At 38.3% G+C, this 72,089-nt stretch overlaps 2 protein-coding genes across 4 annotated transcripts; both read left to right on the top strand.

Annotated features, from left to right (window-relative positions):
- Nucleotides 1–15,186: 15,186 nt before the first annotated feature.
- LOC139197184 (uncharacterized) lies at nt 15,187–21,627 on the top strand. The gene is made up of 4 exons (XM_070823963.1): nt 15,187–15,378; nt 15,489–16,036; nt 20,796–20,871; nt 21,454–21,627. The coding sequence occupies exons 1-4, from the start codon at nt 15,187–15,189 to the stop codon at nt 21,625–21,627; spliced, it is 990 nt and encodes a 329-aa protein (XP_070680064.1).
- A 28,139-nt stretch (nt 21,628–49,766) lies between these two features.
- Nucleotides 49,767–56,762, top strand: LOC103428169 (pentatricopeptide repeat-containing protein At4g19440, chloroplastic-like). 3 transcript variants are annotated; one of them, XM_070823378.1, is made up of 10 exons: nt 49,767–52,378; nt 52,481–52,568; nt 54,193–54,281; nt 54,399–54,472; nt 54,690–54,790; nt 54,892–54,943; nt 55,063–55,317; nt 55,422–55,512; nt 55,752–55,900; nt 56,618–56,762. In XM_070823378.1, exon 1 carries the CDS (start codon nt 49,855–49,857, stop codon nt 52,285–52,287), a length of 2,433 nt encoding a protein of 810 aa, XP_070679479.1. In that variant the 5' UTR covers nt 49,767–49,854; the 3' UTR covers nt 52,288–52,378; nt 52,481–52,568; nt 54,193–54,281; nt 54,399–54,472; nt 54,690–54,790; nt 54,892–54,943; nt 55,063–55,317; nt 55,422–55,512; nt 55,752–55,900; nt 56,618–56,762. The 3 variants fall into 3 exon arrangements, with proteins under 3 accessions (XP_070679479.1, XP_070679478.1, XP_070679480.1); XM_070823377.1 differs by lacking the exon at nt 54,399–54,472; XM_070823379.1 differs by lacking the exons at nt 54,399–54,472; nt 55,752–55,900; nt 56,618–56,762 and having other exon boundaries at nt 54,193–54,268; nt 55,422–55,658.
- The last annotated feature ends 15,327 nt before the right edge of the window (nt 56,763–72,089 follow it).

Here is a 72,089-nt window from a genome sequence, read left to right as displayed (position 1 = left end):
TGATCCGATCAAATACCCCCATACTTAGCTTTTGCTAGTCCTCGAGCAAAACAAAGAAAACATGAAAAAGTACTAACATGAAAAACATTAGTTTCCCCCTTATGTGACCCTCATAGAATTTCATTCGAGAAAACAAATCATCAAGAACCATAGCTAGCACCAAACAAACTAATCCAATTTCATCTTCCTTATTCAAATATTAGCAGTAATCTTTGAATCATCCTTGAAGTGTAGTGTGTGAGATAGCCATGCTAATGCAATTTTAAGTTTTTATTTTTAAAATCATCATATGCAAACTAGTAACCTTCTCACGGGATATACACTCAATCACATATGTGTTTAGTTTTAATGTGTTTCGCTCAAAGAATCAAATGTGAAATTTACCATAAGCTTGCATAAAGATCACTTCTCCACAGTCATAATTGCAAAACTTAAATCAAGAGGACTTTTATTGGATGTAATGAGGCTTAGGGATAGGGTTATTGAAACGAAAGAATAGGAAAACACAAGTTCCAAGCTACATTGCAAGCAATTCTTTTCTTTAGATTTATAAAAACTCAAGCTCTCCAACGATTCTTCTGAAACCTCCAACCACACCCTTAAACTGAAACTTTAAAAACTTTTTATTTTCTTTGTATACAATCCTTCTTTTTCTTTTCTTTTTTTTCTTTTTTTTTATACAAACATGAAATACCCCCACACTTATTCTTTTGCCAAACACCTTCAAAGTACTTCACAAACATTTCTCATAAGACAATCTCACATTGGTCACTAGCTTGCTTGGAAAGGGTAAGGAAAAATGTTTCAGGTATAAGGGTAGACATATCTGGTGATAAGAAATAAAAGGCTCAACATATACGGCTCAAATTGGCAATCTAATGATATCATTTTTCTTTGGGAAACATGGTTATTTGGGCCATGGTGGTAAACCTAATGCCTCTATCATTTCCAAGTTCATGCAATCAATGACAAACATTTCGAAAGATCGTTACACAAGTTCTAGAGATGTATCTCACATAAGTTCATCACACATGAAAGAATAGGAATGTATGAAAAATACACACACTTTCAATAGGCTCAAAAACTCACATAGGATATATATGGTCACTAAATTCACATATGAAGCTTTAAGTCATGCTTTAGTTTCACATTAACAAGGCTATGTGCATTTGGTTTTTCAAAGATGGTCAAACATGTACAAAACTAACAAGAGAATTAGGAATTTCACAAAACACATGTTAACTAAGTTCTTGATGATCATGGTTCAAATTTGATCCAATTTTATCATTGGGTCGGGAAACTAACAAAAATACAATAAGGAAAACAAGACAATATTTTTTTTGAATTTTTAAATTTTCCGAATTTTTTTGTTTAAATTTTTTTTTTTTTAAAAAGAAAACAAAACTAATTAAGAAAAAAAAAGCAACAACACGGAAACAAATGAAACCCGTTCGTAGTTGAAGGTACAAAAAATTTCATTTTGGTCATTTTTTATACTCTTTACCCCCAAACTTAAACTGGACATTGTCCCCAATGTCAGAAAACACTATAATGCAAATAAAAATAAAATAAATAAATAATAAGAAACAAAATAAAACAATTGGACTGAAAACTTCCCTAATTTGCAGTAAAATCAAGCGATGACCCCCCAAGCTAAAATTCTGCAATCAACTTCAAGGGTGGAAATAACTAAAAGTTCCTGCAAAGAAAAGAAATAATTCAGTTAAGTAACGCAAGAAAATGTAAAAAAAAAAAATTACAAACGAAAAATTGAAAATCACGATAAAAGACAATGAATAGAACTAATAAGTGATCATTGGTCGTGCTTGTTGACTTTCCACAGCTTTCCTCTTGAACTGGGTGACACTTAGCTTTTTACTTGCAATTGATGATTTGATGATATTGTACGGCGGAGCTTTTCTCTTTGGTGATGTTGCAGTTCTTTATTTGTTCTCCAAGCAGATGTGGCAGCTTCTCTAGTTCTTCATCTCAGACTCCTTCTGCTGGGTTGATTGTGCAAGCTGCATTCTTCTCTGCTTGTTTCTTCTGTACGACGGGCAGGCACGAGGGAGAGGTGTTGGTCTGTTTCTTTCTTCAATCTTTCCAAGTGCCCACCTCTTGCTTTCTTTCTCCTTATCCCTAGCTGAATTGTCTCCACATGCTTCGAGGAATCATTTTCACCTCCCTTACTTGTCCCCCAAGTAGATGTGGTAGACAAAACGAAAGCATAAGATGAAGAAGATGAGTACTCGAGAGCAAGGTTAGGTAAGCAATCAGGAAGGGGTTCCAGGCAGTTGGCTCCAGATCGGAAGATTTATACCAAATGCTGGCTGATTGCTCGCTTTCTCCTTGTCGTAAAACAAAGACAAGGAGAAGGACATGGAGAAAGCATGATATGAGATACTCTTGCTTTCAACCCTTATGATATGAAATACTTTTGCTTTGAATGGGTTGTTCGCAGGAGTATCCCAAGGAATGAGGAACACGGAGTAACTTAGGAGGATTCTTTGAGAATGCATTTTCGGAGATGAATAAGTGCTGAGAGGGTGTGCCTTTGCTGTGGAAGGCGAAGGTAAATACTTATAGGACTTTTCTTCACAACCGGAACTATTCTCTCACTCATTGTCGGCAGCCGGTGGATGAATGAATAGTACAAATTACGCGCTTTCTGACAAAACTGCCCGTAATTTCCGCAAAGCTACCGGTTGCATGTGACGAGTGACGACACGTCTGGACAAATTGATCCTTCGAAATCCGGGGTTCGGCTCGTGGTTTCTGAGCAAGCCCAACTTTTAAGAAATGAAACGCCTCTTTTGAGAAAAGAATCCGGGTTTTAATAAAGGAGCGTCCTCTTTTCAGAAAAGAATCCGGCTTTTGAGAAAGGAGCCCCGCCTCTTCGATTTGCGAGAGGACGCCTCTTCAATTTCTGAGGAGCGCCTCTTTGATTTCTTCCTTTTTATAGAGGCGTTCTTTTGTTCCACAACACACTTGAGCTCCCTCCTGTAAACACTCCATTCTTGCACTTCCGAAATCTTAATCTGTCTGATCTCTTCTTTCTCAACACTTTCAGAAAATGTCTGGCCCTTCCGATCGCCGTTTTGACTTGAACCGTGGTGAAGAGGCAACCCCGCCTTCACCAGACAACATATGGCGCCCATCCTTCATATCCTCTACCGGTCCCCTTACCGTGGGGGATTCGATGATGAAAAATGACATGACCGCTGCGGTGGTGGCCCGAAACCTTGTCACTCCCAGAGATAACAGACTGCTCGCTAGACGGTCTGATGAATTGGCGGTTAAGGAGTCTCTAGCTCTTAGCGTGCAGTGTGCGGGTTCTGTGTCCAACATGGCCCAACGCCTATATGCTCGAACCCGTCACGTTGAATCGTTGGTGGCTGAAATACAGAGTCTCAAAGAGGAGATTAGAGGACTCAAGCATGAGAATAAACAATTGCATAAGCTTGCACACAACTATGCCACAACCATGAAGAGGAAAATTGACCAGATACATGAATCTGATGGTCAGATTTTACTTGATCATCGGAGGTTTGTGGGTTTGTTCCAACAGCATCTGCCTTCGTCTTCTGGAGCGGCACCGCGTAGTGAAGCTCCAACTGATCAACCTCTGCTGCCTCCTATTTCTGTGGCCCCGCCGACTGCTGAAGCACCGCCGACTACTGAAGCACCACCTGACCAATGAATGCTATTAGTTTACATCATTGTAAAATATTTGTACTTTTATTATTATTATTATTATTATTTTATTTTTTTTTTTATTTTTTTTTATGTAAGTTAATGTAAAAAGACTTTGGTTAACCTTCCCCCACACTTAAACTAAATAACACAAACTCACAGAAATCAACCAAATAACACAACTAACTAAACAAAACAAAATAAAAGCAGTAAAGATAAGGGTGTAAGAATGCAAAGCTGATTGGGTTAGCGATTCCAAAGTCTCCCTTCGTTGAATGCTTGGGTTGCCTCCCAAGAAGCGCTTGATTTGACGTCTTTAGCCGGACGAAGCTTTCCTTTAAATTTCCCTCGGCTCCATTTGTACCTAAAATCAAAGAAAGAAAAATAAATCAAATATCAAAAGTAAAATACACAAACACCAATATAAACTTAAACAAAAACAAAAATAAAGGGATTAGCAAAGTTGCTAATCCCCGGCAACGGCGCCAAAATTTGATGTGAGAATTACTTGACACACAAATTAAACCCTCTTTTTGACAATTGTAGTATGGATGTAAGTAGGGTATCGTTCTAGGCCGGGGATTAGGAGGGATTGCTAATCTATTAAAAATATTAAATAAGACTCAAGGACACGAAACTAGGCCAAAAACTCTAATAACTCGAAACACACTTAGAATGACTCAAAATAATGAAAACAATCAAATTAGACACTAGGAACCGAAATGGACGGAAATTGAATTAAAAGACTAACAACAATGAAAACTAACTAAATAATATAATTTAATAATGGGGGGGGGTTTGGTTTTGACGAGAAGTAAATTAAACTTAAATAAATTACAGAATTGACAAAAGCATGAAATTAAGGTGAAAGGATAGGTGACGGACTAGCTAGAGGGTTCTTCTCCACACATGACACATATGCAACCTAAATTGATTTTCAGTTGTTCTTTCAATAAATTGTAAATCTCAACGCCCCAAATTAACCGTGAATTGCATTAATTAACCTTCAGTTTTTCCACAAGTTATTGGGTTGGATGATTGCATACGACAACCCAAAACATTCCCTACAAGTTCCCTACATGAATTGCATAATAGAGATACAAGCAAGAATCATTAAGTTCTATGAAAAACATAAGCATTGACGAGGCACTCGTTACTATGATTTGCATGAAACTTATGCCAAGAATTTACTTAACGTGATTGTGACTAGCAACCTTCACTACTTGTGAATATAAGTTCATAACGATTAGCTGAAACTCACTTATATTGTAGCATCAAATTCATGCATGTAAATTAAGTATGCATCCTTAATCGACATACAAAAATAAGTTATCAATCAAGCAGTTAAGCAAATTAAATCACAACTGAAGGTAATCAATTCATATTACAAATATATTCATGGCTTTGAATTAACCTCTAGCCAAAATAAGTTTATTTACACATTAAAACAGAAATAAAATATAAGTTTGGAAAGATTTAACCGAAAGAGGAGAGTGCTTCAGTGCACAGTTTTCCTGTGCTTCTCTGTTTCTGCGCAGTCCCTGGCCAATCTCTCATCACTGCTTTCTGCCAGTCTGCCCGTGCCTCTTATTCCCCCCGTATGCCTTCACTTCTCTCCCTTCGGTTTTCTGCTGCCGCAAGGCAGCTGTCTCCTTGGTTTCTGCTGCCGCAAGGCAGCTTTACTCCCCGCAAGGCTCTCCTCACTGACCTGCTGTCCCTCACTCCCTTTCTCACATTTCCTCTTCTCTCCCCGCGTGCTTCTGCTTTTTCCCAGCTGCAAAGGCAACTTTCATTCGGCTCCCCCCTCGGTTTCTGCTTCTCCTCCCCGGTTTCTATCCCCTCTCCCCGTCTGACTTCTTTTCCTTTTTTTTTATTATTTTCTTTCCTATGAGCTGCCAAAGGCAGCTCCCCCTGCCTTCTGCGCTCAGTTTTGTCATATATGCCCGCTGCCCACCTACCACGCTGCACTCAGCAGCTTTTATTTATTCTTTTCTTCGTGCTCCACTCATTCTTTTGTTTTCTTTTGTTCCACCCAGGCAGCCAAGTGCTGCTTTTCCTCTTTTATTTTATTCTTCTTTTTGGCAGCCTTGCTGCTTCTTTTCTTTGTGCGTTACTCACCATTCCACCTGAAACATCTTTAAGTTTAATAAAAACCCCAGTGCAAACTCTGATTCCAACCTGACAAAATTTAGTGAGTAAATAACAAGTTTGTGCCATTTTTATTTTCTTTGCATAACAAATCCTATAAACACAAAAATAACGTAAATAGCTCAAAAATATAAGGAACTAACTAAGAAAAGACGAGTGAATTTGAAGTAAAAATATATATAAATATGATCCGATCAATATTTCATGATGTGTTTTGGTTTTCTCTTTGTGTTTTCAAGTGAGGCATACATCGAGGGGAATGGATTGAAGCCAATAGAGTAAATGTCTACCAAACAGAAGCCTAACCTAGTTGATTGAAGGTCCCATGGTCTAGGTTCAATAGGCAAACTGGTTTGGCTAAGGTTCGAAGACGAAATTGTAAACACAAAAATTTTGTATCGAATCAAATGAGAACACGTGTACAAAGTAGATTTGTATTGATTTGAATTTGCAGGTTACAATCTCTGTTTACAATTTACCTCTAATTCAGTCTTCAAATTTGGTGTAGAACGTAGGTTGTTTATCCAAGGATCGCGATGACTGAGTCTTGGACGAACGGTTGAAGATTGCTTCAAGTTCTAAGCTTGAAACAATGTTTGGATGGTCTTCACCTCAAAGTTGTGGCAAAGGTAGTATTGATGCGGGATTTCTTTGCTTCAATGGTCTTGGTGTCTTGATCTTGAAACAAATGTTGCTACAAGTTTATAAGCTTGCAACAAAATCTTGAAGGATTCAGCACGAGCGCTTGTTGATTCTTCAAGGAAGAGCTTTGGCTTTGGTTGAAAGAAAGCTTCGGCTTTGGTTGAATGTTCTTTGAAGAGAGCTTTGGCAACATATTAGTCTTCAAAGGTTTGGCAGAGGTTCTTATGTGTAGAGATTTTTCGACCCTTATGCTTGTGGAAGGACCTTGTATTTATAGGCTTCCCAAGGCTTGCCTTTGGGTGGATTTGGCTTTAATTTATGTCCTAATTCATCCATGAGAGAATTTAGACATGTTTTGTGTCTTAATTCCCTTGATTGGCCGAATTTAAGAGCCCTTGTTGCCTATTTTGTGAGCAATCTTCAATTCTTACTTGTTTTATGAAGATGCGTTAACTTTATTTCCGGTTTTAGGATCAATTTGGACCTTTTTGCCGAATTTAAGGGAGATTTCTTCCCTTTGCTGAATTTTGGGAAAGTTTTCTACTTCCTTTGCTTGATTTGTGCCACATGTCATTGATGACTTGTCCATTTGTGATGAGTCATATGCCACGTGGAGCTTTGTGATGCACTTTTTGTATGCAACGAAATTTACATGTCTACAAATGCCCCCACTTCAAGGCGCGTTGTAGGCATGTGCTTGTCACATGTAGGAAATGCGTTTTGAAGTCCTGCAATGTGAATTTTCTAACTCAAGAGTCATCGAGACTTGATCTTGAATTAGCTTGCTTCTTCAAGGGCCATAAAGGCATATTTCTTAAATTGTAATGATGAATTTCGTCAAGGGCCGTTGAGGCACATACTTATTGTGCGTATTTGATTTCCCATAATCTTTGACAAAATATATTTGGCACATTTTGAATTTTTCCTTGTGATTGTAGGAAAAAATGTTTTCCTTCCTTCGATAGGAATCCCCTTCAATTTTGGTAACAAAGGTGACTTCCTTTAAAGTGTTGGAAAGCTTTTGTGATTTCCTTCAAGATTATGGAAATATGTAAAGCTTATCCTTGGGTGAGTAAGATGTACATTTCACTTTCCCCTTTTTCTTTTCTTCCCTATGGCAAGGAGGACAATTCTTTTCTTCCTTTCCCTTTTGATTCCCACAGCAAGGGCAAAATAAATAAATAAATAAATTCCTTTCCTCTTTTCTTTCCCCACGGCAAGAAGTAGTACTTTTTGCTTCCTCTTGTGATTTCCCATGGAAAGGGAGGGAATGATTTTTTTTTTCTTATTTTTATTTCCATGGCAAGAAAGGATTTTTTTTTCCTTTCCCTTTTTTGATTTCTTACAGCAAGGAGGAGTATTTTTCTTACCCATTTTGATTCCCCATAGCAAAGAAGTATTTTTCCTTTCCTTTTTTTTTCTGTTTTGGGAAACATGTCATCTGACTTGCACGCCCAGTTTGAGGTTGATTTGTCTTCTGAAAATTTTTGTAAAAATATGGGAAACGTATCTTTATCCCTTATCGTTTCAGGCATATATCGCATGCCACTAGGAAAAATCGGGAAGGCCTTCAACTTTTCATTTCTCCACAGCTGCGCAATCCTAACGGGAAAGCAACTTCTGCAAGAATGATTTTGAAAACTGGAATGTTTGGCTTTAGGGAAAATTATGAAATTTGGATACAATGATCCTCAGCCACCTAGCTTCCTTCTCCAATTAACCCTGCATCAAAATTCTTCTGGAAGGTTAAATTATCACCAAAAATGTCATGCCTGCACAGATTGGATGTAACTCGCCATTTTGCTTCCTTCTTTTGGTGGGAATGTGCTTTCTTGTTTTGATTTTCCTTTTGCTATTCAGGTATGTATTTCCCTTATAGCATTAGGAAGCAATTGGCCCCTATATATAGGACAATTGGGTGTGCATATTTTTTTCACACACACAATTGCTTGCCGTGGACTACCTTGAAGCTTTTGTTGTGGGTTTGCTGCTGTCGTGCCCTATAGCTGATGCTGCCATGCCCTTCTTATGGCTTAGAGCTTGTTGCAGCGCATCACTTTTACTGTGTGGGGTTGTGCAAAAGACTGCAGCATTTTTACGCTGTGTAGTGCCTTTTGGTCACAACTTTCCTCGGTGGTGACATTGTCATGCCTCTTGCCGCTGCTTGGACCTTGTTGCTGCGTGTCACTTTTACTATGTAGGGTTGTGCAAAAGACTGTAGTGTTTTTTAAGCTGTGTAGTGCCTTTTGGTCATAACTTTCCTCGGTTGCGACGTTGCCATGCAGTGCAAGAAACTGCTTGAGTAATCGCTGTGGGGTTGCGTAGTGCGATTGCATAGCATTTTGATTTTCTTCGCTACTGTAGCGCGCTTCGAAGGACCATCCTGTAGTTGCTCTATTTTATGTGCAATGCAAGAAACTGATGCGTAATCGCTGCAGGGTTGCGTAGTGTGATTACGTGGCGTTTTGGTTTTCTTTGCTACTGTAGCGTGCCTTAAAAGACCGTCTTGTAGCTACCCTCTTTGCCGTGCTTGATCAAGCTTCCTAGCTGATTTCTTCTTGTTGTGACTTTGTCATCTTCATCTTTCAACGCTTACGAGGTTCATTTCACATGTCTTTTGTTTTAGTGAAGCAACTTTTTTTTTCTTTCTTTGTCGCCCCTTTTTGTGCTTATGTTGCTTTGTTTATTTTGTTGCAGTCATAGTGTTTTTCAAGGGTTTTAAGAATAATGCCATTACTATTATTGCGAAGGAAGTCAATTTGCAGGATAGGGGAACGACGTTGAAGCTTTGCACGTTGTTGACTGGCCCTTAGGCACTTGTTCTTCTTGCAAAAGACAACTTGATTGTTGGAAATGTGCCCTAAAACCAATCATATGATGATACTTTACGGACATTTCACATGTTAAACTAATTTAGTTTAATCAAGGGCAAAGATTATTGTTTAAGCCATCTCATATAAATGTTATACGCTTAAACGATAAGTCCAAGGAATATGTGATTGGGAGAATGCGATCTAAAGAAGTTAGATTCATGAGACCATTCTTTCGTAGACACATCCTAAATGTTCCTGATCGTAGGATTGCCAATTGGGCATTGACAGTCCGTTAAGATCAGTACGTGATGTGTCTTCTCTCAGGGAGAGTGACTAGTCTCGAGTCATTGGTGTGTGTGACATCAAGACAAGTACGTAGGTGCTCAATAGAGAATGAGTTCATTGAACACGATCAACGAAGAGTTCTCATATTCATGTCACATGAGAACTCATGGTTGGGATAATGCAAAGTAGTCATTTGACCTGAGGCATCATAGTTGTCTTGTGGTTAGGTATTTGATCTTTGATTATGTCAAAGTCACCCCATCCGCGGGTGTCCACGGCATCGTCGGGGTTAAGCCACTTAGTCATGGAGGCGAGTGAATGCGCAACAAAGGATCTCTAACCTTCAAACTGGTTGAGGGAGAATACTCTATGATATGATTAGGAATCTCTGATAAGAGTACGAATGAGATTTAGGAAGTCGTTCCAAATCACATTCAAGGTAATCATATAAGCACACGAATCACATTGGATAGTAGACATGAATAAACTATCAAACCAAACAATGTGGTCAAGAGTATTGTATTAGAGAAAGACCGTATTGCATTTGTAATCCTAAACCGAATAGGTTCTCCACCTCTTCTGATTAGCTTGGGTAACCATGATATGCTGCTAGGTGTCACTCATGGTTTGTGGAAGCCCTAAACGTGTATAATCACTAAAGGGAGAATTGAAAGTAAGTTTCAATTCACAATCGATTTGAAATGGTTTTAATCACCCACTGCCTCGCTAAAAGGAACCTAATGGATCGTACACCGTGTAAGGTGGAGATTGAAGAAACAATGGAGATGAGTAAGAATAATTAAATGGTTTAATTATTTATGGCAAAGATTAATTAATATGTTAATTAATCAAACGAATAAGTTCGTTAAAGACCTCGAGATAGTTTTGGACCTTAAGGCCCAATGGGCTTCGAACGTCAAGCCCATTGACTTAAGTTGTATGACAACTTAATGAATAATGATTCACAAAGGCCCAATTAGCCCAATAATACCCTAAGGCTAGCCACTTAGAGGAAGGGTAGTGAACTTGCTTTAATTACAAGTTTGCCACTCCAATGAATAAAGGTATAAATATGACTTTATAGCCAAAATTCATTAAGGGTTTTCTTTTGGGGAAAGGATGAGAACATGAGTTCTCTTTTCTCACTAAAGTGGCCGGCCTCCTTGGAGGGTTTAGCTAGCAATCCTACTACTCCAAGGTCACTCATTTCTTCTCCAATCTAACCTTGGTGAAGAGACTTAGAGGTTCTCAATTTTGGGAACTTGGAGAAACCTATTCTTCCATCCAAATCCATGGATCTAAGAAGCAAGGAATGAAGGCCCTATCTCTTGGGTGATTATCCTTTGCTTATGCAAAGAGGAATCAACAAAGGTATAAATTTCTCAACTCACTTTGTTTTGAGTTGAGTCTTGGTTCACCAATCTACTAGGCTTTGAATTTCATGGTTAATGTTTTGTTTTTAAGTGCATACAAGTATGATTCCGCCTTTTAATTGTTAATTGCATGCTATAGATGTTGCTTAAATGAACATTTTTTTTCACAAAATTTCCTTCATTGATGCATATCAAGTTATGGTCTTCTGAAGTGTCTTGGGAGGTGACGGATTTTGGCCAACCCATTCTGAAGAAAAAGGTGTGTACATCAAGGATTCTTATTTTTAATACTTCGCACCATGCTCGTGACAATTCACCAGCACCGTTTGAGCTTATTGGCGATCATATCAGTAGCGAAGCTATGACTTGGAATGGTGCCTTGTTGACCACTAGAGAAGCTGCCTATGTTGAGTTTTACTAGGATTTGCTTGAAGATGTCTTGAGTCAATCCAAAGATGTGCTTACCAACGTGGATCTTTATCACGTTGTTTACGCATCTTTGTTTAGCTACGATCGTCATCCTTCCGTCCTTCGTGCGTTCTTCAAGCATTTGTGTTCAGCAACCAACACACTGCATAAGCTCAGGGGGAGATGTCGATTTCACTTTGGGATCTCCACAAGATAGAAGGCTTGCCGATCCAGGGGAAATTTTATGACGAGGTTGTTCCTAGCGTGGAGGAGTTTTATCATCGTAACAGCCGAGGATTTTTTGTGAGTTGCTACTATTTGTTTTGGGCGTACCATAAGCTTTTCCAGGAAGCTCAGGGTAAGTCAAGCATAAAGATTTCTTCATGGATCTGATTTTGGTACTAGGATGCAATGAAGTATAAGTGGCCTTCGAAGAAAAGTGGCCACAACAAGACAAACAGGCCGAAGGGAGATTCAGATTCGTCAGGTGTCATTGGTTTAGCTGGGCGTCGTATCCCTACTGAATTGAAGTATTTGAGGATCTTGGCATAACGTCATAGCACTTGGAAGAATCTTACCTAGCAGCTCTCTTAGCTTGTCAGCGTTGTAAGTTTGTTTTCGCCAAAGATGACGTCAACCTTATCCATCCTGGAGCCTTCAAAGTTGCTAGCAAGATGGTTGCAGGTGAATCCCTTAGTCTTGTTATTCCTGTCTTAGCCAACATTTACAACGGCTTTAGTGTTGTTTTGAACTCAATGAGCACCGAAGATCGTGATGCGGTACTTCCTAACCACTATGTGTACGGTTGGTTGGGTGAGTATTTCGGCACTCATTTTTCTTCATCGACTTTAGACAAGTCAGGGCCTTCTTCACCAACTTTAATCAAGTTAGGGCCTTTGATGACAAAGTATTCTGGCTTGTTTTCCCCGAAAAGTCTTGATGATTCACAGGCACAAGCGCTGTTTATAAGTTGTGACAACTTGAGGATGGACCACCTAACGAGAGTTGGCAAGGTGCAGCGAGGCCTCATAGATGATTTTCACCTTTAGTCTTCCAATTCGTCTTATCTTAAGAGTCTTCAATCAGGGTATGTTTCTTTGCGGCAAGGATATCGATGCATTGTTCGGCCGTATAATCCTCACCGTTTCAGCATGCAATTTGGTTTTGTCCAATATGTGCAAGGAAAACTAAAGGAAAACACACAGCCAAAATCCTTGTAAGTCGTGTATATGTATTGGGAGTCTTGTACTCGTTCATGCACAAATGCTTCCATCACCCTTCTGGCCAAGGATGAGTTTAAGAGCAATCCAGTGACCCGTGCCTATGTAATTGATGGTCGAAGGTTCATCGTGAAGATTTGGGGACCGCAAGTGGCACTAATTCTTCTCATTCACGCAATGATGTGCCAAGAGAGGGTTGTTCCACGGTTCCTAGCTAGCGCATTTTGATTGTGCTAGTGCAGCTCCTTCGTAAGATGGACTTGCGACTTTACCACCTCAACGTCCCTGCTTGTCTTCTCAACGTTTGAATGCTTATGAAGAGGCGGGTGACGAAGTTGATTCGCATGACAATGAGCTTGCTCTGCGGCAACATCAACAAGTTTTGAACAAGCGACCGCGTGATGGTGCTTTGGATGACAGTGATGTTAATTTTCGTCATAAGAAGAAGAAAGTGTTCAGCCCTCCTCAATTTGACTCAGCAAACATGGGCGTTCATTCCTATATAGAGATTCTAATTAGGGGTAATCTGTCTACAGACGAGGACATTGGGGACCCGCTCGGTGCAGAGCTTGTTTTAAATCTGAACGATTGCCTAAGTTTGCTGTGTGTGGGTGAAGGTATGCAAGAGCCTGTCGTGCATCCAACAACTTTGCCAGCTAGTTCTAAGATTTCTCTTAAAGGCCGAACCTTAGCAGTACTGAGCAGCTCATTCATTGCATCCGCCTTCGCGCATCTATGGACATCAAGAGCCACATTGAGATGAGAATTGTGAAGTGCCCATTGGAGGACCTTGGGTTGCTCCAGGAGGATTTATTGAGGCTTTTTTCTGCAATTGACAATCTTAACATTGATTCCTCACTCTTGAGATCAAGATTGCCGAACTTACGGCCGCCTCGACTGAGTATTCTTCCTTGCATGTTGTTTCTTCAAAGAAGTTGAGTCCAAAGGTTAGAGCTCAACAGCTTGCGGTAATAGACTTATCAATTGCCCAAGCTCGGTCTTCTCATCAAGCTGATTCGAAAGGTTATCAGGATACGAGGACTTCTTTGGCATCTGTCCAAACACGTTTAGAAGCGTTGGTGCGTGAGCAAGAGCAATTGGAAACCGAAGCATCATGACTTGAAGATGTTTTCTTGGAGCCAGAAGCTACACTTTCTCAACATCAAGATGAGGTTTTATGCCTAAAGCAAGAGAAATGTGCAGCCATGGAAATGCCTACCTTGTCTCCCACCGATGTAGAGACTTTAAAGACTTTGGAAGGCTTTCTTGAAGATCGTCACTGTAGTTTTAAGGACATAGTTCTCAAGTAGTGTCTTCCGTTCTTTGTACTTTAAGCCTTTTTTTTCTTTGCAATAAGGCTTTGTAGCCAAATTCTTCCTTTAACGAAATAAAGTATTCATATTCCTGAATTTGATTTTTTTTATTCTTCAAAGTGTTTGTGTTTTTGTTGATGATGTGATTGTACTTGAAGTTTTGGAGCTTTAAGTTGCCTACGTACCCTCAGTTGAGGAATAATCAAGTCATGATGTACTTCAAGGAGATGGGAAGTACTCATACAAAGAGACGGGAATGCGTGGTTCTTACTACATAGGTTCCCCAGTGTACGTCAGCTTAGCAGCTCTTACGTTCCTCTTGGGCTTCCTATTGTTATGGTGGCGGTGTTTTCTCTTTATTCCACCTTTGGCTTTGTGGCTTGTGGACTTGGCTTCCTTGTCTTCTTGTAGGTCACCAGTGTCCACCCCTCGTCATCGTCGGTAAGTGCATTTTGGTCACTTGCCCCCAAGAATGGTTGTGTAGAAGGTGTCGTGTGGCTTGAGCATGGATAGATATGAGCATGCATTACTTGGAGAAGCACAGGATTGAATGATCCAAACACAATTGCAGTAATGTGCGTTGCAGCTGTGTCTTCAAGGTCGAGTTCAATTTGCCCTTGTTGTGCTAGCTTCATGATGAGCTCCTTGAGGATGAAGCACTTGATAACATGATGGCTCACGATACGATGGTATTTGCAATACCTAGGATCATTAACGTGATTCATCTCTTTAGGGCGTTTACACTCAAGTAGCTAGATCATCTTTTTCTCTAATAGGTCGTCTAGCATTGCAGCCATGTCAAATTCTGGAAAAGGGTAGCTCTTCTACTCCAGTTCCCTCAATGTGTTTTTGTACCTATCTTGGGTGTGATAAGGCTCACACTCCAATGGGTCCTCGGGATGGCGTATACACTCATCTTAGCGCAAGGAAGAGCGTGCATTCCTGATCAAGCCCACGAACGAGCATACGTTCAAGGTTGATGCCATACTCCGATTATTCATATGGATAACCTTTCACATGAAGTGTTTAAATGAGCATTCTTCACCTCACATCTGAGTAGGCAGCACAATGGACAGAGGGAAGCAGTCACTCAATCCGACTCAAGTTCAACCAGTAACCCGCTCGCTTGCCAGGAATGTACCATATACACCATAGCCGCGATATAAACGAGTCGAGCATAGGGAAGGATGACCTAGTCCAACGCCCCCGAAAGTTCCACTGCCCTAGTAAAGGCAAATTCAAGAAGAAGTTTAGAGGCTCTTGACTGAATGATTATGCAATTTCCTGCGTAATGAGGCTACTGACAATGCTTCAACGAGACATGACCAACATAAGCAAGTCACCATTCACAGATGAGATCGAACAAATAGATCCACCTCGAGGCTTCCCTATGCCTCACTTCACTCCGTACAAGGGAGATGAAAGTCAACATCGACATCTCAAGCACTATAGCAGTACCATGATCCTTTACAAGAACAACGACGTACTTATGTGCAAAATTTTTGCCACAACTCTACAAGGTGAGGCGCAAGACTAGTTTCATACCCTACCGTCGCAGTCAATAATGAACTTTCCTTAGTTTTCACTAAGAAGTATTCATCTAACCGCTTAATCAAAAGGACATCCGACCATATCTTCAGCATCGTAAAAGACCCTTGGGAGACAATTCGCAACTATGTTAAGAGGTTCAAAGTGGAGAAGGCCAAGATTGTTGGCTACAATGAAGACATAGCAACGACAGCATTCAGAAATGGGCTTCCCACCGAACACTCTTTATTTGGAAAATTGATCATGGGAGAAGAACTGACCTTGGCAACTTCGTATGCTTTGGCAGAGAAGCACACACTATGGGACAAGGCCAAGCAATCAAACAAAAACGAGTCAGAAAAGAAGCGTATGGAATGTTCCCCAACCATAGAAGACTCAGTTCCCGAAACATTCACCAAGTTCACAGTTCCAATCAGCCAAATTCTTTGTAAGCTCAAAAACGAACCTTTGTTCGAACTGCCGCCACCCATGATGGGCGATCTTATAAGGATGTGCTATACAAAGAATTGCGCATTCCATCAAGGACCAGGCCACATTACCAATGGTAGCCTGAAATGGAAGCAATACCTTGAGAAGCTAACAAATAAGAGTTGGTGTGACGAGTATCTTGACATGTCAACAACACGGCCTACACAAGCAGGGGAAGTCTCCATCACCCCCTAAACCCCATCAGGGCTTTTCCAAATAAGTTCGAAGTCTCAAGCAGCTCGAAGAATAAGATCTCGCAAGCCGAGGATTATCTAGTTTGTTATTCAATTTCTACATTCCAGCACAGTTGATCCATTTATTTATTCTCAATGAAGATTCAAGAAGTTATTCATAAGCCGGGCTCAACTGCTATCTACAACAATTGCTCAAACCCCTATCTGGGTTTTCTTTCCAATGCAAAAGGATAAACTAATTGCTCTCCAATACGAAAGGGTAAACCAATTCCCCAACACCCATATGGGTCTGCTCTATAGTGCGAAAGGATAAACTAATTGCTTTCTTGTGCAAGAGGGTAAACCAATTCCCCGACACCCATATGGGTCTGCTCTCCAGTGCAAGAAGATGAACTAATTGCTCTCCAGTGCAAGAGGGTAAACTAATTCCCTCACACCCATCCGAGTCTACTCAACAGTGTGAGAGGATAAAGTAATTGCTCTCCAATGCGAAAGGGTAAACTAATTCCCGGCACCCATATGGGTCTACTCTCTAGTGCAAAAAGATAAACTAATTGCTTTCCATTGAGAGATGGTAAACTAATTCCCTAACACCCATCAGGATCTGCTCTCTAGTGCGAGAGGATAAACTAATTGTTGTCCAATGCGATATAGTAAACTAACTCCCTAACACCCATCCTGGTCTGCCCTCTAGTACAAGAGGATAAGCTAATTGCTCACCAGTGCGAGAACGCCACACAACTCAAAAGATCAAATACTCGAAGACCAATTAAGCAGCAAATGGTTAGAGGGCAACACCCACTTCGCACTCAATAGTTTGCTTATCCGACACTTCATCTTCAGCAGCTCCGATCTTGGCAGCTCCTTCCTTGATTGCTCTATCTACGATAGTTGAGAAATCAAACTCAAGCAGCTTCCTCATTCTTGGTAAGCAACCCAGACGCGGTAGCCTAAACCGTGGTCCATGCCACGTCACTTCCTCAACCTATGCCGAGCCAACCTTTGGCTTCAGGCCAACCGAGAAGCACAAGTTGTGGCCCCTACCATACCATATCATATGCCCATGCCAAGCCAACTCTTGCCCCCTGCTAGCCAACGTGCCACACCACCCCAACAACTGGCCAGTGGCAGCACCACCTGAGAAGAAAATAAAGAAAATTAAGTTTTTTTTTTTATAACATTGGTGCAGCACGGAGAAGACAAAGAAATCAACGGAATATGGTTTTTTGCACAGGCAGGCAAATAAGAGTGCTAGGGGAGGGGGAACAAATATCCTTTATCTTTCTCTCTTTCTTTTAGGGATAAATAATTGCCCTCCAAAGTTGATTTAATCCCCTACTTAAGGTAGGCATAAATAGGCTTTGGAGGCGATTTATTTCCCTTTCCTAGAAGAATCTAATTTCAAGTCCAAATGGGAATCTGCTTCAAAGTTGGTGATCTCTACACCTACTGCCCTTTCATGCGAGCAGCCCTACAGGTGTGGGGGCATTTTTGGAGCAAAAAATAATGAAGAAAATTAGGCGACAGGTGGACTTTTGGGTGAAAAAGATAAAATTACCCTCAAGGCACACCGGAATTCCCACGCACAAGTAGCAGACAATAACGACTCAATCAAGAGTCAAAGGTGATCAAAATGGTATTTATTTAAAACCCTCTCATCAGATCCTCCCCACAAGGTAACTCCCAATTATTCCTTTCAAATTGGGATTAATTACCAAATTAATTGATTAATTACAAATTAATTGCAAGATATTATTTGACATAATATCTTGCAATAATACTCAAAATATCACAATAAGTTGCCCATCCCTACTCTCCAAATAGGATCGGCCACACCCCTATATATAGCCTCATATTCTCCAAAAACCTAAGTCCAATTCTTATAAAATTCTCTAAACACTTTCTCTCTAAAATTCTAACTTTGGCATCGGAGATTCTTCGACCAAAGCCCCCACATTCATCGTGGGCGCATGAGGCTCTTAGCCTTGATCTTAGGTGTTGATTGTTTTGCGGGTGCATTTTCGTCCAAGACGAAGAAAGCGGAAATTTGCATCCACAACGCGTTATTTATTTATTTGTTTGTTTGTTTTTGGATTATGGGAGTGTAGTTACTGTTCTTAGTCTTTAACTAATATTTCGCACTGTTTTTTCTTTCAGCAAAATAATACAATTCTCAGTAGTTCTAAGTCCTTAATTAATACATAAGAATCGTATTGTTATTAAAGATAACTAATTAAACCAAGAATTTTTTGTGATTGCATCTATAATTAGTAATAACCCTCTACTTATGGTAGACTTGAATAGGTTTGGTGACAATTGGTTTCCTTTCCTAGAATAATTTCCAAGTCAAAGTGGATGTACCACATCAAATTGGGAAACAACTCTCACATCACCTAAGCATCTTCATATTTCTACACCTACTGCCCTTTTCAGTGCACAGCCCAGCAGGTGTGGGGGATTTGTGGAGGAAAAAATAATCCCAAAAATCCTGGACGCGACACATGAACTTTTTCTCAATAAAAAGACAAGATTGCTCTCATTAAATAGGTATGCTTCTCAGATACTCTCACGCACACAGCTCAGCATCCCTAGAAGTTCAAGCAACGAACCAAGACTGTTGTACGCTTCCTGCTCGTAGCACAGAAAAGTCAAAGGCATTAAAAATAAGATTAAATGCTAAATCTTATCTTTATATCATCCCAATTGAAGATAACCATATCAAGTAATGAATCCCTGTCACGATCAATTAGGAATATTCTCACAATTATCTCAAGATATTATCTATCAATTTCTTGAGAATACTATTTGCTTCCTACAGATGAAATATTTTGGCCAATATAAAGCCGTCATTTGTAGGGCAATTGCAGTGCGGAGTTATGAGTAATAAGCCACAAGAGGACCAAGAAGTGAATTCAAAGAAGGTTGGCCTTATAATAGATAACTCTCTCTCTATCTATCTATCTCTTTCGGGGTTAAATTTCTGAATCTATGAGATTTGCTAACAAAGAGTCTCCGTTTTTAGGGAGGGAGGGAGGGAGGATGCGCAAGATAGCAAGAGCCCTCTGAAGAAGGCACACGATCCAGTCTCAGATTAAGAGTGCTATGCTTTCATGAGAGAGAGAGAGAGAGAGAGAGAGAGAGAGAGGGGTAATGGTGGAGGATGCGCAAGATAGCAAGAGCCCTCTGAAGGAGGCACACGATATCTAGTCCCATATTAGAAGTGCTATGCTCTTAAGCGTCCCTTACTTCAAAGAACTATCCGAGTAATCTCTCTCTCTCTCTCTCTCTCTATTCTCTCTGAATTTGTGTGCTTTTGATGAATTAATTTCAAATAGTTGTGATTTTTCTTTTCTTTTATGCCAGAATGTGTGGTATAAATTCATGCTGGATTGATTTGTACTAATAGTTTGTAACTTTGATTTTTGTCTTTTAGGGTTTACTCATGCGTATTATAACTTAATTAAGGGCCACTGTGTAGACACAAGCGTGTTTAGGTGTGTGGTTAACTATTTTTGATATGGTTATGGGTAACCGCGGTTACCCGCCCATTTAAATTAAACGGTTACGGTTATGGGTAACCGTTTAGATAAATAAACGGTTATGGGTATAACCGTTTACCCGCGAAATTTAAATGGGCGGTTATGGGTATTAACCATGGTTATAAACGGGTAACCGTTTATCCATTTATTTTATATATGTAAAACTAACACAAACCATGTTCTCGATCCAATAATACTTAGCACCCAATAAATTAGCAAGGAATTCATCGGTCCTTCTCTCAATAACACTACTACAGGAATGATGATTCTCATCATCAAGGAATTGGCCAAATTAATTTAAATTTCTTGCGGGTAACCGTGAAATTGATAGAAATGCTTTGACAGAAATGTCTTCAAAACAATTTTTGTAACCCAATAATACTTAGCAAATATTATATTTACCTTCATTGGTAACAGTTAAAAATATCGTCCGTAAACTATTATTTCAATTATTGGAATGGTATAAGGACTTAAAAAATTAAAATATGGAAATGTATGATGAATGTACCTATAACGGTGTTTAATTGTCAAAAAAATAATTATGACAATTTTTTTTTTAATTTTCAAGTTGCTAAAAAACATGTAGACGGGTGAAAAAAGGGTAATGGTAAAAAAAAAAATAAACGGGTTAAAAAGGATAAATGGGTAAACGAGTATTAAACGGTTACGGTTAAATGGGTATGCGGTTATGGGTATGGTTAACCGTTTATAAACGGTTATGGATATGAGTATAACCGTTTAGGCAATTACCCAACAGGTAAACGGTTATGCGGGTATGAGCATAAACGGTTATGGGTAAATTAACCTCGGTTACCCACCCGCATAACCATTGCCCATCCCTACTTGGGATTGGCATGTTTATTTGTTTTGTTTGGGGTTCTTGGGAATTTTTTGGGTCGATATATTCTTAAGTTGCATTTAAAAGCTTAATTGCAGAGAACCAGTAGTAAATAAGTCAAAGTAAAATGATTTGATAATATATGGATTATATGTCATTTTGCTTCGTAATCAAATTGCTAGGCTGCCAGCTCAATGCGACTGATCGCATACCGCAAGATTAATTTATCCACGTTCGAGAATTTCTCATTATACAATTCTACTGCATTTTTTCTTTAAATTTTAATTTTAAAATTTTGGTTTTGGTTATGCAGTTTGTGGATATATGCTTTTGTCGATTTCTGCTACGATAATGAGGGAATCCAGAGGATCGAGGCCAATCGATCTGAGGTTTGTACTACTTTATCCCTTCATTTCTCTCTTTCTGTGAATTTCTTGAAATTGACGATGCACGTTCTGATTCTTACTGTGTTTGGGAGCAGAGATAACTCCAGATTAGCTTTGATCACTTGAAATTTGTCTTAGTTAGTTCAGCACAGTCCGACTACATAAACCTACCATTAGGCTATTTCTAAGGAGGGTTTATGTTTACTTTTGTTGGTCTGTTGATAGTTTGATATGTCTATCATGTTGATGGAACTAAATTGTGAGTTAATTATGGCTTATATTGTTGAATTTTGAATTCGGAATTCCCTTCAGAAACTGTCACAAGCAATGTGTCTGTTGTGTGGCTACAGGAATCAAAAGCGAGTGAGAGGTAAAGCTTTTCTCTCCAAACATTCATCACCAGCAATTCTAGCCAGGGCCATGTATATCTTTCCTCTTGCTTTCTCTCCACCATGTTCTATCCTAATTAGTTTTCTCTGATTTAATTGCAAATCTGGCTCTTGGTATTCTAACTTTGCTTTGCATCAAAATTGTATCTGGCTCTTGGTTTTCTTGATTTAATTTTCTTTTAATTTCTATAATTAGACAAGAAGTACCAAAGAGTTAGCAGTGAGGATTGGAGATCAGGAAGTAGCAAAGAGCGACTGCTTTCGCTACCTAGAATCTATCTTGAAAAAGAACGGAGATTTGGATGGAAACCTCAACCATAGAATACAAGCTGGATGGACGAAGTGGAAGAGTGCATCCAGCGTTGTGTGACCGTCATATGCCACTGAAGCTCAAGGGAGAATTTTATAGGACGACAATAAGGCCAGCAATGCTTTATGGCACAGAATGTTGGGCGGTGAAGCATCAACACGTACATAAAATGGGTGTAGTGGAGATGAGAATGCTTCGTTGGATGAGTGGGTACACGAGAAAGGATAAGATTAGGAATGAGGATATCCGAGGTAAAGTAGAAGTAACCGAAATTGAAGGAAAGATGAGAGAAAATCGGTTACATTGGTTTGGACGTGTGAAACGAAGGTCTACTAACAGTCTGGTTAGAAGATGTAATTATGGGACATAGGTTCAGGGCCGAGGGGGTAGAGGATGACCTAGGAAGACTTTGGAAGAGACTCTAAGAAAAGACTTAGAGTACATGGATCTAACAGAAGACGTGACATAGAACTGAGCGCAATGACTTTCTAGGATTTATATAGCCGACCCCACTTAGTGGGAAAAGACTTTGTTGTTGTTGTTGTTGTTGTTCTATAATTAGACAAATTAAGGATAAAACTTTCTATTAGTATATGAGTTTTCAACTCTGATATATCATTTTCCTCCATTTAACATGATTTTGGATTATTAGGGACTCAGGCTTTGCCTTCTGCGTTTTCGTTGAAAAAAAAAAGGCTTCTTTGGCATGATAAGTTGAAGTTGCATATCATTTTTTTCGTACACGGAATTCATTATCTAGCTATCTATATTTGCAATTAGCAATGTTTGACAATTGGTAAAGTGTACGAATAAATGTGTGGAAGTTTGAATTATATAGTTGAAAGTGAATTGTAACAACTCTAACTTAGATTTCTTGATAATTTGATCTGCGTCTTTCTTTTATTTGTGGTCAACTATTTTACTTTTTTTCTTTATGTAAGTACAATTGTTGATCGAAAGCCACAAAAACTATTTAACGACCGCCAAACTGTTTGTGTTAAAAAGAACAAAAATGATATAAAGCTTAAATTTTGGGCACTTAAACATATGTTTTTTTTTTCAATTACAATCACTCGCATGAAAATTCAATTGAGTTTGTTCTGGTCTCCAAGAATTTTTCTTTGTTATGTTACTTATTAATTCATGTGGTGGGAGTTTAGTTTTGCTTTTCTGCCTATGTATGTATGATTTGAAATGGATAGCTCAATTTGTTGTATATAAATTTGTAATATAAAAGCTCGAAGGAGAGGTGAATTAGAAACAACAGAATGACCAAAATATTGGATAGTGGACAATCTTAGGGACTATTTCTATTGATTTTCAATCTCAGTGACCATTTTGGCTAAAAAGCCAAAAAACAAAAAAAAAAAAAAAAAAAAAAAACCTCAACCTTCTTCCCCACTCCCATCTTTCCCTAACCCAAAACCAAAACCCCCTCCCACCCCACCAGATCCCGAAAACCAAAAACAAATCCCAAATTCCCCCAACTTTCAAATTCAGAAACCCACAAATTCCCCAATTTTCAAATTCAAATCCCTCATCCGCCACCGCCGCATTTCACCCAGCCCTCGCCCCCACGCACTCACGATCCCCTTCCTTCCACTCGCATGCCCAAATCGTCGAGCTTGATTAGGCCATCATGAGCAGCCTGGGGCAGCCAGCCTCGACGTTCGGAGCAAAATCCTCTGGACCGCGCCTCTAAGGTTCGGCGCTCGCCGCCTCTGGCTCGCTTTCACGGCGCTCTCCCTTTCTCCCTTTGCCGCACGATTTGGGATTTGTTTTTGGGGAAGAAAATGTGTGAGAATATGTGTGAGGAGAGGGAAAGAGGGGAGGAAAGGAATGAGGGAGGGAGGGAGGGAGGGAGGGAGAGAGAGAGGTTGTGGGGGAGGTGGGGGTGAAGTTCTGCGTTTAGAATGAAGGTTTTGGGGGGGCCGGGGTGGGCGCGGGTCGATTGGGAAGATAGGAAAGGGATGGGGAGTTTTAGGGGAGGGGATCTGGGTGTGTAGGTTTGGATTTTTTTGGTTTTTTGGTTTTTTTTAAATTTTTTTAATATTTAGTTAATATTTAATTAATTTTTTAATAGAAAGTGGGTCTCGCCTCAAGCCACATCAGCATTTAACGAAGGAATTGACAGACAACTGACAGAATGTGTGAAATTGTAACAAATTTGTAGATGAGGTATGACATTGACATTTTTTAAAGACGAGGTATGAAACTATGACTGATCCAATAGTTGAGGTAATTTTATGTAATTTACCCCATATTTTAAATGTATTGTGCAAAGAGGAACTTTTTCTTTATCATGCAATCCTAAAAAGTTGTCATGTTTTTCGTTTTCACTTTGCATAAAGTAATGATTTACATGTTATTCATGCAATTGTCAAACAACATGATATTGGATGCAAGTTCCTACCTAAAGTCCATGAACAATAGTAAGTAGATGTAAATGAAAAAAAAGCGTAGATGAAAACATTAAGTACTCGTAGCAAAATACAAAACAACTTAAATGTCAAAATATAAATCCTACATCACAATATGTACATTATTCACAATACCTATAAAGTCTATATGTCACTGTAGGAACAACCAAATTAAGCTATAAAAACGATAATTTTTCTTTTTTAGTTTTTACCTATACATGCATAAAGCGTATGTCTAATTTCATGTTATATCTACAAAAAGTAAAGCGAGTACGATTCATCTAACCAGAAGTGTTTAAAAAGGTAGCCAACCATGCAAGAAGTTCTCCATAAAAAAGAATGCAAAGAGAATGATTTCTCAATGACAAACATCTTTTGCTCAGGATTTCTTTTGTCAAACATTTTTTAGTTTGACAAAGTTTACCAAGCATCATGATGGTTTTTTCTTAGGCATTTCATTAAATCATACACATTAAACAAAAGGAAAACTAATGAAAAGGGCTTCAATATTTTGAATGTTAACCAAAAACCAGGTAATAGTTTTATTTAATGGTTAGGGCAAAACCTAATGTCAAACCAGCCCATTAAGATTGGCCCAAACAAAATAATTTATCGAACTACCGGTTTTACCCCCTAACATCAGTCTTGCTCTAACGTTAGGTTTGACGAATGTCGTTGCTAAGCTCTGCGCGACTGCGCCCATGGAGGTCGTTTCCATACTATGCCCATTCAAAAGAAGTATGTAATAGATACACATCTGATCCTCCATTTCAAATTTCTCCAAGTACTCCCGTACAAATTGATCCAATTGCTATCTATTTTCACACTCGACAACCTAATTCCCGTCCACCCCCTCTCTCCCTCTCTCTCCGCTCACCTTCTTCCCTCTCTAAAATCCCCAATTCCAAGTCCGATTCCGATCGAAGCCTCATCAATCAACAAAAAGGTACTCAAAATTCTCAAACCGTTGCTAAATTAGGATTTATTATATAATTCTTCTTCCTCTCTATTTTTTTTTTTCGATTTTTCAACAATTATTCTGTAAAAACATTTTCCATTTTAGTTGATATTATGTAATCCAACTAAATTAGGATACTAAATATGTTCCATATTCGTGTTCATGGATACTAAATCTGTTTTTGTTTTAGTGGAGTGTTTCACGAATAAAACTGGGGAAGCTGAGTTATATCAAGTATCACAACCCAACGGCGGTGGTGATTGTGGCAAGCATGGTGATCAAGACAAGGGTAGATACAGTTGGATTTTCCCCTCAGGTCGTGTCTTGTTAAGTCATTGGTTCAAGGGGAAGTTATATATGTTGTTGCCTGTATGGGAAAGCGATTTGGGAACAGGCACCTCCACCAAGTGGTTGTCTATGGGACGTACTTTTGACCCTCATCACAAGTTAACAGGTAAATTCAAGGCCCCCGATTCACTGGAACCATGTGGAGCTCTCATTTCTGCCTATGACAACCGTTATTACCTTACACAGCCAAGGGTCCATGGGGAGCTGTCGAGCCCCTTTCAGTGTTATCATCTCGGTTCTGACAATTGGAAAGATCTGCCAAGAATTCCCCCCGATCTTCGTCATAATCTACATGACACTGTAGCTGGTTATGCAGTCTTCATCGGTCATATTTTGGTTTTGATTAGCAACAGATTATTTGCCTATCATGTGCATGAGAAAAAGTGGCATTGTGTATCTAAACCCAACAGGTTTTTTGGTATTTCCAGTAGGGTAGTGGTTTTAGGCGACTATATCTATGATGTAGATTCAATGTCTGGTCTGGTTTGCGAAATTACATTTGACTGCACTGACTATAATCTAAGCACACATGTGTTTTTGGAAGGTTTGACATCTTTTTGTGAATGAAAATCATGGATTTGTGCATGAAAATTTATGTGGTGTTATTGTTGTATCTGTAGGTGCCCTGTAATTGTGTTTTTGTTTCATGCATGTTCAGTTTAAGAAATAGTGATAGTACTCGTGCTCAGTTCTAGGTTCAGTTTAAGAAATAGTAATAATATAATGTTCAGTTTAAGAATAGTATATCCGAGAACCCTCTCAATGATGCATGTGCACATTTTATCTTTTAACTATCTTGGAAAATTGCAAGGGTGAAGTGTTTTCCTTGTAGCTCAATTCATCTCAACTTTGGTTTTTGTTCCTTGTCAATTATTCTTAGTATTATGTTTTCGTTTTGTAAATTTTCTTTTCATATTGCCACTGTTTCGGTGGTCTCTTCTTTGTAGCCCTTTATAGCTTGAGTATGGAGTGCTTCCGTATCACAAGTTGAATTGTTCATTGCTTCCTAATCTTTGTTTTCATTTTCAATTCCATTCGAATTCACCATTTTTTCGAATCACCATATTAAGAGTCTTTGATTCACTAGTACTATCACTGTTTCGTAAACTAAACACTGACTATTTATTAAACGGAACACTAGTACTATCATTGTTTCGTAAACTAAACACTGACTATTTCTTAAATGGAACACTAGTACTATCATTGTTTCGTAAACTAAACACTGACTATTTATCAAACGAACAATAGTACTATCACTGTTTCGTAAACTAAACATTGACTAATTCTTAAACAGAACACTAGTATTATCACTGTTTCGTAAACTAAACATTGACTATTTATCAAACGAACACTAGTATTATCACTGTTTCATAAATTAAACACTAACTATTTATTAAACGGAACACTAGTACTATCACTGTTTCATAAACAAAACATTGATTATTTCTCAAACGGAACACTAGTACTATCACTGTTTCGTAAACTAAACACTGACTATTTCTTAAACGGAACACTAGTACTATCATTGTTTCGTAAACTAAACATTGACTATTAATCAAACGAACAATAGTACTATCATTGTTTCGTAAACTAAAAAATGACTATTTCTTAAACGGAACAATAGTATTATCACTATTTCGTAAACTAAACACTGACTATTTATCAAACGAACAATAGTACTATCACTATTTCGTAAACTAAACACTGACTATTTCTAAAACCGAACACTAGTAAACTAAACACTGACTATTTCTAAAACCGAACATTAGTAATATCACTGTTTCGTAAACAAAACACTGATTATTTTTAAACGGAACACTAGTACTATCACTGTTTCGTAAACAAAACATTGATTATTTCTCAAACGGAACACTAGTACTATCACTGTTTCGTAAACTAAACACTGACTATTTCTTAAACGGAACACTAGTACTATCATTGTTTCGTAAACTAAACATTGACTATTAATCAAACGAACAATAGTACTATCATTGTTTCGTAAACTAAAAACTGACTATTTCTTAAACGGAACAATAGTACTATCACTATTTCTAAACTAAACACTGACTATTTATCAAACGAACAATAGTACTATCACTGTTTCGTAAACTAAACACTGACTATTTCTAAAACCAAACACTAGTAAACTAAACACTGACTATTTCTAAAACCGAACACTAGTAATATCACTGTTTCGTAAACTAAACACTGACTATTTCTTAAACGAAACACTATTACTATCACTGTTTCGTAAACTAAACATTGATTATTTATCAAATGAACACTAGTACTATCACTATTTTGTAAACTAAACACTAACTATTTATCAAATGGAACACTAGTACTATCACTGTTTCGTAAACTAAACATTGACTATTTATTAAACGGAACACTAGTACTATCACTCTAACACTGACTATTTATTAAACAGAACACTAGTACTATCACTATTTCGTAAAACTAAACACTGATTATTTCTCAAACGGAACACTATACACACACACACACATGAGTTCAATTTTATAATGAGATAGATCCAAGGCAATTGCATGAGACTTCCAAACATAATTCAGACCAAACATAATCAAAAAAAAAAAACATAATCATAAATGTTGATGTGAGTCTCGCACTTTAAGTTTCACTGATCCAAGAAATCTTCCCTTAACCTTCCATTATTTTGTAGTGATTTGTGTAGAAGTTTGGATTATACAAGTGAATGTGCAATGTTATACACTCGGTGAAATTATGTCATTTTCCAATCTAAAGTTCATTATTGTGTAGTGATTTGTGGAATTTAAATTTTTTGAATTTATTTGATGAGAGGCGAGGCGAGAAATTGGAGATACTTAATTATGTTGGGGGTTAATTGGTATCGACTGGCAAAAGTTTTTTTTATTTTTTTATTTTTTGACGAATCCTCTAGAAAATTGCATATTTGTAAATAAATGAAAGTTTAATTCTAACAAAAGTGGGCTGACAGAAGGCAGGGGCATGGATGCAAAATGAATTTCTTATTTTCCACGTGAGGCTTCCTTGTTTTGGTTGTTCTTTCTAGTTTTTGTCATTTTTCATTAAAGTTTAAGTCTTTTTTATTAAATAAAGTTAGTAAATAATTTTTTGTTAATAAAAAGTTTGAAAAAAACCTTTTTCATTAAAGCTCGGGTCAAGGGTGAATAAATATTTGGAATAAACAACATGGCAATTTTTATTCCTAAAGAATGTTAAACACGACCTGTAAATAAAAAAAGTTAATTGCAGATCTATGGCAGTTATGGTCTAGTGAATGGTTATTTTGTTCTAGCTATTCTCGAGTAACAAAAGTGGGTTGCCAGCTTTGGAGCAAATGTTAAAATAAATTATCAAATTGGGAATCAAAATTGTTATGATATGGGTTTTCAATTGGTGGAATGATTGCAACCGTTTCACGAAAAAAAAAGTTGAAAATGAATTAGTTTTTGTTTTACTTGACTTTTGGGCTCGATGGCAATTTCGTAAATAATATGAAGTTATATTAACAGATTTTGGTTAACATCTGTCAGGGACAAAGCTGGAAGAAAATTTTGATGTTGCATGCTGGGCTTTGCTTCAGCCCGTGGGACTTTTGTTTTTTTTTTGGCCTGTTGTATGTTACTTGTGTCATTTTCATTAAATGTCAAGCCCTTTTCATTAAATAAAAGTTGTTAATGGTTTTTTATTAAGAAAAAGTTGCCCCAAGCTCTTTTCATTAAAACTCCCTTAAACAAAATATCAAATATCAAATAAACCAAATATTGGACTTGCCGCTTCCAGTTGCCATGGAAACAGGGCCGGCCCAGGCCCAGTGCGGGCAGGGTACAGTCCGGGGCCCAAAATAATTGGGGGCACCAAAATTATTAGGGTGGTATATTTGTATATGTTTTCATAAGAGTATATATTTATAAAATTTGGTTCAATGACAAAGAAGTTTAACTAGAACTAGTGGCTTTGTTGTTTGAAATTAATGAAAAGGTCTTGGGTTCAAAACACCATATGTGCTTATTTACTTTTCAATTTTTACAAAAAAATTTTCGCATAAGATTATAAATATATAAAATTTGGCTAAATGATCAAGAAGTTTAATTAGAATCAATGGTTTTTGTTGTTTAAAATTAACGAGAGATCCTAAGTTCAAAATGCTAAGTGCATGTTTCTTCTTTTCAATTTTCACGAATTTTTGTTTGGTTATTAATTTATTTTTAATTAATAGTTAGTAGCTATGTGGGTTGTTATTTTTAAACATTTGTTCCAATTCAAGTCTAATCTTCCACAAAGAGTAATGTGTTGACCAAATTTTTAGACCAAATTTGCAAATCATATAACGTGTCACCAAAAAAATTAAGGGAAAACTTGATAGAAGTCCAATTTTTTTAGCCAATAGTTGGAATAGTCCAATTTATTAAAATAAGTCCAATTCCTTAAATTTAATCATTTTATTATCAATAATTATCTATTCAATAATAAGATTTATTATAAAAATCAAATTTCTTCCTAATTATCTCTTTGATTATTTCTTTTTATTTTTATTTTTTGTTATTTCTTGTTCTTCCTCTTTAAACCTCATTTATAGATTTTATTTTTAATTTTTATAATCAACGTATATCACATGCTAATTATTTTTATGTATCTATGTGATAGATTCTTTTTTATAATAAATGTGTCACAAATAAATGTGTCTTGCTTGTAGGTATATTATGTTTTTTCCTACCTTTTAGTTAAGCTTCATATCTGGCTTACAGGTATAATATATTGAAGGAAATTTTGTGAAAAACATGTTCATTTAAGCAACATCTATAGCATGCAATTAACAAATTAAAGGCGGAATCATGCTTGTATGCACTTAAAAACAAAACATTCACCATGAAATTCAAAGCCTAGTAGATTGGTGCACCTTGACTCAACTTAAAACATTTGTTAGTTGAGAAATTATACCTTTGTAGATTCCTCTTTGCATAAGCAAAGGCTAATCACCCAAAGAGATGGCCTTCATTCCTTGCATCTTAGATCTATGGATTTGGATGGATGAAATGGTTCTCCAAGTTCCCAAAATTGAGAACCTCTAAGTCTCTTCACAAAGGTTAGATTGGAGAAGAAATGAGTGACCTTGGAGTAGTAGGATTGCTAGCTAAACTCTCCAAGGAGGCCGGCCACTTTAGAGAGAAATGAGAGCTTATGTTCTCATCCTTTCCCCAAAAGAAAACCCTAAATGAATTTTGGCTATAAAGTCATATTTATACCTTAATTCATTGGAGTGGTAAACTTGTAAATAAGTCCAAAACTCACTTCATCTCTAAATGGCCGGCCTTAGGGTATTATTGGGCTAATTGGGCCTTTGTGAATCATTCATTAAGTTGTCATACAACTTAAAGTCAATGGGCTTGACGTTCGAAGCTCATTGGGCCTTAAGGTCCAAAACTATCCCGAGGTCTTTAACGAACTTATTCGTTTGATTAATTAACATTTTAATTAATCTTTGCCATAAATAATTAAACCATTTAATTATTCTTACTCATCTCCATTGTTTCTTCAATCTCCACCTTACACGGTGTACGATCCATTAGGTTCCTTTTAGCGAGGCAGTGGGCGATTAAAAACCATTTCAAATCGATTGTGAATTGAAACTTACTTTCAATTCTCCCTTTAGTGATTATACACGTTTAGGGCTTCCACAAACCATGAGTGACACCTAGCAGCATATCATGGTTACCCAAGCTAATTAGAAGAGGTGGAGAACCTATTCAGTTTAGGATTACATATGCAATACGGTCTTTCTCTAATACAATACTCTTGACCACATTGTTTGGTTTGATAGTTTATTCATGTCTACTATCCAATGTGATTCGTGTGCTTATATGATTACCTTGAATGTGATTTGGAACGACTTCCTAAATCTCATTCATACTCTAGCCAGAGATTCTTAATCATATCATAGAGTATTCTCCCCCAAACAGTTTGAAGGTTAGAGATCCCTTGTTGCGCATTCACTTGCCTCCATGGCTAAGTGGCTGAATCCCGACGATGTCGTGGACACCCGCGGATGGGGTGACTTTAACATAATCAAAGATCAAGTACTTAACCACAAGACAACTATGATGCCTCAGGTCAAATGACTACTTTGCATTATCCCAACCATGAGTTTTCATGTGACATGAGTATGAGAACTCCTCGTTGATCGTGTTCAGTAGACTCATTCGTTATTGAGCACTTACATGCTTGTCTTGGTGTCAATCACACCAATGACTCGAGACTAGTCACTCTCCCTGAGAGAAGACACATCACGTACTGATCTTAACGGACTGTCAATGCCCAATTGGCAATCCTATGATCAGAAATGTATAGGATGTGTCTACGAAAGAATGGTCTCATTAATCTAACTTCTTTAGATCGCATTCTCCCAATCACATATTCCTTGGACTTATCGTTTAAGCGTATAACATTTATATGAGACGGCTCAAACAATAATCTTTGTCCTTGATATTAAACTAGATTAGTTTAACATGTGAAATGTCCGTAAAGTATCATAATATGATTGGTTTTAGGGCACATTTCCAACAATCTCCCACTTGCACTAGAGCCAATCAGCTTGGTCATCAGTGATGATACCTCTTCTGTAGTCATTTCATAAATGGCTGAGTAGTAGGCCTAGACAATGGATATCTATATGTTATCCATAGAAGCAACCTTAAGAATAACGACGTCACCATTATACATGATTCTCAATCATGTGGTTCAGTCTCTCATTTGAGTTCGGATCTTGATGAGACCTTGATTCCCTGGCTTGATCTATCGCCCCATTAGTGTCGTAGTGTCTATACACTAGAGATACTTTCTGGTTGGAATCGAATAGAGAGTTCATAAATGAACTTTCCCATCCAAACAACAATGTTGTAAGCTTCTATATGGCAATATATTTTGCATTCATAATGGAACATACTAAAGTCATTACTTTTAATGTTTCCATCCAAATATCTCTTTAGTCATAATAAAGAGATATCTAATTATCTCTTCATTCATAATGAAGAAACATCCAATGATGGATTAGATTCATAATCTAATACATTTACGCTTCCTTTACGTTACTCTAATTCTTCCTCATTCTTTGAGGAATCTATCCTTTAGTATTTCTTAAATACTTAAGGATTCACTTGACAGTTGCCATGGTTCTGATCCTGGGCATGCATTGATATTGTCTTGTACCGTTCTAGGTACAACTCATATCAACGTTTTTCATACAATATGAAATACGTAAATCACCTTTCTGCGTATGCACAAAGGATTCTATTTATGCATTATGTTTCTTTAGGAGTTAAAAGGGTACGTTCCCTTTGAGAAGGGCAACTTGATAGTCTCACTAGAGTCGTCCTTTTAATTGAAGTTTATCGTCATATGAGAAACTTCCTAGCATCTATAGTTTATTATTAGGGATTGATATAATCAAATTATATCTTGAAATCTATCATTATAGATTTACTTCCCATGTTTATAGACTATGTCTCCCATATACATTCTATCGTTATAGAATGTTTAAAGTCATAACTTTAACGAAGAAGTATTCTTTTCATTTCCAAAATTAATATATCATATATGTGTGTGTGTGTATATATATATATATATTTAAATTTAGGAATATGATTAACTCCCACTAATCTTTTGTAAACCCAGTAAACAAAAGATTCATTTACATCTTTATGAGAAATCAAACGATTTGATCTTTTTCTCATAAGACTTTTATAGCTTCCACTAGCTTGCTAAGATCCATGATGGATGGATCTCTACAACTTACATGTCTTGTGATTCATAGTTTTATACATATATTATCAAGACTATCTTAATAATGGTTTCGGAAACCCATATTATGTCCAAACATTGAATCACCATTTAGTTGTAGCTAGCAATCTTTGAATTAATTGAAACTAAGACTACGTCAAAGATGGTTTCTTCAAAGTCAATCATTCTCTTTGATTGTAGTCACCTTAAGCTACCAATTAGCTATAAAGGTTTCATTATTTCGGGTCAAATGGTACTTTACCATTTCCTTGAGTATATGTCGCATATACACTCAATGTAGTCATAAGGATTTTCATTCTTATTTCTTTCGAATTAAGAGGTGTAACTCTATGACATAGTCATAAAGTTCAAACCATTCAACTGAGACAGTTTATAAATCCTTCTCGACTACCTTGGAGCTTGTGGTATAGGAACTAGATTGTTATATTTGTTGATTATCATCTTGTCTCTCAAAGAACCCATTCTTTGAGTTCTATCTCTTGTTCATTTGCGCTATCTTAGGCAAATCCTAGTGTAGGATTACAATGAACTACCCAACAAACAACATTTGTTAGTTGGTTTATAGAAGTGATATCCAAATGTTAATTTAAGGATATCCACAAGATAGTTCTCAAACAAATATTGCTTATTAGCACACAACCCCAAATCTTAACATGATTAAGATTTGTCTTTCTTTCCAACTACATCTTATGGAGTCATGAAAATTTTGAAAGATCTTCTAATTGACAATCATATTGTCTTAGAAGTATATATATCCTATATATATGGGTAATTGATAACATCCAACGAACTAAATCTTTATTCGAGTTCGTTCTTCTCTTAATGGAGAAATCCATTATCTTATAATGCTTCTTTCCTTGATATCTTTCAAGGAAACTGTTCTAAAGTGTTACCTTATCTTGGATCAAATCTAAGGAGGTAAATACTTTAGACGTCTTACTCATCAACTTACATTTCTTGAATTCTTTGAAACCTTTTGCAAAGTATTCGAACTTGTGTTTATTCAAAATAAACTATAGTCCAACCGAGAGTGATCTTCGGTGAATGTCATATAACATGAGTAGTATTATGTTGTGGACAAGTGCCACTAACATCTAAGTGAATTAACCTCAGCAACTTTGTGATTCTTTCTTCTTTCCAAAAGAATAAAGATTCAAACATTTCGCCTCCATACAATTTTAATAAGAAGGTATTGAATCTGGATCTAACGATCCAAAGCATCCATCTATGACCAACTCGTAATTTATGTTTTAGAGGTATCACAACTCTATTGGGATTAGTCACTACCTTGCAACCTTTTGGGTTTTAAGCATCGTTATATTCTAAACAGTTAACACCACCAAATCATCTCTACTATAGAGACAATCAATTAGATTACAATAATCTAATCATTCATTAATAAAGAACAATGTTTTGTCAAACAAAACATTCATCCATCTCTTATAGTGACGGAATTACGTTCCTTAAAATTGGAATGTAAAGACAATCTTTAGTTTTTCAAATTTCTTTGGTAGTTTATATAAGGAAGTAAGTACCATCTGCTTTCGCAGAGATCTACATTTGATTCACTTTCCGAATGTGAAGTACTTTCTCTTCTCTCATTAATCTTCTACTTCTTATTAACCACACTTTTACAACGATTGTAAAACATAGTTACTAATACGGAATCAAGCATTCAAGTAGAAGAGCCAACTGTTTTGAACTTTTCAAGAACAATTTACAACACCTTCGAAAGGTGTGTTCTTGACATTTGCAAGACATTTCTTGCAAATACCCCTTCCAATATCCATCATTTCATAAAGAAAGTTTGTTCCCATGGAGTTTATTTCGCTTTCTTCATTTGACTTCTCCTTTTGACTACAATAGTCATGGTCCCTAAACTCCCACTATCTCTCTTGAAACTTATTTCAATTGTGTTATACACATCAAACGATTTGGAGAGTGTGTGGTTATTGTTCACTATATAGTTTACAATAAACTTAGTGAATCATTTGGATAGGGACACAAAGGTGAAGTCCTTGCCTAGTTTCCGTTTCTAGAAGTGGTTTAACACTTCAACACTCAATGATTCAAAATCATCATAAGTCCATGTTGATGGACTAATTTTTGTCAACCAACCATTATGTTCTAAACATAATTACAAACTTTCAAGAGTTGTTCAAGGCAACTCTCATTTCTTCATACAACAATTTGTAAGTGAAGAATCATGGCACATAAAGTGTCCATGCCCTTGTGCTTTCTTCTCAAGTTCTTTGTTCATTTAACAAAGAAAAAAGCACTAGTGTTTGCATTAGCTAAGGGTTGTTCAAAGCAACTCTTATTTCTTCATACAACAATTTGTAATTGAAGAATTATGACATTAAAAGGGTTGTCCTCTTTATGATAGACTTATCTAACATGTTCTTCCAATGATACATTATCAATAGGAAGATTGTGAGGATTAGACTACTTAGGTACATATACAATCCATTTAAGACATTCTTTGAGATTGTTGTACCAAGTCCGGAAACTAAAGCATTCGGCTTTTCTTTGTCAAATTTTGGATAGCTTTTGCAAATATATTGGTAAACAAATACATAACGAATATAGATTGATTGATTTTAAGCCATTTGATTTGGGTCTTTAAAGCAAATAGCACCACCCACTATTTTTGGCAAATTCCATATCCCTCATTGGAATTCGAGAGTTTTGGATGAAACTCTTAGTAGTGTATGGGAGACTCACCATTACCAAGCCCATCTCAGAAGAATATCATATTTGCTAACAAAAATAATGATGAGAGGATAACGCTTTAACCATTTACAACTTTTGTAATTACCCATCTAATTTGGCCTCTAGAAAATGATGCCTCAGAAGAATATCATATTGGCACCATTGCACTTAGTTAAGTCATTCTCACCATGCTAGTTCAAGTAGGGGTTCAAGAATGGCCTCAGAAGAATATCATATTGACCATACTCGTTGCCTACCTTCACTTCATCATATGTTTATAGGTTTCTCCTAAATGTAAGCACATACTTTGCATACCCTAGAACTGGACGAATACGGTGTATGAGTCACAAACGATTGAAGCCCACCATGGTGGAAGGCCTACGAAGAGATGTTCAAAGCATCTCTCGCTTATCAACTTAATAATGGTTTGGTTGAGGGTTTTTAGGTCTCATCACATATAAATATTCATTTTAATCTTTATTAAAACAATTTTGGTCCTATTACAACTATTGGTCCATTTGATTGAATTTAGTTGTATATAATACTCCCACTATGCTTATAAAACGGTTTTTAAAGCAAGAGTATATGATACTACTAACATAAACTTTGCATTCATTTGATGGACTATATAGTTGCCTTAGGGCCTTAGGATGACTATGAACCTTTGTTTAGATTCAACACGAGCCTAGTGTTGAATCTCGGTCTAGGGATGGTGATTGATTTTAGTTACGCGTTTAATCACATTAAGGCGTGTTGTCTTAGGGGCGTTGGACCCTCTACTCCATTTTCATGCATATCAATTAATACAAGAAATGAGTACTTCAAAGTAAAGATGAGCTTATGCTCTTTACAACATTTGAATAAAACAAATTACTTTAAAGTAAAGAAGAGCTTATGCTCTTTTACAACATTTGATCAAATCAAATTACAACCAAAATCTAATCTACACATTCCCATGGTTCAAACAAATTTGAAACGGCCTTTCACATAGCTCAATTATCGTAGGCTTAGGTTCATAATCACCCTTTAATTAATTAACACTTTAACTAATTAAATTGAATGCAACATTTTCATTTGGTTTTTGTATCCATAAAATTGATTTAAATGGAGCTAAATGAAATGAAAATCCAATTCTCATTTAAAGAGACAAAACAATTTTGTTCTCATCCTAATTTGGGCCAAAATGCAATAACCTCAACTTTTTGGGCTATGTTGCAAAACTTAAACTTTTGAGCTCATTTTGTAAAAACACAAAAGCCACTACTTCATGTAATCACAACTAGAACCCAAAAATTTCAACAAATTGAAAAACATCATTAAAGGAACAAAACAATTTGTCCTTTAATGATTTTGGGCCTTTACGTAAATACGTAAACTTTTGGGCTAAAGTTGCAAATACACAAAAGTACCAAAACTTTATGTAATTGCATAAAAGCTCAAAAAGCACCCCACTTGTAGGGAGGCCGGTTTTAGATAGAGTGAGGAATGCAAAATTTTGAAATTTTTCAACAAAGTCATAAAGCCATGCAAGTGGTGTGTGTGACATAAATTCATGCAAGTGGTGTGTGTGTAAGAGAAGTACTTCTTACACACCCATCACCATTTCTATCACCTTTCAAAATTTCAATCGCATTAAAACATTTGATAAAGCACAAGACAAAGACTTTATGAAATAAATCAAAACTTTGAATTAAAACACCAAACTTTTTGTTCTTGGCTAAAATGTCAAGAACAATGAAGAACATTCATGAAAAACTCAAAAAAATTTCATGAACATTTTTCACCCAAAGACATCCCAAAACCACTCAAACTTAAGGGAAATAACATATAACCAAACTAGGGTACATAGGGGTTCCAAAAGTTACTTGAAAACACTTTTAACAAGTCAAACATGAACCCAATAAAAAACACCCTTTGGATTTGGCCGAATTTTCCCAAAAACATGGCACCAAATTTTAGCTCCAATATTCATGCTCATATGAACTACATCTACAACATTTGAGATGACAAATTTTCCAACAAAATTTACACTCAAAGAAACAAGAATAAAGCTTGTAACATATTACAACATTTAAATCAAAACTACAAAACCCAAAAGGATTCACCAACTACTAGACCTAGGCTCTGATACCACTTAAAGGAAATTTTGTGAAAAACATGTTCATTTAAGCAACATCTATAGCATGCAATTAACAAATTAAAGGCGGAATCATGCTTGTATGCACTTAAAAATAAAACATTAACCATGAAATTCAAAGCCTAGTAGATTGGTGAACCTTGACTCAACTTAAAACAACATTTGTTAGTTGAGAAATTATACCTTTGTAGATTCCTCTTTGCATAAGCAAAGGCTAATCACCCAAAGAGAGGGCCTTCATTCCTTGCATCTTAGATCTATGGATTTGGATGGATGAAATGGTTCTCCAAGTTCCCAAAATTGAGAACCTCTAAGTCTCTTCACCAATGTTAGATTGGAGAAGAAATGAGTGACCTTGGAGTAGTAGGATTGCTAGCTAAACTCTCCAAGGAGGCCGGCCACTTTAGAGAGAAATGAGAGCTTATGTTCTCATCCTTTCCCCAAAAGAAAACCCTAAATGAATTTTGGCTATAAAGTCATATTTATACCTTAATTCATTGGAGTGGCAAACTTGTAAATAAGTCCAAAACTCACTTCATCTCTAAATGGCCGGCCTTAGGGTATTATTGGGCTAATTGGGCCTTTGTGAATCATTATTCATTAAGTTGTCATACAACTTAAGTCAATGGGCTTGACGTTCGAAGCTCATTGGGCCTTAAGGTCCAAAACTATCATAAGGTCTTTAACGAACTTATTCGTTTGATTAATTAACATTTTAATTAATCTTTGCCATAAATAATTAAACCATTTAATTATTCTTACTCATCTCCATTGTTTCTTCAATCTCCACCTTACACGGTGTACGATCCATTAGGTTCCTTTTAGCGAGGCAGTGGGCGATTAAAAACCATTTCAAATCGATTGTGAATTGAAACTTACTTTCAATTCTCCCTTTAGTGATTATACATGTTTAGGGCTTCCACAAACCATGAGTGACACCTAGCAGCATATCATGGTTACCCAAGCTAATCAAAAGAGGTGGAGAACCTATTCAGTTTAGGATTACAAATGCAATACGGTCTTTCTCTAATACAATACTCTTGACCACATTGTTTGGTTTGATAATTTATTCATGTCTACTATCCAATGTGATTCGTGTGCTTATATGATTACCTTGAATGTGATTTGGAACGACTTCCTAAATCTCATTCATACTCTGGCCAGAGATTCTTAATCATATCATAGAGTATTCTCCCCCAAACGGTTTGAAGGTTAGAGATCCCTTGTTGCACATTCACTTGCCTCCATGGCTAAGTGGCTTAACCCCGACGATGCCGTGGACACCCGCGGATGGGGTGACTTTGACATAATCAAAGATCAAGTACTTAACCACAAGACAACTATGATGCCTCAGGTCAAATGACTACTTTGTATTATCCCAACCATGAGTTCTCATGTGACATGAGTATGAGAACTCCTCGTTGATCGTGTTCAGTGGACTCATTCGTTATTGAGCACCTACATGCTTGTCTTGGTGTTAATCACACCAATGACTCGAGACTAGTCACTCTCCCTGAGAGAAGACACATCACGTACTGATCTTAACGGACTGTCAATGCCCAATTGGCAATCCTATAATCAGGAACGTTTAGGATGTGTCTACGAAAGAATGGTCTCATGAATCTAACTTCTTTAGATCGCATTCTCCCAATCACATATTCCTTGGACTTATCGTTTAAGCGTATAACATTTATATGAGACGGCTCAAACAATAATCTTTGCCCTTGATATTAAACTAGATTAGTTTAACATGTGAAATGTCCGTAAAGTATCATCATATGATTGGTTTTAGGGCACATTTCCAACATATATGTCACATTCCGGCCCAGGGTCCACCACATCACGGAAACGCTCCACCACCGTAGCACGATATTGTCCGCTTTGGGCCTCGACCACACCCTCACAGTTTTGTTTCTAGGAACTCACACAAGAACTTCCTAGTGGGTCACCCATCATGGGAGTGCTCTCATGCGCTACTCGCTTAACTTCGGAGTTCCGATGGAATCCGAAGCCAGTGAGCTCCCAAAATGCCTCATGCTAGGTAGGGATGTGAATATACATATAAGGATCACTCCACTGGGCGATGTGGGATCTTACAATCCACCCTCTTAAGGGTCCACCACATCCCGGGCGCACTCCACCACCGTAGTCGATATTGTCCGCTTTGGGCCCCTACCACGCCATCACAGTTTTATTTCTGGGAACTCACACGAGAACTTCCTAGTGGGTCACCCATCATGGGAGTGCTTTCGTGCGCTACTCGCTTAACTTCGGAGTTCCGATAGAATCCGAAGTCAGTGAGCTCCCAAAATGCCTCATGCTAGGTAGGGATGTGAATATACATATAAGGATCACTCCCCTGGGCGATGTGAGATCTTACAATATATATTCATATATTTGTTACTTGAGTTAATGTATAATGTTTTGTAGATAATTTATGTTATTATATTGGTTTTTTTTGTTGTAAGATATTAATTAGATTTTTTGGAGTTAAAAAATGCATAATATTAGAATATTTTAATTGATTTTTAATATTTTTAAAAAATTTAAAATGAGTATAAAAGAAATAAAAATATGTAATTAGATAACTGGACTCACTTCTAAAAATCATCTATGTTTTTGGACCTAGATCTAAAAGCCCCAAAAATTAATTTAGTACCAATTTATTACTTATACATATCAATTAAAGACTCAAAAATATCATTATTTTTTTAGTCCCATATTGACAAGGTTAATAAATAAGAAAAAACAAATCACGATTTTTACAAAAACACTTTAAAAGTTTAGATGGAAAACAAAACTCATATCTATCTACTTGTAAACCCAGAGTTTTTTTTTCTCTTCTCATGATACAAAATAAATTAGTTTTTCCTTGTTTCTAAATTATTAAGTTTGAAGTGATTTTCTAAGTATAATTTTATCGACGTCTTACGTATGAAAACAAATAATTTTCTTATATAAAGTGAGGGCACATTTTTTAACATCGCCCCGGGCCTTAAAAATCTCTAGACTGGCCCTGCATGGAAATGAAGTAGTCACTTCCCTTCTCTATGTTTATCTAGATAACTTTCCTTCTGTATAGACCCATAGTTGCTATCTGATACATAAAAATAAAAAAATAAAAAAAAAAGACAATAAAAACATGAAAATATAGAGCAGGGGATGAAGAGAAAAGGTTTTCCCCGAAATATCTGACCATACCAATTTGATCTCAATTGTACGTGGGTAGTGTGCCAAAGAGAGAAACCAAAATAATGAAAAAAAGAAGAATTGAATTAAATTCCAATACCCAAAACAATTATATGGCATACATGAACTTAAATGAAATCAATAAAAAGTGGAGAAAGGAAACCGGCTTCACCCACACTGTTCGTTGCAGGAATTACCGTCGAGGATGTTTCCTAGCCGACGAGCACACAACTCCCCGAGAGGTCAACGCCGGTTGATGCTTTTTGTCGGGCTTCTGCTTCACTGGCGGGCTTGTCGGGCAAAGCCTATCGGGCAAAGCCTGTCGGGCAAGGTTTGTCGGGAAAGGCTGAAAGAGAAGGACAAAGTTAACTTTGAAAGGTGTCTTTGTGGGGCCTTAGGTGTAGGCCTTGAGGCTCACAATCAAGAATAACTTTTAAGTGCTCAGGCGTGCCACTGCCATCTTTAGCATGGCAGATGTAAAACGGATGTTGAGTTCTGATTATATAAATACCCAAGAGACTATATTAGTTATGACAGGTGCCTTTGTAGGGCCTTAGGTGTAAGCCTTGAGGCTTCCCATTAATAACTAACTTTAGTACTCGAATATATAAGGTTCATTTTCTTGGTTGTATGAGTCTTATAACCATTATACTTCTGATTACCTGAGCCCGAAGAGCAGAATGAATCCAAATAGGTGCCTTTGTAGGGCCTTAAATAGGCCTTGAGGCTTCCCATCAGAACTCCTTCTATACTCAACGTTCTAGCCTGAGGAACATAATGAATCCAAATAGGTGCCTTCGTGGGGCCTTAGATATAGGCCTTGAGGCTTCCAATAAGAATTCATTCCGTACTCAAACGTTCTATGGTAATCATAATATAATAGAAATAAAACTAAGTGACATGTTGATTACTTGCGCCTCAAGTAACTTCAGACTTCTTGTTTATCAAAGCTTGTCGTGGATGGGTTAAGTCCACAAAAGGTTCTTTTTTTATGCCTTGAGGCCAAAGACTTTTGAGTGATTAAATCTTACATGCCCGAGGGCTTAGAACATAGATCTGGCTTGAACTATGAAGACATATTCAAATCGGATTCAAGCGCTGAGAAAGTCTTTTAATAGCCATATTACTAGAAATAACTTGAATGCAACTTGAAGTATACAACATATTGCTAGGCTAATGAATGAAAAGACGAAAACAAAGAGGGTCGGGCAAGGTTTAACCTTGTCGGGCAAGCCTGATCGTCTTGCAACTTCTTATCTTTGTGGTTTATCAAGGGGTTTGAAAGCTTAGAAAAATGGTTGGGAGATGAGTTTACAGAAAGAAATCGATACTACAGCAAGAGTTGAACAGGGTAGCAGAGCTATTACAAAGGCTTGAGTGAGGGTTTATCCCGATAGGGATGAAAGCTTGCTAACTATAGCTTCGTTTTGAAGGCAAATCTGGCTTTGAGCAGAGTTTGTGCTTGTATTTGTTGGTTTGTTTGAGTGTCCTTATTCCTGATTTCTCTTTCTTCTTTTATAGACAACTCGACTTGTCTTCCTGTAGCAGTAACCTTGCCCGAATGCAGCTTGAAGGGTAGTGATTCATCAGCTTTTTACTTGTACTGCCACTATAAAGTACTTTATGGGTTGATTAGCTGGTGGGTCTATACCACTTGGCATTTGGGTAGGTGGGCAAGTGGTTCACATGGTCTGCACCTAGTTAGAAAAGGGCCTCTCTGATGCATAAAATAACTAAACACACAAATTAAACCCTCTTTTTATCAATTGTAGTAAAGTATGTAAGTAGGGATCGTTCTAGGCTGGGGATTAGGAGGGATTGCTAAATCACTTGGAAACTGAACTTGAAAACGTGAAAACAAAGTTTAAAACACTAACTAGACTCAAATAATGCAAAACTATACTTTAAAACACTAAAACAAACCAAAAGATTCAAAACAGCCCCTAAACACTCAAAACTACCTTAAAAACACAATCTGGGCAATTTTGGGACTCTCACACAAACTTGGACAAATTTTGGTTTTCTAATGAACTAAAACACTTAAAAACATAATCTAAGACAAGTTCTAATTAATATGACTCAAAGAAATAAGATGGGGTTGATTTTCGACGAAAATAATTAAATTAAGACAAGAACAAAGTAAACAAATTCTTAGACAAATTTGGGTGAATCAAAACACTCAAACACACAACCAAAATAGAAATTAAACACTTTGAAACAATAAAGTAAAAGGGGGATTTTGGTTTTAATGAATTTGAAAACAAAACAAACTTTGTAAAACAAAACAAATTGTAAGTGAATTTGAATGAAACTTATGGATGGAAGATTAGCTAGGAGGTTCTTCTCCACATATGTCACACTTGCATACAAAACGATTTCCAGTTGCTTTTCGATAAGCTATGAATACTCAACGCCCCAAATTAACCGTGAATTGCACTAATTAACCCTCAGTTTTTCCACAAGTTATTAGGTTGGATGATTGCATACGACAACCCAAAACATTCCCTACAAGTTCCCTACATGAATTGCATAATAGAGATACAAGCAAGAATCATTAAGTTCTATGAAAAACATAAGCATTGACGAGGCACTCGTTACTATGATTTGCATGAAACTTATGCCAAGAGTTTACTTAAATGAATTTGAATGGTTCTTGACGACTTTGAAATAAATGGGAGATTGGTTCTTGACGAATTTGAAAACAAAACAAACTTTGTACAACAAAACAGATTGTAAATGAATTTGAATGAAACTTATGGATGGAAGATTAGCTAGGAGGTTCTTCTCCGCACATGTCACACTTGCATACAAAACGATTTCCAGTTGCTTTTCGATAAACTATGAATACTCAACGCCCCAAATTAACCGTGAATTGCACTAATTAACCCTCAGTTTATCCACAAGTTATTGGGTTGGATGATTGCATACGACAACCCAAAACATTCCCTACAAGTTCCCTACATGAATTGCATAATAGAGATACAAGCAAGAATCATTAAGTTCTATGAAAAACATAAGCATTGACGAGGCACTCGTTACTATGATTTGCAAGAAACTTATGCCAAGAATTTACTTAACGTGATTGTGACTAGCAACCTTCACTACTTGTGAATATAAGTTCATAACGATTAGGTGAAACTCCCTTATATTCTAGCGTCAAATTCATGCATGAAAATTAAGCGTGCACTCTTAACCAACATACACAAATTAGTTTTTATATGAACGGATAAGTAAATTGAATTCACAACTTATGAATCACAACTGGATGTAATCAAATCATATTGCAAGTATGAACATAGTTTCGAATCACCCCCTAACTAAGAGGGCTTTAGTTCCTCATACTCACAAAGCAAAGATACATAAAATTAGACATTAAAATCAAAGGAAAGAAAACACCTAAAATGCTCCAACTTGGTAGCAAGTGCATCCAAGATTCCTCCTTTCCCTTGCTTGCGGCAGATTTTGGGTAGTTTTATGATGTAGAATGGATGGGGAATGGTATGGAAGGGTTTAGGGTAAGTGTGGAAGAGTGTTTGAGGGTTGAAGGGTGGTGGAGAGCTAGGCAAAGAGGGTGGAAGAAGGTGGAGTGGCTGTTATGTTTTATAGGCACTAGAATGGTGTTTTTGGGGTGTTTTGCTACCTAGGGTGTGTATGGACGAATTTTTGTGATAAAATGATGAATATGGGGGATTGTCCTTTGGCCAAGGGGTGTAAACATGTATTTATAGGCCCCAAAAACCTTAGAAAATCAGGTTAGGTTAAGGATGAAATGCATGGCAAAGAGTGTAAGTGGTGTGCAATGGTCCAAGGGTGAAAATGAAGTGATGATGCAAAGTGTGAAGGGTAAAATGGAGTGGTCTTGTAGCTAGGGAGCATGAATGATTGTGTACATTGCATAGAGATGGAAAGGAAGATGAAGTTGTGTAGTTACCACCACCAAAGCCAAACTGCCATGTTTAAGTTAACCCCATTGAGCCTTCATAGCCTACATTCTTTGTTGAACCACATTATCCTTACCTAGCCTAGTTTAGGACCATCCATACCTTTGTTCTTGAAGCATAGTAAAGCATGATTCAAATTGAATTTCTTTTGATTAATGTATGGCAGAAAACAAGTGTGGGAGAAGTGTGAGTTATTATGCTTGCTGAAAAGAAAAGAAGAGTTAAAAAAAAAAAAAGAGTTGAAAAATATGCGAAAAAGAGTTTTAAAGTGCTGCTTGTTGAAGAAAGGGTCCAAAACATAGAATTCGGCCCTAATTATTGCTTGAATTTTCCCTTCGTGTCTAAAAGCTAATTTCTGCAATCTAAGTGAATTCTAAGTTTCAATTTCATTACTTTACTTGCTATTGCTTTAAGAACGATTGTTATCCTTATCCTTCATTTGTTAGCCATCACCCCAAGCCCCGTTACAACCCTTAACTTCATCTTGAGTGTCATGCGTTTCAATATGTGGAGTTTGAAATTGATATGAGCATATGGTGTCACTGGTTCTCGCATCTAAGTAGTAGCATTCCATTCATGAGATCATATCTAAACATGCTTATTAACTCCAGAAATTGCTTTCTTTGTGATACATATATGTGAGCGTTCGTTTTCATTTCTACATCAATCTTCTCACATATAACTAGTATAGGGTGTGTAGTTAGAAAATCTCAGTGAAAATTGAGTGCATATCTTGTAAGGAATTGAGTAAATTCTCTAAGGCATGTTACTACATCAAAAACATTATTTTAATCGATTAATTGTGAACAAGTAAGTGGTGACTATGATTAAGTACGTGCTTAAGTGTGAAGATGACTCAAATCTATGGGGATAATGATTTTTAACATGTCATGTGCATTGGAAATCCCTGAGGCAAATGTTGGAAGGTTTAGGTTGTGTTTTATTTACTTTGTTTCGTTTTATCTCTTTGTTTTGCTCGAGGACTAGCAAAAGCTAAGTGTGGGGGAATTTGATAGGGGCATATTTATGTGACTTAGTTGGCTTGTTCTTGTGCATTTATGTCGTGTTTCCTTAGTTATTTTAATGTTTAAAGTCATTTTTGTGTGTTTTCAGATTTTATGGACAAAGTAGGCAAGAAGATGCATTTTGGAGCATTTTGGAGCAAAATGAAGCTTGGAATGCATGTCACATATTTGGGCCAAAGTGGATGGATGAATTTGAGAACTAAAGAGGACAAGAATGTGAAGAATTATGGTCCAAAAGATGAAGAAAACAGCCCAAAAATCTGTCACCCCAACTTGCATTCCTTGCCATGCAAACCACATAGAATTCCCTTTGGATTCCATGCCATGCTTGATCACTCTTGTCCCCTACATAATTTCTAATTTCATGCTTCAATTCATTTAATTATTACACTCAATTGCTTGATACATCTTGTTCCCTTCACCCACAAAATTTTGGACAACTTTCACAACCATAACATGCACCAATTGATGCTCCATCATTCACATTTGGAATCCCATGCCTTGTGTACCACATGTTGCTGCACCTTTGACCCATTTATAAACGCCTTCTAAGTAATAACCAAGCAAAGAATAATGAGATCATGCAACGACTTGAGAAAACAAGAATGCACAGATTTTAACTCTCCAAATAAACGTTTCTTTCCTTCAAGCATGTTACAAAAACTAATTTTTTCTTTTATGATTACATGTGATTTCATAAGTTATAACCACAACCACGCATAAATAAAGAGTAAATCAAACTTTCATCCATTTTTATAACTCTCTTTAACAGTCATGCAATTACAAACCGAATCCTCATCATTGTGTTGGAAGGTACCCTAAGACACAAATAAGCACACAAAAACAACTTTTTTTGGGATTTTCATAAACAATTTTTCAATTTTTTATGAATTTTCGGATTTTTATGTCAAAACACACTGAAACACTCCAAAACAACTTAAAAAAAAACTTAAAACAACAAGGAACAACACTAGAAGTAATGGGTGATAAATTTCTACGAATTTCATGCAAAACAATGGTTACCCCCCCACACTTAAATCAAACATTGTCCTCAATGTTTCAAGCATATACTCACACCAAAAACAAGCAAATAATAAACGACAAATAAACATGACAAATATGGCAAAGTAAAAACCAGACAGAGTAGAGTTTAAGAACGCAAATCTGGTTTTGGAGATAGTTGATCTTGTTGACTTTCCACAGCTTTGATCTTGAACTGGATTGGAATTGTACGGTGAAGCTTTTCTCTTTGGCGATGTTGCAATTCCTTATTTGTTCTCTAAGCAAATGTGGCAGCTTCTCTAGTTCTTCATCTCAGACTCCTTCCGCTGGGATGATTGTGCAAGCTGCATTCTTCTCTGCTTGTTTTTTCTGCACGACGGGCAGGCACGAGGGAGAGGTGTTGGTCTGTTTCTTTCTTCAATCATTCCAAGTGCCCACCTCTTGCTTTCTTTCTCCTTGTCCCTAGTTGAGGATGAATCAGCACGTTGTCTCCACATGCTTCGAGGTATCATCTTCACTTCCCTTATACGTGAGAGACGAAGCGGAAACATAAGATGATGAGTACTCGAGAGCATGTGCTGGCTGGAGAAAGGACAGGGAGAAAGCATGATATGAGATACTCGTGCTCTCAACCTTTATGATTGAAGGATTTATTTTGAAAAACATGTTCATTTGAGCAACATCATATAGCATGCAATTAACAATTAAAGGCGGAATCATGCTTGCATGCACTCAAAAACAAAACATTACCATGAATATGGGGTGTTTTGCTACCTAGGGTGTGTATGGACGAATTTTTGTGATAAAATGATGAATATGGGGGATTGTCCTTTGGCCAAGGGGTGTAAACATGTATTTATAGGTCCCAAAAACCTTAGAAAATCAGGTTAGGTTAAGGATGAAATGCATGGAAAAGAGTGTAAGTGGTGTGCAATGGTCCAAGGGTGAAAATGAAGTGATGATGCAAAGTGTGAAGGGTAAAATGGAGTGGTCTTGTAGCTAGGGAGCATGAATGATTGTGTACATTGCATAGAGATGGAAAGGGAGGTGAAAATGTGTCAATAAATGGGTCAAAGGTGCAGCAACATGTGGTACATAAGGCATGGGATTCCAAATGTGAATGATGGAGCATCAATTGGTGCATGTTATGGTTGTGAAAGTTGTCTAAAATTTTGTGGGTGAAGGGAACAAGAGGTATCAAGCAATTAAGTGTAATAATTAAATGAATTGAAGCATGAAATTAGAAATTATGTAGGGGACAAGAGTGATCAAGCATGGCATGGAATCCAAAGGGAATTCTATGTGGTTTGCATGGCAAGGAATGCAAGTTGGGGTGACAGATTTTTGGGCTGTTTTCTTCATCTTTTGGACCATAATTCTTCACATTCTTGGTCTCTTTAGTTCTCAAATTCATCCATCCACTTTGGCCCAAATATGTGACATGCATTTCAAGCTCCATTTTGCTCCAAAATGCATCTTCTTGCCTACTTTGTCCATAAAATCTGAAAACACACGAAAATGACTTTAAACATTAAAATAACTAAGGAAACACGACATAAATGCACAAGAACAAGCCAACTAAGTCGCATAAATATGCCCCTATCACTCTCCTGCCTTCTGGACTTCGACTGGGCTCCGAGTTCCTCTTCTCTTTAGGTTGCCTTTTGGGCCAACTCCCCCTTAAACCCAAAGTTCAAGTTTTGATCCAAACAGTGCCCCCTTCAATTGATATTTAGCCTAGAATTCCAGGCGCCAATATTGATTGAATAGCTGCATGCGCTTATACCCTTGTTCTTGGAACTTGTATGTTCTGGTTGAGATTAACGCCACCCGGAGTCTCTTGATCTTCTCATGACTCTTGAACTACCTTCTGATATTCCTATAAATTCCGGCTCTTTCAACAAATCATCCTCGATCTCATCTTTTATCCACCCCAAGTATTTTGGCCTCCTTAATTTTCTTCCAAAAACTGTGAAATGAGTTCATTAAGGTTCAAGTGGGGTTTCCTAAAACTCCATTTTCGTGAGAAAAAGAGTTTTCATTCAATCCGATGGCTGAAAATTAGAAAAATATGTGAGAAGTAAACAAGAGTGTATGAATATCACATTCCTACAAATAAATTGAGCGCTTCAATAAAAAAATGAATGTGCAATGGTTTGGGAGATAGTTAGGATGTGGCCACTTGACCCAATCGAAAGCCCAAGGCTTGTCCCAGCAGCTCTCTCTCTCTTCCTCTGCCGGTCTCTCTCTCTCCTCCCTCTCACCCTGATTTCACGACATTGACATGGTTGTTGCTTGTGGCGGGCCACATCAGAATAACAAACCTCAAAGACCCTCTCTCTCTCTCTCTCTCTCTCTCTCTCTCTCTCTCTCTCTCTCTCTCTCTCTCTCTCTCTCTCTCTCTCTCTCTCTAGAATCGTGGCTCTTCCACATCCTCTAAATGCTCGATTGAATGTGCTTTTAAAAGGACTAAAAGCGTTTTTGACGAAAATATTTTTGAAAACAATCCTCAGTAAAAATATTAGTAAATCCTAACAAAGCACTAAAGTACTTCATGAAAGAAGCAATAAGTGATACTTTTTTATAAAACACTTAAATATTTTGTAACCCAAAAATATTTTTCTAAAACGTTTGCGGTCATTTTAAAAGATATCCTAGCCCTAAATCTCAAAGCAAAAGTCCATGGGAGCTTCGCTCTCATAAACCCTGCACTAAAACCCACAAAATCGACTTACCCAGAAGAGCTAATCACATGCATTTTTCCATGGATTTGAGAAGGCTTTCAATCCCAAATTGTCATCATTTTCTCTTCTCCCCCATCAACCGCCCGTGCGTCACCTGCACCCCACAACACCGCCCCCAAGAACCTCCGCATCCGCCGCCATTGCAGGTTCCGGATCAACCGGAGCCGACCGATCAGAGTTTGCACAACTGGGTATCTTCTATTCTCTCAAAACCATCTTTAGATTCTTCTAAATGCAATGCTGTCGTACCCCTTTTGTCCCCTCTACAATTTGATCGATTGTTCTGTTCCATTAGCTCCAATGTGAACCCCAAAACAGCTCTCCAGTTCTTCTATTTTGCTTCTGAATCTTTTAAGTTCCGGTTTACTGTTCGATCTTTTTGTGTTTTGGTTCGTCTGCTTATTGGTTCGAATCTTGTGGCCCCTGCGAGATTGCTTTTGATCCGTTCGATTGATGGGAATGTGCCGGTTTCATATGCTAACCCCAGTCACAGGCATATGGAGATAGCCATTGCCATGTTAGCGTTGAATACCGTGGCCAAACGAGGTGTAGGTGTTCAGGGATTGGACTTGTTGATTCATGTCTACTGCACCCAATTTAAGAATATGGGTTTTGGTTACGCGGTTGATGTGTTTATGTTTGTTTCTCATAAGGGTGTCTTTCCGTCTTTGAAGACTTGTAAATTTTTGTTGAGTTCGTTAGTGAAGGCCAGCGAACTTCATAAGAGTTATCAAGTATTTGAAGTTATGTCTCGAGGTGTTTCTCCTGACATTTACTTGTTTACTACTGCGATTAATGCGTTTTGTAAGGGAGGGAAGGTTGATGAAGCAATAGGTTTGCTATCAAAAATGGAAGGGCGGGGGGTTGCTCCAAATGTTGTTACATACAATAATGTTATTCATGGTCTCTGTAAGAGCAGAAGATTAGAGGAGGCCTTCCAGTTTAAGAGGAAGATGATTGAAAACAATGTGAACCCGAGTCTTATAACATACAGTATACTCATTAATGGTTTGATTAAGCTGGAGAAGTTGTATGAGGCAAATTGTGTTTTGAAGGAAATGTGTAATAGGGGATTTGTCCCGAATGAGGTTGTTTATAACACATTGATTGATGGGCTTTGTAAAACGGGAAATATTAGTGAGGCACTAAAGATAAAGGATGATATGTTATCCTGTGGGTTAACTCCCAATTCCGTTACTCTTAATTCTATACTGCAGGGATATTGTAAAACTAAACAGTTCGAGCATGCTGAGCAGATTCTAGACAAGATTCTATCCCGTGGTTTATCCATAAATCAAACTGTTTGTTTCTCAATCATTCACTGGTTATGCATGAAATCTAAGTTCGATTCTGCTCTAAAGTTCACTATAGTAATGCTTTCAAGAAACTGTAGACCCAGCGATGGCTTGCTTACCATGTTGGTTAGTGGGCTTTGTAAAGATGGAAAACATTCCAAGGCAGTTGATCTTTGGTTTAGGCTATGTAACAAAGGATTTGCAGCCAACACAGCGACCTCAAATGCTTTAATTCATGGACTTTGTGAATCTGGTAGCATGCAAGAAGTTGTTCCGCGACTCAAACCAATGCTAGAGAGAGGTTTAGTAATGGATAGAATCTCATACAACACACTTATCTCAGGTTGTTGCAAGGAGGGAAAAGTGGAGGAAGGGTTTAAGCTTAAGAAAGAGATGGCTAAGCAAGGAATTGAACCAGATACTTATACTTATAATTTGCTAATGCATGGTCTATGTAATATAGGAAAAGTGGACGATGCAGTTAAACTTTGGGATGAGTTTGAAAATCAGGGTCTGGCTCCAAATGTCTATACATATGGGGTAATGATAGATGGATACTGTAAAGCTGGCAGAGTGGATGAGGGTGAAAAACTTTTCAGTAAGTTGGTAACTAAGAAAGTGGAGCTAAATTCTGTTGTTTACAATACACTAATCAGAGCATACAGCACAAATGGGAATATGATGGCAGCCCTTGGTCTCCGCTTGGACATGAAAAAGAAAGGCATTCAACCAACTTGTGTCACATATTCTTCTCTTATAGATGGACTGTGCAATATTGGCAGTGTTGATGATGCAAAATGTCTTCTAGATGAAATGAGGAACGAGGGTGTGTTGCCAGATGTTGTATGCTATACAGCACTAATTCATGGTTATTGTAAGCTAGGACAAATGGCTAAAGTAGGGAGTATCTGGCTGGAGATGTCTTCATTTAACATTAAACCTAATAAGATTACCTACACTGTCATGATTGATGGGTACTGTAAACTAGGTAATATGGAAGAAGCAACTAGACTTCTATATGAGATGACAAAGATGGGAGTTGTCCCAGACACCGTCACCTATAATGCATTAACTAATGGATTTTGTAAGGAAATGAAGGTGGAAGAAGCTTTTGAAGTGTGTGATCACATGGCCAATAAGGAGTAGCTTTAGATGAAATTACGTATACGACATTGGTTCATGGGTTGCTTCAGCCCACTACATGTACAAATCAGGAATGATTGAAAACATGCAAAAGGTTAGGTTTTCACTTTTTGGATGATAAATTCTTGTGTTTTGGACAGTTTTATCATATTTAATTTGTGCAACATGTTCTGAAGGTAATATTGTTAATTCACAGGTGCATATTCTTGTTCTTAAGACTGTTGACCGTAGAACATGAGATGCATCCCCTTACTGTCTCCAAAATGATTCTTGAGCATTTGGAGGTTGGTAGATCTGTACATTACTCATTTCTTTGCTTCATATTTATATGAAGATTTTTTCATTACTTCTAATTCTATAATTCAATAACTTTGTGGAGTTGATATATGTTATTGCATCTTCGGTAATAGGGTGAAAGCTTTCATGATATGACACTGGTTCTTTAGTAAATTTATACCTGGCTTAGGATTAAAATAATTAGCTGGCACAATTGTTGATTTCCCATGTTCTTTTTTCATCTTATTCTTTTAGGAACATCTTCCTTGTTTGGCTAACTTATTTAAGATTTTCACTGTTTCATGTGCTTCAGGAGTGCCATCCTCTAGTTTTTTCTATAAGTTAATATAAATGCGAACATCATGGCATTTTCACATTGTATGCCGTAAGTTTGGAATTTTTAGTGTAACTCCCTTTAGCTCCCAAATATTACAGGCTTCAACGGTTTATGATGATTCATATTTTAAGTGTCTCCTTCTGTTAATTTTACTGCCATTGTAGCTTGACCGAGTTATTGGGTGTTGGGCATTTGCATAGGTGATACCTGTCTTGAGCTGGATGAGGTTAAGTTTTTTGTCTCACCAACTGTCTACAAATTAGGGTTGTCCTGGTTCTTTCATCATCTTTGTTTCAAAGTGATTTTGCATTAAGAGTTAATTAGGGAATAACTATTTTGTATTTCTTCCAAGAGTGAGGTATAAATAAAGCATCTGATGTGTGGTCTTCAACAACCATTTGGCTAACAGACCAGTTAAAGTAAACGCTCCACTTTCATAGAAGAGCGTTTGTAGGACTAAAACAACAACAACAACAATAACAACCAAAGCCTTATCCCACTTGGTGGGGTCGTCTGGATGAATTCTAGAACACCACTGCGCTCCGTTGGACTAAACAGAAACCCCAAAATTTACTTTCCCCGACAGTGTATATTGTGAAATGGTGGCGCTATAACAAATCCAGATTACCTTAACTTGCGGTTGCTGCACAAAGCTGGTCACCTTAAACGGTCATATCCATTTATGGAGATTCGGGATCTGAGATAAATAGAGCTTCAGATTTGTAGTCTTGGCATATATATCACGACTGATGACTATTAGGAGTCATGTTTAACCTTTTGCTATTAATAGCAATACATTAGCCCCAACTTTAATGAGCAATTTCGGGGACTATTCTGCTTCCAGAGGGAAATTCCTGGCTCATATTTAAGGGAGCCATTCAAAATGTGACCGAAACACCAGAAACAGGGATTGCCGAACTAATGATCGAGGAATTTGACAAGAATTAAACCTTTTGATTGTTCACTAGGTAGTTTTACATCTAAAAGACGAAATGTAAAACCATTACATTTTAGTGGTCCACACGTTGGTTCCTGGGACTGGGAGAGGAGATTTGCACATGATCACAACCTTTAACATCATTGCATAGTGGTATCTCTCAGGAAAAGTTGCAGTCTTGTGCTCACGTCCATTGTTAACAGCTAAAGTACTATTGAGTAGTGTGGCTGTAGTATATATCCTTTTTTTCCATCTCAACAATTGAACATCATTAGTATTCCTTGAAAGGATGTCCTAACTTATTAATTCAAGGAATCTGTATCGATTGACTGTTACTAATTCTTATAGTTTTCACCAGTTGCAACCCTACTCTGTCGATGAGGCACATAGCTTGACAAGTTGGCCATACCGAATGATTGGAACATCAAGTGATGGTAGACTCCCAAGGTCTTTTACTTAAAATTATCTTATCTTTTGAAGATTTATTGATCAGTTGTTTTTTTCCTTTGCCCTTGATATATAATTTGCGGTTGATGGAGGCTAGAGAACTTCTTCTGATCACAGAATAATTAAAAAATTGCTACGGAAAATGTGTGTTGCTTGAAACAGGGAAGAGATATTTTGTAAGAAAACTTTAGGCAAGCGAACCTGGCTTTAGCAATTTTTCTCAATAAAATTGTTTAATTTCCCTTTTTTTTCATTCTACAAAACACAGTTAATGAATTTGGTGAACAGCCGTTGTGATCATTATTTTAAGTTGCTAGTAGAATTTTTTTTCTTTTTTCTCCTGCTTCTCAAATTCTGTTGTATTACACAACTATTTAATTTTTGTTTTTGTTTTTCATATTCAATCAGGATTTCCTGGATGCCTGACCCAGCAATTCCTCAGTCGATCATTTGGAGCTAGTGTATTGAGGTTTTCAAAATCCCGGTGTATAAAGGCGTCAATACATGAGGTTAGAAGTACTTTTTAAAAAGTCATGCTTGGAGATAACATAATTGATGTTTTGTTCAACTCCTTTTGATATTTAAGTTTTCTTTTCTTTTCTTTTCCCAGAGTTTAGCAATTTGGATGATATCAAATCAGAGACTAGATTTCCTGAGTGACGGTAAGTTTATGAAATAACAAGTACACCATATTACTAGCTGTGAATCATGCCATGGATGACTAATATTTTGAAGAGAGATTTTAGACTTGAAGTCTCACAGTCCAAATTTAACTTTGCAGAACTTAATTACAACATGCAGTAGTTGTAACAGACCTCCCAGATGCTTCTTGACTGCCTTAGATGCTTGCTGTTGTCTGGAAGTCGTGGGATTTCCAACAGCCTGCAGTGTGCTTTGCATCAGTGTTCTATTGATGCGCAATCTTTGGAGGAGAGGATGGCTTTTCCAGTGCAGATGAAAGAATTATCACCCAACTGACTAACCAGGGCTTATTTGGATAGAAACCAGTTCCCTGATTTTTTCCAAGGCCAGTCATGTAAGGGCTGTTAGAATGCGAGAAAGAAGTTCATTTATCTGTTTCCGTTCTGGCTCATTATTCTTTTCTTGTGCTAATAAACGGCATTTGCCTTTCCAATCTAGGTGAGTGAGTACTGGTGGAGAATGCAATCATCTGGTGCTGCAATTAGGACAGAACAAGGTGAAAAAACAAGTCTTCCTGTATAGCCTCTAGGTATGGGTTTTGGTTTTGTCTCTTGAAAAGAAACATTAAATCCGATACCTTAATGTAATGGTGACAAGATACTATCATGTGGATGAGAAATTCGAATCTGAGCTATTATCGTTATAATAGGCTCAAAACATGAGTTTTTTTTTTAAGCATCTACGTAAACTTTCTTCTTTTTGTTGTTAGAAATGGTTTGAAATAACACTTTTTGATTGATGGTTTGAATTATCTCCTTTGTTTGTAAGGGAAAAATGTGCTCGTGCTCTTAATTAACCATCATCTCCAATGTGGCCGAGTCGAGTCTATAGAAAGGACATCGTTCATATGACAACACAGCTAGCAGCTTGCCTTGGAGTGAAGCTCTGTATTCCTCGGTCTGAATTTGAGAGGTGAAGTCATCCAGGGAACCCTCTGTTCCAACCTCAGCAACTGGAGCTTCAGTAGGATTCTGGGCGACGAGCACTTTCCAGATTGGCAGCAGGATCTTGAAAATCCGGTCCCAAATGTTTTGCTCTTGATCAAAAACCATGAAATAAGCAAAAGAAGGAAAGGAGGAAGTTCGAAGGCTCAAACGAAAGTGACGCAAAAGAATTACCAGTCTCTATGACATTGCGGTAACAACTTCAAGAGCTTCTCCGCCATGTTTCCTCTGAGCAGTTTCAATCTGGAAGGGCGAAGTTTGGGAGAGTTCATCAAAAGACTGACATGTCTACTAAAGTATAACTGGACCAAGTTTGAAAAGAACGGGTGCAAAAATAAGATTCAGGAACTTGTTGGGAACTTCACTATGCCAAAGATACGAGAGGACTGAGAGAAGGCTGGACAACGGCCGACGATGGGTTAACTTTCCGATAAGAAAGCCGGCAGGGCCCCAATGTAGTTTGGTTGCCCACCTTCACGCACACACCATCAGAGTATTGACCTTTTGAACGAACGGTTCAGGGTCAGCGATTCCTATCAGAAACGATCTAGGCTTCTTCGGTTTTCCATCCCATCTAATCAGATTGGTCAACAGACAGAATTCTTGGGAGCCATATTTGATCTTCAAGAAGAAAGTTGGCAACTTTTGCAAGAATTGAGAATTAGGGATACGTTCACAAAAGATAAGCAGAAAAATTTCACCTTTTTTTTGTATGAGTAATACTAGGTAGACTAAATTTGCAAACTAAATGATGTGTTACCAATAAAAAAAATAGCACGTTAATCAACAATTAAAAAATATTTTAATCAACTTTCATATTATTTAGTTTACAAAATTTAGCATATAAATTTAATCTCCTTAGCATTACTATTTCTTCTACTTAAGCTTTTAGGTATCGCACAAAATAAAAAGAAGGATAGTTAGGGTTAATTTGGTATTGCTATGCTTTGAAAATAAATAGCTGTAAAATAAAGTTGTTAAGTGTTTGGTAATTTTTTTTGTTAAAGTGCTTTTAATAAATAAATTTAAAAAAAAATCAAGTCTGAGTATTTGGTAAACTTTTATATAAATTACTTTGAATATGTTAAATGACTAAAAAGGAAATAGTATTTAATGTCATATAATAATTGTTAAAGACAATAATGTGAGGACAAAGATTGTAATTTTATAAAACGTGTGTGGGTATACTTATCATTTGAAAAGTTCATTAAATGAGCATTGATTACTATGTTTTGAAGAAAAAAAACATTTTTTTAAAAGCATGGTAGACTTTTCTATGCTTTTTAACTTTCATTGACAGCAATTAAAAAAAACATTTTTTTTCTGTTTTATCAAACACATTTAATGTTCCAGATTTTTTTAATAAGTTTTTTCTTTTTTTTTTAAAGCATCACAATCCCAAACCAATCTTTGGGGCAAATGCAAACCATTCCAAAGGAAGTTATAATTAAACTGTTGGTGCGATTGGGGAAGGGGTTGCCAAAATTCAAATTGTCAAGTGCTGGGAGTCGGTGGCAATCAAATCAGGTCGCACGACTTCTCGATGACTGCTTCTTCTACAAATTTAAACAAGCTTACCACGACCTGCTTAAACTTGGGGAGACACTATTTGGGCCATACATAAAATTAGGGCTGGAAAAAATTCCCGAAAATCCCAAACCAAACCGAAAAAATTTCAAATCCAAACCAAAAAATCCCAAACCAAAATTATCCCAAACTTTGGTATTCCCGTACCGAAAAATACCGAAATATTCGGTATGGGATTGGTTTTCAGATTTCATTTTATTCGGTAATCTCGAAAATCCCGAAATCCCGAAATCTTCTTATCCTGATGTCCATTGTAAGTTTAAGTTGGGTCTTTTCTTTTGTATTCTTCTCAATTCCTCAAACTCTGTCTCTCTCTCTCAATCGCTCACTCTCACTCTCTAGAAAAACAAGCTCGAACGCCGCTCCAGCGCTCCTCCGTCGAGCCCGTCCAGTTCGAACGCGGCTCCTCCGTCCACTTCAACGACGCTCATCCGGCCACACACACAGACGTAGGAAGATGCGAATCCGACACGAATCAAGTCCCAAAATCCAGGTAAGGGTTTCTTATTTTCACTGGGTAAGAGTCCCAAAATAGGCAATTCTTGATTCGGTTAAAGAAAGCAAGGAAAGCTATGGAAGATCTGGTTGAGATGGGTCTGGTTGCATCTAGAAGGGAAAAGTTGGCATCTGTTCCATCTGCTGGTGGTGCAATTGCTTATTCTGCACCTGCAGCCGGCGGTGGTGGTGGGGCTGCTGCTCCTGCCGCTACTGAGCATAAGAAGGAGGAGAAGGTGGAAGAAAAGGAAGAATCATATGACAATATGGGTTTCAGCCTTTTCGACTAAGGGATTTTTGTTCAGAGCTTTGCCTGTATCAAGACTTCATCTTTATAATTTTGGGACCAAAGCTGTGTTTTTAAGTTTATGTTTGTAGTTAGATATGGTTCTGGATCTCTAAAATTTTGTTTAGATATGCAAGTGATTGAAGACGTTTACTTTGGATCTTAATTCCATCTATTTGAGTCGAAAAAGAAAAAAAAAAGATGGGTCTGGTGAGAGCTATTAGGGTTAGCAATTTTAGTGTTTCGCAAATCAAACAATTGCTTAAATTTGCAAAGATTGTACCCTCTATCAATCAGGTTGGATTTCGTAGATCATTCTTGCTATTTTTAACAGCTCGACATCAGAATTTGTCCTTTATAAGTAGTTCATATTATTTGAATGATGCAATGGATTTCCATCTGTTTTTTCCTTTTTTGCTGCTTATTTGATTACAATGTCGATCCATGGCCCTAATATGTTAGAGTAGACAAGTGATTTAAGTACCATTTTGATGAGGAAATTCATTGGATAAGTTGGCTTTTCAACAATTATTTTGCTACAATCTACTAGCATGAACGAATCATCCCAACTTCTATCGTTTTCTATCAGGTATTTCCTCAGGTACTTCAAGGCCATTGTTTTGCATATATTATTTGAAAATATTTTGGGATTCCCGATTTGTCCCAAAATCCCGAAACTATTTCGGGATTCCCGAAATTTTGGTTTGGGATCGGTCTTGAAATTGAGATTCCCAAACATTTCGGTTTGGGAATCGGGACATAGTTTTGAGTTCGGTATCCCATACCGAACCAGCCCTACATAAAATAAAGCATGTTGTGGAGGCTATATATTTTTTATTTATGCAAAAGTTACATGATTTCGGCCTACCAACTTCAAAGTCCAAGGGCAAGGGTCAGACGACGTCTCATTTATCCCTAACCTGTCTAAGGGCTTAGACATGAGTCCCTTCGAGGCAAATATGTCACAGAGACAACGAAAGCCTGAAAGTATCTTGCCTATTTTAATGTCTACGTATGTGTCATCCAACACACTGACGTCATTACGACGATCATGCGAACCACCTCAGACACAGTTGAAGGCTGCCAACCAAGAATTTTTGTCACTATCAACACCAAAGGACGGATCAACCTCTACTTCGACTCATTGATAGGATCAAGGTGACTCTTCTTCCCTGCCTATAAATAGAGCTAGAGGCCTTCAAGCTCATAACCTTCGCCAAGTTCAACCTTTACAACTATACAAAACCTTAAGGCCTCATTTGGTAGTTTGGACTGTACTGACTATTTCTGTCGGATATGATAAATAGTCACTGGATAGTATTGACTAATGTAGTCGGGTGTTTGGTATAGTATCGGATTAATGACTGTATTATTTATATTGTGTTTGATACTATATCGGATAAGAGGATTTCAAAGTATTATTACTTTAAAATAAAAATTGATGATTAATGGAATAAAAATTTACACATTCACAACCACCAAATGGGCCAAATTAAAAAAAAAACAAACAAAATATTGCTTTATTTAAATCAAACTTAAAATAAAATTAAAAAAAATGAAATCATCTATTTTGTTCGCCAGATCTCTCTGTTGCCCCCCCCCCCCCAAACTCCTTCCCTCTCTCTCCCTTGTTCTTCTTCCTCGATTGATTTCCGACTCCGAAGCTCTGCAATTAACACCCACTGACTCAGTTTTCCTTCACTTCAATTTCAATTTCAATCAAGAACCTCTCTGCAATTTCAGTTTTCCTTCACTGATTTCCGACCCAGTTGTAGAAGAAGCCCAAAACTCCAAAGAAACAAAGTGAGTGACGACGCGCGACGGTCGAAAGGGATGATCTAGTTGCAATTTTAGTTTTCCTTCACTGATTTCCTTCAACGCGCTACACCCAGGCCTCGGGGCTCTTGTAGTTGAGGAAGACGTGGCTGCTGTAGGTGTTGACGATGTTGGCAAGAACGACGTTGGCGAGAATGACGACGGTGAGATGAGGTGTCGTGGAAAATGAAGTGCAAAAGAGAGGGAAGGGAACCAGACTAATAATCCTCTCCTTTTGGAAGGGTTTATTATGTAGGTGTATACCCTACTAAATAGGCAGACTGACTAAATTAATTCGACGACTATTTAATACAGGGGACACCGAACAACCGGGTCTGTATTATTATTCTTATATGATCCCTTATACGATCCACCAAACGAGGCCTAAGTGATTCTTTAATCAGCCTAACTTCTTTTTAAGATAAACCAATTGCTTTTCAGCAACCAACTCTTAGCCCTTTAGTTACAAACACAAAGTCTTCCTTCAAAGCATACACTGCCTACTATACCTGAGTTCTAAAACTGTTAACATTTTGCCACCCTGTGGTATGATTTTTGGTTGACGTACAATTCCATCCACCCTCCAGTACTTCTCTGAGGCAAACATTTTGCAATCAACCCAATCCAAAGACAATGATCTCAATTAACTTATTTAGCATTATCTTGTACTTCATGACATGAATCTTGCTAGAGTTTTTCTATTGCTTTCTTTTTAGCTTTCTTACATTCCCAGTCATTTATATTTTAAGTTATGTAGCTCGACCTATCAATCTCATTTTTTACATTACGAACGTTTGTAATGTTGACTCAATCATGAAATGATTGCATTGTTTCTTGCTATAAGTTTGATTACATTGTTTCTTGCTATAAATTTCTATTTCCTTTTCATTTATGTCTTTGGCATAGCACGCAAAGTCGCATTGAATTTTACTCGAGGCATCGAAAAGAACCTACTTGAGCACACAAAAACTTGCTATTGGCAACCTCGGCCAGGAATTAGTGTCGAGTCCCTCTACCTGAAGTCGAATTTGTTAGACTTGCTTTGAATGGGCTAGACGTGGACTACAAAAAGAAATTACAGAGGGCAAACTTCCGAGATATGTACGAACTGGCCCAACATGTCGAGCAATATAATTATTTGCTCCAAGAGGAAAAGCTCTCGAAGTTCCTATCCCGGGGAACAATTTACAAAAATCCCACAGTGAGCTACGCATCAGTCGAAAGCGAGGATCCCCAATATGTCAGTGTGGACGCGGCCAAAATAGCGTTAGATAAATCGTACATTTGCAAGGCATTGGCTCATATTAACTCTAAGGATGCTAAAACCTGCTCGGTTTCTGAAGAGACGATTAAAACATCAAAAGTTTACACTTTCAATATCACCAAGGCCGATGCAATCTTCGACCAATTAATTATGGCAAAGATCATCAAACTTCGGCCAGAACACAACATTCCTAAGGCCAAAGAGTTGAAGGGAAAGATGTATTGCAAATACCATAATTCGAATAAGCATACCACAAACAACTTCGTTGTGTTTCGTGAGGTTATTCAAAGTTGGATCGATAAAGGCAAGCTAAAATTTCCTGAGAAAAAGATGACTGTCGACGTTGATCCTTTTCCTTCGGCGATAGTTGGCATGGTAGATGCTCATTTACCCAAAAACAAAAGGAAATGGAAGATCGAGTTTGTTCCAATACAACACGTCCCAAAGCAAAACTCTCGGCCACAACTCAAAATTGATCTATTTTCAAACGATCCACCTACAGAGTTTTCGGGACAGACCATAGTTGAATCCATGTCAAACACCAGTGCAAAGGAAGCTGAGGGACCGATGGTTTTGTGTAACCGTTGTAAAACATGTGTCGTCCTAATCAAGCCAAATGAGAAACTACCTCAGGCTCCGACACCACGACAACCATCCAAGGCCATAACAACACCTCCAAAGGAACTCGGAGGAGGCCAGCGCCAGAAGGTGTTCGATAAGCTCAACCTTCAAACACGAATGAACGCCCCCCTTTAGCTAGATGACATCTTCATTTTGAGGCACCATTTTATAATGAGGATTATTACTCACGTAACTCCAGCAGCTCGAGTTTATCGGTGAATCAGAAAACCTTCAAGACACCTAAGCCATGCGACCACATTGGTATAGTTACAATTCTCCTACTGGCGTGTATAATGCATTATCCAAATCTCAGAAACGTCGACGCCAGCGGATAGACTGCATGGCTCGACGGCAGGTAGCACAAGCCACTTCAGCTACCAAATGGCAGCCGAAGGAAGCAACAGGAAACGAAAATGATCAACAAACCTCAGTAATCATGGCCGAATTACTTCAAGGGAAAAAGGTAATTGATCGCGACTTTGAAACCACCATTGAAGAATCCGAGAAGCGTATCAAACTCCTCATTCGACCCAGGGAGATGAAAGCTCGTTTTGAGTATTTCAGACAAGAAGCCGAAAGCAAGTTTCCCCCACTACCCCAGCAAGAGCCGTTAATAAGAATCCGACCTAATTTACATCCTCTATTCCTCGAAGAATCCTTGGAGTACATGCGAGAATTTCACAAGACACATTTTGCCAATGACTTGTATGACCTACCCAAGGAGTCATAAGAAGCCCTCGACCTGGCACTCACTTGCCCTGATGCTGAACAGATTATTCAGAAAACTACTGACCCAGCAATGAAGGCTAGGTTCCAGCACGTACGTGAAGCTCGGGTCCTTGGCTTTGAGGTCGACCCATACACAGACATAGACACCGTCGAGCTCCATTTTTCTTTCGAAGACCTTCAGTACTTACGACATCATTTCGAAGTCTTCTCATCCGTATCTCTTTTTGACCTTATGGTCGATGAACAGGATCGTGTGGCGTATTTGGATGCCTACCTAGACATAAGGGACGCCCGAATCGCCTATGAAGAACGAGCCCGTAAAGCATTGTAAGGACAAAACCAAGCCCCAACAATGACCAAGCTCGACGGTGACAGCCAGAATGAAACAGGTTCAGTTGACACACCACAAGAGCAGGTACTCGATGAGGCGAGAAATGATCAGGTCGAAGAAGCTCCAAAGCATGATACCGTACTCGATAACCCAGCAGACAACGACCAAAACCCGATGGGCATTTCAGTCATCGACAATATGGAAATCAGCATGGTCCATGTCCTACTTGCTGAATTTCAACCAACTACACCTCATTTAAATTCCTTGGATAGGGATGTGGTTGCCGAGGAAGCAACATAAGTTGATTTCATCGCTACCGAAGAAGATGAGCAAGCGAGTAAAGCCAACAGATTTTAAGCAGCTCTGGCCATACTTTTTCCCATTCTTCTTCGGTTGATCTTCAACATTTAAAGTCGTTGTATGTTACGGCTTATATCGAAGGTTATCCAATCTCTAAAATCTTCATCAATTGTGAGGCTACAGTCAATATCATGCCAGTATCCGTCATGAAGGCACTACGACGGTCCAACGACGAACTCATCCCATCAGGAATAACCATGAGCAGCTTCGTCAGTGACAAGTCTTAGACCAAATGAGTGTTTCCTTTGGAGGTAAGCATTGCATGTCACGATCATATGATCGCATTCTTTATCGTCGACTCTAAGACTGAATACAATACATTGCTCGGTTGGGATTGGATCCATCAAACAAACTCCATTCCCTCTTCACTATATCAGGTTCTCATTTTTTGGGATGGTAAATCCGTTGTGATGTATCCGCCCGACAATCAACCTTTTGAAACCAATATGATTCACGCACGGTATTAGGATGATCATATCGGCTATATTACCCTATAGGGTTTGAACGAGGAATGACGACTGACTCAAATTTCCGTACAGAAAGCAATCGAGGTAGGCGCCGAGACTGTCCATTAGGATTCAACGAGCCTTGGATTAGCCGATCTGATCATAGATACTGATGTCTGACAACTGTCAGGACAGACAACGGGCCGTGGTTTCATCTACCATGGAACGACTGTTGGCCCATTGGTATGTTATCTCTAAACAACCAAATTTGGGGCGTCAACTTAGTCGAATTTTTAGTCGAATGAGACAATAGCCTAGTGCTTTCACTAGACAAAGTTCAGGCTGCGCCAGCCGAGCTCGAGGATACTCAACCTCAAGTTAAGGATCCTTTAGAAGAAATAAATGTTGGAACGGCCGAAGACCCACGACTCTTATTCATTAGTACTTCGTTACCCCAACATGTAAAAACTGAGCTTTGTAATTTGCTTAAAGAATTTAAGGATTGTTTTGCTTGGAGTTACCATGAGATGCCTGGATTGGATCGAACGCTAGTTGAACATAAATTACGCATCAAACTTGGGTGCAAACCATTCCGCCAACCACCTCAACGATTCTCCACCGAAGTACAACTCGGCATAAAGGATGAACTCGTTTGACTTTTAAAAGCTGGGTTTATTCGGACAACTCGATACGTCGAGTGGTTGGCGAACATCGTCCCAATATTAAAGAAAAGTGGTGCCCTACGTATCTGTATTGATTTTTGCAATTTGAATCTGGCAACTCCCAAGGATGAATATCCAATGCCAAATTCAGATTTATTAATCGATGCAGCAGCAAACCATTAGATCTTATCCTTTATGGATGGACATGCTGGTTATAACCAGATTTTCATCACCTAGGTCGATGTCCATAAGACCATTTTTCATTGTCCGGGGGCACTCGGCACATACGAATGGGTCGTCATGCCATTCAGCCTCAAGAACGCTAGTGCCACATACCAACGAGCCAAAATACTATATTCCATGATTTGATTGGTACCACTATCAAAGTCTACATTAACGATGTTGTAATAAAATCAAAGTGTCGGCAGACACATCTAAATGATCTCTGATAGGCTTTCCTGCGTATGCGCCAACACAACCTTAAAATGAATTCGGCCGAATGTGCTTTCGGCTTATCAGCCGGTAATTTTTTAGGATTTCTTATACATCATCGTGGCATTAAAGTGGATGAGAATAAGGCACGAGCAATCATTAACGCTCCACCCCCGACTACCAAGAAATAACTACAGTTGTTGCTCGGTAAAATTAACTTTCTCTGCCGATTCATTGCCAATTCGGCTGGAAAAATGAAAGCCTTCTCCACATTTTTGAAACTTAAGGATATTAACACCTTCAAATGACGTGCCGAACATCAAGAGGCGTTCACACAAATTAAGGTCTCCCTCACAACTCCACTCGTTCTGGTCCCACCGTTACGTGGCAGACCTCTCAAGCTATACATCTTTGCGGTCGAGAAATCCATCGGATGCCTTCTTGCACAAGACAATGATGTTCGGCGCGAACAAGCCATTTTTTATCTTAGTCGAAATCTCAACCCACCAGAGATTAATTATTCTACCGTCGATAAGCTTTGCCTAGCCTTATTTTTCGCCGCATCCAAACTAAGCATTACATGCTCTCGTCGGTCACTTTGGTCATCACCCAGACCGATGTCATTCGTTACATGCTCACTCGGCCGATAGTAAAAGGTCGAATTAGAAAATGGACCATGGCACTGTCTGAATTCATTTTGCAGTATGTGCCCTACAAAGCTATCAAAGGTCAAGTGTTGGCCGATTTCTTGGCCCAACATCCCTCACCATATGATTTTGGGGGCAATGACGTGGACATCGACATGGTGCAAACACGTGACAATTATTGGACAATGTACTTTGATGGCTCTAGTACTTCCATTTCGGCTGGCGTTGGAATCATTATTTAATCCCCCAATCATAGCCGCTAGCATTTTTCTCTCAAGCTTGAATTTTGAGTGCATGAATAATCAGGCCGAATACGAAGCCCTCATCATCGGCCTTGGTGTCCTTCACGATTTGCAGGCAACTCGAGTCTTTATTCTCGGTGATTCTGAACTTGTGATTAACCAACTTAATGGGACTTTTCGTTGCATGAGTTGTACTCTGGCGCCATATCACATGGTCGCCAACTATTTGGCCGAGTTTTTCGACGACGTTACCTTCAAACACATTTCACAGGTTCGAAACACTAATGCCGACGAATTAACTCAAATAGCCTCTAGAGCATAACTCATGTAGGGCAAACTAGGCCGAGAAATACTTATGACACAGCGAGCATACCTGACCTTGGTTAATCAATAAATTCTCCAACGTGATTACGTGATCCTTACACGAGTCATGTCATTACCATCGTTGTTAGAGCGGAAGGACCCTATAGAGGTTTGCGCAGTCAAGGCCATGCCAGATGACTGAAGAAAGTCAATTATACGGTATCTTGACAATCCCAATGGCATACAGGACCGCCGCGAATTATGTAATGTACCAAAATGAATTGTATCAAAAGGGTGAGGACGGTCTATTATTGTTATGCATTGGCCCTCAGAAAGCTGCTCAAGCAATCACAAAGGTCCATGAAGGTATTTGCGGGGCTCATCAATCTAGACGAAAGATGTGTTGGCTATTTCGGCGACACTGCTATTTTTGGCCGAGCATTCTGAAGGATTGTATCAAGTACGCAAAGGGATATGTACAGTGTCAAATTCATGGGCTTATACAAATAGTTCCAGCCGAATCACTCTATTCGGTCACCAAACCATGACCGTTTAGGGGATGGGCTATGGATGTAATCGACAAAATCGCACCATCTTCCAGGTTAGCAAAGCATGCGTGGATACTTGTCGCAATGGATTACTTCACCAAATGGGTCGAAGCCAAGTCATATGCCGAGTTAACGTCTAAGGAAGTCAGTAATTTTGTACAAGAAAACATCGTGACTAGATTCAGCGCACCAGAAACAATCATAATAGATAATGGTATGATCTTTACATCCAACAAGTTTCAAGACTATACGGCAACTTTAAAAATTTGACTCGAGCAGTCACACCGTATTACCCACAGGTGAACGAACAGGCCGAAGTAAGTAATAAGGTTTTAATCGGTATTCTCAAGAAAATGGTAAAAGAAAGGCCTGGTATGTGGCATTTAAAGTTAAACGAAACGTTATAGGCTTATCGAACTTCACCCTGATTGGCCACTGGAATGACTCCATAGGCGTTAACCTATGGCCACGATTCTTTGTTACCAGTCGAGCTAAATATAAACTCGTTACGGGTGATTGAACAAAGTAGTTTGTTCAGTGTCGAGTACAGTCAGGCCATGAGACAAGTTTGGAAGAAAATCGGCTTGACGCTTATAATTTATTAGTGGCACAAAAAACGATTACCGAGCGAATGGTCACTGAATTGGGAATGACCGTAGGAATTAAAGATCCCAAGTTTGGCAAATGGTCGCCGAATTGGGAATGACCGTTTCTCATTCACAGAGTTCTCGGCAATGAGGCATACCATCTCAAGGATCGAACTGGTTTAATTCACAAGTTACCAATCAACGGGAATTTTTTTAAGAAATACTATCCAGTCACTTAGGAGATGCGAGAATAAGAGATCATTTCATTGATTGTGCAAAGAGACGTACAAGCGAAGTTACAAAAAATTCCTAAAGACCAAAATCCTAAGGGTTTAAATGAAGGAAGGATTCAAGAACGGCCTTCAGTTCCAACCACTTTACTTCACCCATGGTGACTTTGTCTTACCTCGTCCTTCTATTAAGCTAAAGTTGCTAGATCTGCCTTACGCCAGCTGCGAAGTCTGTTAGTCGAGCCTTATTTGCTTCAAAATTCTTTTCGAGGTCTGAAGCAACGGCCAACCTTTGTCGTTGAAGTTCGGTAATTTGACGTTGCAGCTCGGTGATTTGATGATCAAAGTTAGCCAACTGCATTTTCTTTACTTGAATGGCCTCAACCTCTGGCCGACTGGCTTCGTGAGCAGTTTTGGCAGTCTTTAGGTCGTCTTCAGCCTGGAGAGCCTATTCAAAAGTAATAAAGAATTACCGAGTCCACTCCAGGATATCGGATAGGTGGACGACATTCTCGGTACTCAGCAGACCACCAGCTGCAAAAGCGTTCAGGCACTCTTCTATGGAGTCGAGGCCTTTGCATTGAAGGATTTGTGAAACAGAGAGGGATATGAGTTCTTGAAACTTGGCAAAGGCATTGGATTCGGCCTCGGTTTCCTAAGGCTCGGCTAACGTAGTAGATGATTCGGCTACTCCAGCAGTATTCGAAATGAGAACGTCAAGCTCGGCTTCCTATAAAGGCTGCACATGAAAAGGTTTTAGGCGAAAGGAAAATCGTAAAGAATATAACAGAGAGAATTTGCTTTAGACCTGTCGGAATGATACTTCGGCCATGTCTTCTGATTCATTGCTCGAACCTAGAGAGCTTAATGGCCGAGCCCAGTATTTAAAACTGCTTCTTAATTCACACGGTCGATGAAGGTTATCTACGTTCGACGGCCACTGAGGTGGCCAGGAAATATAGATAACATTATTCGGCGTATAGAATTTTCGGTGAAATGAATAATTGAGCACCTGACATTTAATATTATTCTCGGTTCAGACTTGTTATAGTAAAATCAATGAAAGAAAGGGATCGAGCCTTACAAAAGCCAAAGTAACTTCTTGAGGAGGAATGCCAATGTACTGATCTTGTGAATGGATTAGTGTCTCCGCCGTCGCTTCACGCTCGACAAGGGGCCTTTTTCCACGGTCGGCTGCAAGAGGATCAACCTGGTCAGTCTCCTCAACCACAGGTGGATGATTGTTGGTAGGAAGTCTAGTTGGTTGAGGGCAACTCATTAACAGGAGTTCTTGTTGTCGTCGTCCAGAAATAAGAATTGTTTAAGATTCAGAATCTAGTGGAAGGAAAAGTTACCAGCAGCATAGTCATACATCTTCCTCCAGAACGACTGTTGTTTTTTGTTTTTGGATTATGGGAGAGAATTTTCTCAGCCAATGTGGTTGTTTCCTTGGAAATGGGAGCAACAGCCGACCCTGGAGCTGCTGGTTCCTCGACCACCAAATCATCGGTCGGCTCAACCACGACTTGTTCAACGGGATGAACCTTAGGAGCTTGATAAATAGGGGGTTTCGTTTGCATATCCGTCGAGGCTCGAACTGCAGAAGCACGATGAGGCTCAGCGGTGGCTCTTGTAGTCTGGCTAGAGATGACATGAATCCCCTGCTCCCCTTTTCTCGCCAATTTCTTGACACGTCTTTTAGGAAATGGAGCATCGCCAGCCGTTTCGGCCTCTAAGCGAGACCGTTTGCTAGGCAAGATCGGAGAGGTAGTAGCGGTTTTCCTTAGTGAATGAGTAGGTTTTTCTTGATCATAACTGCGGTTGCCACATCCGTATGAATATCTGAAAAAGCTAAAATCAAATTAGAATGAAGTTTGAATAAATGACCAAAAGAGAACTATAGACGAAGATAAATACCTTGAGCCGTCTTTTGGATTTTGGGGCAAGGGTTTTCTTTGGGCGGTCGCTGAAAGCCTTTTTTATTGCATTCTCGATCGATGTGTGAAAGAAGTCCTGAGTGTATGTTTCCCATTAGTCGACGAAGGTGGCGGTGCTAAGGGTTTCAGGCACATTAGGCCGGAGACGAAATTTTCAGTACCTTTCTTGAAAATCACCAACTGTCTCCCTGCATTCTCTTTCCGAAGAACCAGATAAGCATCATCGGCTTAGGAGGGAGCAGGAAGTAAGTAGGGGTACCGGGCAACCTTGGAGGTAGCCGAGTTACCGAACAGTGAAATGAGGATGGTATACTTCCCAGCTTGCTCAACGAGCATCGCAGTTGAAGGGAAGGTCGCGTGTTAACACGAACGACCCCCAATTTTGACAAAGATCAGCATCTTCAGCTTCACTCCATGTTGATGATGGAAGCTTGATGGAAGGGGGATACTCTTGATGACGGCATATTAGAAACTCGTCGTCATAAATGTCTTCTAGGCCAAAGAAGTATTTGAAGACTTCTTCGGCCCGGTGAGGAGGCACTGGTCGAGACGCTAACTGAGGTCCTAGCTCCTTGGTGGGTTGGAAGTTGGGGATCTCTGGTCGAAGAGTGGCAAAATAGACCTGCAGCCAAAGTTAGAAAACCCAGAGTGGATCGTTCTGGTGCAGATCAATTTTGTTGATGGTCGTCTCGGTCAAGCAGCGCATGAGGTTGGTAAGGATGGCCGAACTGAAGGCCAATGTGTGACCACTTGCCAAGTCTTCGACTACCGGCATATTCTCGACCAAGCACTTATTCGATTTGGTACAATAAATAAATTTGTTGTACCAGTAGAATAGGAAGGCTTCGTGATCCTTCTTTCGAATGTTTTATTCTCCTCGGCCAGCGAAATGGAGGATGAGAGTGTTGTAGTTAAAGAAAATTTTGTGTAGTTTTTTAATCTCTTCTCTTGAGGGTTCTTGACCCTCTTTACTCAGCACTTCGATAACCTGCTCGTCGAATAGAGCTTTGAGGTCGAGGATAAACGGATGCCCAGAGTGGGCGACATCAACAAAGAGGCCAGAAGGAGAAGTCCCAAGGATAGTTGAGACGTCGAGGATAGTGGGCCCAATAGGGCCGAAGGGAAGGACCATGGTGTTGGTAGCCGAGCACCAAAAGCACAAAACTGCCATAAGAAGTTCTCTATCCATGATGATTTCCACGGTCGAGAGTTTAATGGCATCATAGATGCCAAAAGTCTTCCATTCTTGGCCAAAGATTTTTTCCATCCGTTCGAACCAAGCTGCCCAAGCTGTGGTGGTTGAAGGCCAGGCTCCTTGGGGCTTGGTCAAGTCCCACTTCGACCAATCGAACCCTTGCAACAAGGGTGTTAGGCAATGATCCTTGAGGAGAGTGATGATGGACAATGGTACGACGTCCTTGAAAAGTAGCCCCAAGATCTGGTGGGAGGCGGTCAAATCACCTTCAAAACGCAGAGTTTTGATGGCGCTTCGATTGATGAAGCCTTGGCATTTGTTGCATTCGTCGGAAAGCTTGGAAATGAAGGAAGCCATTGATGAGGAATCAAAGAATTTTTGGGTTGAAAGTTTTCTGGGTTTTCTGGGAACTCGAGAACCAAGAGCAAGAGGGGTTCGCGAATTAGTAAAACGTAGAGTTTGAATGAATAAGAGATGGGTATTTATAGGGGTTTTGGGCTGAAACCCAACGGTTTAAAGTTTCAAATAAAGGATAAGACTAGTTGGATAATTTAACAATCATTATGGAGATTCGAGAAACCCATACGAAGAGGCCAAGAAATTTGCAAATCGAGATTACACAATGACATGTGACGGCGGATTCAATGATGAGGAGACGTTTGATTATGTGCACGACTCAAACATACCGAGAAATTCGCAGATCGAGGTTGCACGATGGTGTGTTGCGGCGAGTTTAGTGATGAAGAAACGTTCGGGTGTCTACACGTCTCAAAAAAAACTACAATTTCACAAATCAAGGTTGTAATGATGGTGTGTGGAAGACTAGGCGTTTCAGTGTCAAGGACAAACAAGTAGAAAATTGCCATGTGGCAGGATGTTAAGAGAATCAGAAACGTGTGATTATGTCTCATAAATGCGCATGATTGGGGTATTCGAGGCATGTTAGTTTTTATAAGAGGTATGAGTCGATTTCGCTTCTTCAAGGTCGATGCTCGACCTAGGAATGAAAAGTAAGGACCTCAGAAGCAATCGAGCAATGTTTGGGCCCAAAATATTGGTGTGGGCCGAGTAAGGAGTTGGTCTCAGCCCGGTAGTATAATTCTAGAACCATCGCGAATTCCAGTTGTTATGATCAGCCGAACCCTAGTTTAAGACAGATTGATGAGGTAGGTCCAATCCTAGTATAATAAGGAGTCTTAATAGGATGAGGATGCTGAGATTTGAAAAGTGAATTTGGGCGGATAAAGAGTTTGGTTCAAAGTCCTAATAGAGGTAGGATTGGTCGAGTCTTGGTGAAATTATGATAAAGAATCCTAATCCGAGTATAGTTTTGTTTCGGCCATGACGAGAGTGGTTGCTATAAATAAAAAGAGGATGCATCATTCAAAAGACCTCCAACTCAACACACAAACTGCCATGCACAAACCCTCGCTCTACTTGAAACC

The sequence above is a fragment of the Malus domestica genome, chromosome 06 (genome assembly GCF_042453785.1).
Source record: "Malus domestica chromosome 06, GDT2T_hap1".
NCBI classification, from domain to species: domain Eukaryota; kingdom Viridiplantae; phylum Streptophyta; class Magnoliopsida; order Rosales; family Rosaceae; genus Malus; species Malus domestica.
Note: the sequence above shows the minus strand (reverse complement) of the source record. Positions and strands in the feature narration are given on the sequence as shown.

Excerpts from the sequence above, each read along its gene's own strand:
- LOC139197184 (XM_070823963.1), top strand. The coding sequence starts at position 15,187 with ATGAGGCTACTGACAATGCTTCAACGAGACATGACCAACATAAGCAAG. Across the intron at positions 16,037-20,795 it reads AAGCTAACAAATAAGAGTTG|TTTGTGGATATATGCTTTTG; the intron begins GTGTGACGAGTA and ends TTGGTTATGCAG. Across the intron at positions 20,872-21,453 it reads TCGAGGCCAATCGATCTGAG|ACAAGAAGTACCAAAGAGTT; the intron begins GTTTGTACTACT and ends TTCTATAATTAG.
- LOC103428169 (XM_070823377.1), top strand. The coding sequence starts at position 49,855 with ATGCATTTTTCCATGGATTTGAGAAGGCTTTCAATCCCAAATTGTCAT.